General features: G+C 41.0%; 1 protein-coding gene, 1 long non-coding RNA gene and 1 pseudogene across 2 annotated transcripts; 2 read left to right on the top strand and 1 right to left on the bottom strand.

Annotated features, from left to right (window-relative positions):
- Positions 1 to 21216: 21216 nt before the first annotated feature.
- Positions 21217 to 23699, bottom strand: LOC147327638 (uncharacterized; annotated as a pseudogene).
- Positions 23700 to 24982: 1283 nt separating this feature from the next.
- Positions 24983 to 42597, top strand: LOC147327637 (uncharacterized). The gene is made up of 3 exons (XR_015130030.1): positions 24983 to 25098; positions 39394 to 39487; positions 40663 to 42597. It is a non-coding gene; the product is annotated as an uncharacterized LOC147327637 (long non-coding RNA).
- A 2678-nt stretch (positions 42598 to 45275) lies between these two features.
- On the top strand, positions 45276 to 48681 carry pou4f2 (POU class 4 homeobox 2). The gene is made up of 2 exons (XM_086295404.1): positions 45276 to 46285; positions 46612 to 48681. Exons 1-2 carry the CDS (start codon positions 46064 to 46066, stop codon positions 47539 to 47541), a joined length of 1152 nt encoding a protein of 383 aa, XP_086151530.1. The 5' UTR covers positions 45276 to 46063; the 3' UTR covers positions 47542 to 48681.
- The last annotated feature ends 23408 nt before the right edge of the window (positions 48682 to 72089 follow it).

Here is a 72089-nt window from a genome sequence, read left to right as displayed (position 1 = left end):
CATGAATGACTGTGTTTAAATCCATGAACGCTTCCTACAGATTAGTTCTAGTCAAACCCCTGAGTTCATCACCCTGGCCTACTTTGTTCGCTATTTTTAGAGAAGAGTTACCAGAGGCACACCGGACTTTACACACTGATGACCCAATCTCACCAAGCAAAGCACAGGATTTCTATCTTTGTAGATGGTATAATCATCATTTAACTAATGCCAATTGGATAGGGATGATGTTGACCAGGGAACAGGGAGGTGTGTATTTCTCTGTGGCAATTTGAGGAAACAGAAAATCTGCCCAGTCGATGTATAAGTGTCCGCCCGACTAACGCTCGCAGGTCTATTTGCACACACACATCCTAAATGAGTGGTCCTCAAACTTGGTAAGGTGCTCAGGAGGCTGTGGGAAGCACTGAGGGTGGAAAGCTGAAATCAGCACCACATGCACAAAAAAAAAAAAGAAAATCTGGCTGAAACTACACAAAAAAACAGAACATGTCTTTTAATGAAGCAACCGTGGTCCTCGGTCATAATTTTCAAAGAAGTAGCCAAGATTAAAGTCAAAGGAGTCTCCCAATGGCTTCAAGTCTGCACTGCTTTGAAAAATACCCCCAGTGTACAAAGCACCCGCCTCCTCCTCCCTTTTTTTTCCACCCACCCTATCTTTCTCTCTTTCACACTCTTCTTGCTCTGTGTTTCTCTTTCTTTTCCCCTTTTTTCCCCCAGAATAACTGGAGATGCACTTTAGCCACCAATTCAGGCCCCTGATCCCATCATTAAAAAGGCTCAGGCAGAACAAGGGCTTTTTACGTGTGCGTGTGTGTGTGTAAGAAAAAGAGAGAGAGACAGACAGAGACAGGCTGACAGACCTGGGCCTGCCAAACGATGTGGCGCTCGCTCTTTAAGTGCAACAGACACCTCCTCTCCGACTACAGAACTAACACTATGCCACGCGCACGCACAGTAGGATGAATAATTGATCGGCCTGGGGCTTCACGTGTTAAGAACAGAGGAGGCGTGCCAGTAGCGTTTTCACTTCAAATTTGTATTGTCTTTAGTCTCCGCCAGCCATCTACATTTCTAACACCTGCCTCAGTCAGATGTGCGCCGGTGCACTAGCCCCGGAACTATCTTTCATCTCGCACACACTGTTACTGGAAGAAGAGGAAAAAACACACACTTTCAAGAGATCATTATCCAGTAGAGAAACCAGGACACAAGTTCGATAGCTTCCCTTCTTCCTGCCGCCTCCACCGGCAGTAACCTTTGTTAGATCATTTCAGAACCTGCAAAAATCTTCAAAACAGGAAAGAGGCTCTGTGCTTGCAAAGGTTTCACATATAAAGCGCAAAAGAAGTCTAAACATCAGGTCTTAATTGTGCTATTGAAAAAAAGAAGAAGATTTTCAGAAAGTAAACATGGATCACGTTGCCTGAAATGTCAAGAGCACTTATAGTGCAGTTATCAGCCTTTTAAAAAAAAGTTTAGTCATAAAAAAATGATAGGATAATCACATTAATTTAATGCTGACAAGTTATCATTGATATTACAACCTTTCTGGCTGAATTTTATTAAATTACCACGCAAGTGAGGTTACATCAGGGAGTTCTAAATATAGTGCAGGTTGTCTGTTTGTTCAGGGGGACAAAAAAGTCCCAGAATTTTCCAGATCAGTGTTTCTTCCTCTTTAAATAATGACACAATTAACCCTGGGAAGCTTTAGTCTATACGTTCCCTTGAGTTTACATAATATTAGAGATGCAGCATATTTGTTGATGCGCATCAAGGAAATAAAATGATGTATACACACCTGACTAAAAATCTGGATTTGGTTACAAAGACTTACGAAGACAGCGAACGAGCATCCCCATGTGTTTAACACGTGAACACGCTGACATCTTTACTACCTTTGTTCAAAACCAAGATGTATAAATTTAAAAAAAAAAAAAGTGTAAAAGAACCAGTAACACATGCGTTTTTACTTTGATGCTTCCCCTTTACATTTTTACACTTGCTCCGAGGAGCAAATGTATGATTAAACAATAAATAACAGTGTTTAGTCTACATGCATTTTACATTTAAATGATTTAAAAGCTTTAAATTGTTGCTGTGCCAAATCAGGTATGGGCCACTGGATGTTAGAAGAAGTTGTGTGACCATTGCTCATCTCCTGAGAATTAGAGAGTAGAGTCACAAAAGATAAGTAGATTGGAGTTATGGTTTATGCATTACGTGGTGCTCGTGCTACATATAGACAATTTTGTAAATATATTTGCTTTCTTGTGAGAGCAAAATAAAATGGGCAATAGGCAAGTAGTTTTTGCTTTAACTTATCATCATCCTAATAAAAATGTTGTTGAATGGTTCTCTATAAGCCTCAGGAAGAGGATAATGCTTTTGTTTTTCCTGGAAAACTTACCTTTTATTTCGGATGTAACTCAAACAGTGACCCTAAGAAACTGGTATAGAAAGGTGACATGCAATGAATCTCAGCCAGCTGAAAGGGCTCCAAATAAACTCAGTAAGTAAAAAAAGTTGCTGCTATATAAATTAACTGTATGCGAGTGTTTCCAAACAGAAATCAGCTGCACTGGGGGGGAAGCGATGAAGCTGAAGCTGTCAGCCAACACTTTAAATAAATTCTAACCAGCATGAAGACTTCAAAATTGGGTATCCTGACTGTGTTAAACAGAGACACCAACAAACTGTCTAAATACCACTGTTTAATAGTGTATATCACATGCCTATGCCTTCATCTGTACCAGAGTCAGAGTTTAAAGGTGCGGTTTTAGATACAGTGCATTATTTATTAGACTAGCTGAACTTTAAGATTCTGAAAAGTTTAGCTCAGAGTTTCATCCATGTTTGCATCCAGCTCTCGGCAAGAAAGCAAATAAGCACCTTACCCAGATTTTCAAACTACCCCGTTAAGTTTAAGGTACGCTGAAGAATATGAAGTTTTTGGGTTTTTTTTTGGAAAGTACGTAACAAGTTCCATCACTGCCTTGACTCGCCTGCCAAGCTGTTCATCACTATGTAATGTCCTCATGCATTATAAAGACCTGGCCACGATTGAAAACAGCACACTCAAAAACAACAAGTGATCAAAGATCCTGAAGTTGACTGAAGAGGAACTGAGATGGCTTGACCTTAAACATACTTGTGGTCCCCGGTGGATCAGAGAACCAGCTCCCTCCTCTGTAAACAGTCCTGTAATATTAAACACAGAGGGCGTCAAAGGGCTCTAACGTTTGCTCCTCTCGACTGTGCATTGGGATGTTTTGCCCAGGGTTGCTGTCCCACCATTATGACATCACTCAGGACTCGAGCAGCGGTCTATCAAAGGCTCTGCGGTGGCTTATCGTATTCATCAATGGAAAATATTCATATGCATATAGACCCTTGCCACCCTAGAAGGGGAAGCGTTTCCTTTTTAACGGCACCAATGCACTGGCAACACATGAAAAGTTACAAAACATCAAATAAGGCAGTGGGAAAGGAAAATTAAAAATACAAAACGCTGGGGTGAAAAAGCAGACATTAAAAGAAGAAGAATTTCTTTAGAAGACTAATCATTGAGCATGGCTTGATTAATCACCAATGACTTTCTTGGATAACTGTCCAACATTACTTTTGATTTAACATGCTGGGTGATCAATAGAAAGAGCTCGGGGTGTTTTTTCTAATTAAGATAATTCATGGTGTGGCTGGTATGGGTAAATTACAAATTACTTTGTACATGTAGATACACATTACAGAACTCTCAAGTACGATGAAGTTGTTAAGTTTTCTTATTCTGGAACTGATATCTTATCTAGTCACCAGCTGGTACGGACACATCGATTAGTAAGCTGGAAACTTGTGTTACGACTTAACAGACACACATTAAACCGAGAATATAAGAGAGAGCCCTCCGTCTTAATATTTGTTGCTTTTCTTATGCACGGACAGAGATGGGCCAGCTGTCTCCCCCCAGTTCTAGTTTTTAACCTGAGCTAAGCTAACCAGCTGCATCCCGCAGCTTCATTTTTAGTGTAAGCATATATCCCAAAGTGCCATATTCCTAAGAATCTGCTGTGCAGGAAGTGGTGTAATGTTATTGTCAGTTCAAAGACACACGAGAAGAGAAGTGCGACAGGGTGTTACGGTCCACATCCGGCAGGTCTGGGACATTGCTGCTGAAAAGCCTGTCTTTATTGGCAGCTCTTCCAAAGGCGAGATTTAATGGAAACGGCGAATGCTAAACCTACTGAGGATCAAAGAGGCTTGACAGCAGGTGGATCATTCTGCACCGGAGAAACAAAACCTTATGACTCTGTTGGTCGGAGGAGGATTGGGGCTGGCTTGAGGTGATTTTTCTGTTGCTTGTGTCAAAATTTGATTCAGGAAAATGCTTTCTCCTATAATTTATATCAAGCCAGCTCAGCAGGTTTTAAGATAAATGGTATCGATATTGAACTAATAAGTAATTGTGCTGCAAAATGCAAAATTTAAAATCTGTATCAGGCGTCTCTAACTTCTTTAAAGAGCATCTGTGTTACTGAAAAAAAAAAGGTGCCGGGGAGCATGGAGTAATAATAAAATAATAATACTCCAGTTCAGGGTGGTATGTATATGATGCATGTCCTTTATTGTTAGAATAAGAAGGCAGCTGCATTCAACATCTGTAGGATACGCCACCAACACTGCAGCTGCTCACTAATTCAAAGCAGTCCTGTTTGTCCACTGCCACTTCTCAGCAAACTGATGTCAGTTGAATAACTGCAAATCTTGCTGTTTAGTGTATAATCGGGAGGTGTTTCGAGTTACCGCAGGCCTCCGAGCCGCTGTTAAACCCCGAGACTTTACCGTGACGGGGGCCGCGATGCAGAGCAGAGCATCAAAAACAAGGTGCCACGTTTTCTCAAACACAGAGGTAGGTTAAGTGGCAAAGAATAGCAGAAAAACGACATTTCAGAACACCGCTGCTGCACTGCGTGCTTATGCCAGCAGAAATGGCTTAAATACACCCCCATGAATATGCGAGTTCGGTATGAAGAGTTTGACAACAAAGGGCCCACCGCATTGTTTTTGATGAGGCTACATTGTCTGCGTTTTGTGTGTATGTATGAGGGTGTATAGATCGGCAGGTTCCTGCTATTCTGTCCTACTTGCATCCAATTAGAGGGAGTGGAAAGGTGAAGTGAAAGGTGTTTTGAACAGCTGATATGATTCATTTGCTTGATGCATTTTCTTGAATTTAGAATGAGAACTTTATTAACATATTGTTACTTTAATTTATGTCCTGAACAATGCAAACTGGTAATAAGTGTCATATTACATGATGTATTTATCTTAGATTTTGAGGTGACAGTGATTTAAAAGCCAGACTGGAACACTACTGGTGCTATATGGTCACTGCTCTTTAATTCACTGTTACAAAAAAGGTTTATAAGAGTTGCAAACTGATTATTATATAGTAGTTATAATGAAGATAACTTGTCAAATCTGTAAATATCTGTTTAATTCCAACTGTAAAAAAAAGAGAGATTTCTAAGTTTGGGGTAATAAAGTGCGTCTTTCTTAGCAGCACACCTATTAACATTATGACAAGCTGTAAATAGTTAAATATTTTACCACATGTAGCACTGGTCAAAGCTCTGTTCTCTGGTTTTGTGTAAGACCTCTAGCAACTCTTTTAGTTTGATTTAGTGTGTTTAAATTTTAAACCTAAATGTGCACAAACATCAACATCAATATCAACAGTTCCAAAATTAATGTCTGACATATTAAAACTCTGCATAATGGAAAGCACTTTAGACCACCTCCTAAAGGGATGGTCTATATAAATAATGTGTTAGTAGCTGTGCTATATAAAAAAAAGTGCATTGACTAGTTTATAGAAAGTGCTGTTTCTGTCCTTAGTCTTATTTTTTAATTCTACACATACCATTCAGTGTGAAAGCAAAATTACATTTGCGTTGGTCACTTGTTTAAAATAGTTGAAACAGCTGGTGAGTGATGCCGTCGGGCCGCCGCGACTGATGTGATTTATGTGACTAAGGCGGTGACATGATGAGGGATGAGGGTGACCCATGAGAATTGGGAAGAAACTGATGCCATGAATTTTCTGCTTTAGCCCAAGGTGGACCTTTAAGACTCTAACGTTTTTCATTCGGCGCAATTATTCTGCAGATAATGGCCACATTCTTGAAAAATAAAGGACATTTATGCATAAACTTTATCAATTTTATCGTACCAGGTTGTACCAAGTTTCATAAAGTTGACTGATATGATTCGTTTGGATTATTTCTCCCCGAAAAACATTTTTCACTTCATCTTTTCACCCAAATTATTCCACAAAATCTCCCTGCGCTTCTCCTTGAACTTTATTTCTACATTCATACTCCCCTTTAACTTTCATTTTACAGTTCACTTCCTCTCCAAAGCCCGGGTAAAATAGCTCTCCTTATGACTTAAGCAGAATTGACAATTAGCCTGGTAGCTGGAGCAGAGGTCTCTGCAGTGGGTCCCTGATGGTACTATACAGCAGATGAAGAGATTGAACCACCACCATCAACGGCTGCCTGGCTGGGATTGGCTGCTGTAATTGGTACCCACTCTGTAACACTCACATTCTATCACACTTTATTAATGCCCGTCATCCAGTCAAAAGCTAATCTTTTATTCTGTTTTCCAATTATTGTAAAGTGGCGGGCTTTAAATGAGGAGGAGGAGATAATGAAATTAACTTCCTAACTTAGAGCAATTCTCTATGGCACAATGATCAGATATTCTCTTGGTCTGGGAAATGTATGCTAATTTTATGCATCTATCATTAGTTATTACCATTGCAGCAACATAAAACACAGTTTTCTTGAACAATTAGACTTAAAATGGTGCATTTTAATCAGTCAGGGGAGGCTTGCGTGCATATTAAAGCTGCTGTAATTGAAAAGTCTGAACTTTTGACACTTCTTGAAGCAAGTGTTTGACAGCAGTGACAGTTTATTTACATCCCGTTGCGTCTACGTTCGGTTTCAAAGATTGTTTCGGAACACCTGAAAGCAACTAAAGGGAATATTTCAGGACTCCTTTTCCCCTTTGCTTGTTTATTGCTGGCACATCAACACAATTTCTTCTGCTTCATGAGTAAAATATCACACGCTTTGAGCACTTTGTTTGATTTCCTTTTCCCCCTGTTTGTTTTCTGGATCAAGAAAGTGATTGTCCAGCCTTGCTTATGCAACAGTTAGATATGTTTAGGGCTAGAAGTTACTTAAAAGAAAAATCCACGCAGTTATAATTGAGACATAAAGTAGCAATATCAGAGAAGATCAACAATCTGTGCTTTTAAATGACAAAGTGACTTTATGTGGCAGCAACTGTGTTTTATCACCTCGAGGCACTATATTGTAAAGGGTTTTAGAAATAAAACCCCCAGTAATTAGACGACCCAGATGACCAAGCACTTGGTGACACTAGGAAGGAAAAACATTCTTTTAACAGGAAGAGCCATGTCACCATCTGCTGTGAAGAGTTGGGATGAGGGAAAGAGAAGAAAGCAGAGAGAGAGATGGGAAAAAAAGAAAACTATGACAGAGAGAGCCAGAGTTCAGCTTAGAGCATCACAGGAAGCCCCAAACGCCCAAAGCCTATTGCAGCATAACTAAGGGATGATTCAGGGTCACCTGCTGCAGTCCTAACTATAAGCTTTATCAAAAAAGGCAAAGTTTTGAGCCTGTCTCCTGAATCCAAACTGGGAGCTGGAGAGATGAAGGCTCTGTCTCCCATTCTACTTTTAAATTCTCTAGTAACTACAAAAAGCCTGCAGTCTGAAAGAGATGCGCTCTACTAGGACAGCAAGGTTCATGGCAGGTCCCTGCTTATAGAGCAGAGCTTCTAAGACCTTATCAATACAGCCCGGCATTGTCTCCTAACCATTGTCTACCTAACTGACCCTTGATCTGATTTTAAAATCAGCAGTGATCCCAATTTTAAGGTTGTTGCACTCAAACAGTCTTTTTCAGCCAATCAGGTTGGCTGATTGTGTTATTAGTCTTAAAACACTGCAGAAAACTATTTTTTGTGCCTTAGCTTTCCCTCAAACTTTCCCCTTAATTTTCAGCCATGGTTTGCAAATTATGGTTGATTATGTGTCTGCATGTTCGAACATGTTTGCTTTTCTTTAATGTGTGGCATTTATTCACGCTGTGAAGCACTTTGTTTATTATTATTATTATTATTATTATTATTATTAAAGGACAACAGCGGGCAGAAGTAGTCCTATTACAGTGAAAATACATCAGAAGAAGATCATTTTTCCACTCCAAGGCTGAAACATTGGGTTGGTTTGTTAATATTTAACTGAAAGTGTGTTGAAAAATGATTAATCATCATTTTCAAGATGACATATTAGTCACCGTTGCCAGCTCATTCACTGTGAGGATTTTCTGCTTTTCCTTGAGATTTAGGGAATCAGTAATGTGGGTCAGACAAATCCAATGGATCTGATGTTACCCTGACAGAAATTGTATGACAGCTATTTTTTTTACTCTTTTCTTTTTTTTACTCTTTTCTTTTAACTTTATAAATAAAAAGGTAAAGTAATTATGCAAGAACATGACCGCATCCAGAGTATGATAATGAATACTGAAGGGAACAGTGGTGGTTGTAACCCTGGTGGACCCTTACTTCATATAGACCAAAGTAGTAGAAAATATAACAGTTCCAAGCAGACAGAATATAAACAACTTGCAGCAGCACTGTTTCCCAGCAAATTCATCTATCTTTGCTTAACTAATGAATCTATCACTCAATAAGCACCCCCTCCCCTCTTTTCTTCGCTATAGGCCCAGAGCTCCGAGGCCCCCAGACGAGCTACCATCCCCATCCACCTCATCAGTCACCCTGGGCAGTCTCTCCCCAAACGGGACCCCCTGATGCCCAGTAATGGGTGTTTGATGACCCTCATAAAAGGAGTCAATGTATTGACGGAGCCCTTTGAGGACAGGCTAATTCATAAGAGGATCAATTCAGCCAATTCATAAGAAAAGCGCCAGCGGATGGAGAAGGAGCACGCGCGTTTGCGCGTGGGACGTAACATTACACCTGTGACCTCACTCCGTGTGCTCACGTTGACACACACAATTTGTTTTAATGATAGTCTGTCTTGTTGTTATTAAATAATTGAATCCCTCTCAGATCAGATTACCATGTAAGGGCCTGCACATTACATTATGCGTGTCACTGCTGTCTGTCACACATTGTGCTTCGCGTCATCAATTTTTATGAGTGGGCTCCACGCATGCACCAAGCTCGGAAAATCACTGCAAAATGATTCGTTCTGTTACAAAATGAATTGAAATAAATACGGCGCTGACAGATAATTACATCTATCAGAGTGGCAGTACAATCGTTTAGTGCATTCAGCGGCAGATGAATGAAACAAGAAGCAGAAAACAGCAGCTGGGATTCAGATGGAGGAGTGACTGTGAGGGAAAGAAAAATAAATGCTTTTTTAATGCTTTAGGAATCATAAAACGAAAAGGCCTAACCAGACAATGCTTAAATGGGGAAAACACATTTATTTGACCTTTAAATGCAGTAAATTCCAAACCTCATACTAAATCCAAGTTAACAGAGAAGATTAATTCATTTTTTCAAGTCAAAGAGGGCTGTGAACTATAAGAGACAGTAGCTTTAATCAGGTGTATAGCTGAGGTGATTCTCCAGATATTGCTCACAGAATAATCAGCGTCTGGGTGAAGCCCTGCTGCCCTGGCCTCTGCTTACCTAATGAGACCCCATGCCCGTCATTTCTCAGCGTGCTTCGCCTCACCAGCCCACTTCTGCTCCACCCAGGGAAAAGAAGAAGGAGACGAAGAGGAGGAGCAGGAGGGGGCAATGAATCCAAACGCACCCCCCGCCCTCCTCCTTTTTACCTCCTATATCATTTGCATGTTCAGAATTAGGAAGGATATCCACAGAGATGTAGTCAGATAGCTGGAGAACAAAAAATAAAAAGGGAGGAAGAAGAAAAAGAGGTGTGACCACAAAAGTCTGCAGAAATCTGGTCACCTTTGATTTGGTTGTCTTTAGCTTCATCTCGGGAAAAATTACAGTGACAGGTAAAAAAATAGCCACCACAAGATCCTGGCTTCTAAAAAGCAAAAAAAAAGGGTGGTGGCAGCAGCGGAGGCAGGTGATGTAACTAAAAAGAGAAAAAAAAAAGATAAGCAAAAGAGAAAAAGCTGAGAGGTAGGGGCGGAGGGAATAAGGGAAGATGGGAGGTTTTCCTTTTTTTTTTCTTTTTTTTTTGAATGAAATCCAATGGCAGGTCCTGATGGTGAGGAGAGGACAGAGTGGAGAGCCCCAGTGTCTGCAGCTCCAAAAGAGGATGTGATGAGACTGCATGGCTAATGAAGCAGCGCTCCTCTCTGACTCCACAGAGAACCCGGCCTTTTCTTATTCCCATTCATCATTAATTCAACAACGTTGATAATTTCATTAGTTTTTTTCCCCCCCGCGCATTTTCCAGGGCCTTTATCAATAAATGATGGGCAATGGACCAGGGGCTGCCCCTGCTTAGCTAAACACACACTTCTCTCCCTCAATTTCTTTCCCCTTTTCCTTCTTTTCATACGAGAAAATTTGCATTAGTATAATAAAAACAGTGAGGACAAAAAAAAAGGACAGAGAGGACAAAAAAAAAAATCTGAATGTTTCCGAATCTGAAGTAAAGCTCCAAGCTTCAGTCTTCCAAGTTTTTACTCACTATTTTCTCACATATTTGAGAAGCGGTATCCAACAGCTGTTAGCATCAGAAGCAACTCACATCCTGCATTGTAGTTTATCCATTTATTTAATTTCTTTACCTCCTTGGCATTTCATCTAACATCTACCCTGCTTTTTTATGTTCATTTTTATTTCATTACTCTTTATTTTATACATCGTGCACAACCAACAAATACACTTGTTGATTATGGACTAATTTCCATTTTTCAATAAAGATTTTCACTACAAACATTTCTCCACTCCTTACCATATATATGCATATATCTTTTATAATAACACTAGTACATTTAGTAGATTATATTCCTTTAAACACTAAGCTTTACATTACACTTGCTTAATGCACATATTGCATCTGACTAAAATTGAAAAAAGGGACCCATCTGGGACCCGTCATCCTGGGATCAAACATATGGCACATGCAGTGACACGGGGAGCATCTCAGGTAAATAAACCAGTATCTGGCATGCCACAGTAGAGTCTGCTTTGGCACAATTGCAGTGGCACAGGGAGCTTGGCCAGCGTATGCATGTATGCGCACACACACACACACACACACACACACACACACACACACACACAGGCGGCCGCGCCACACACACAGAGCTAGATTTGGGGCTCTGAGGGGATGGATCCAGGGATTACTCTAACCACATTTATTTATTAACTCTCAATTAAGTATGGGCGTCCCAGGGCTTAGAGTGGCTTAGTGAACAAGTGGGACCTCAAGCACGTTTTTGATGACAGGCAAGGCCCCTGATCTCAGTTCACTCCATTTTGCTGATTAAATATAAGCTTTTCATCTGTGGATACAATGCTATTAATTAAATCATTAGATGAGCGATTCACTTATGAGCAAAGGGAACAGTGAAAAGAGAGACTCACAAGAGAAGCTCGCTGCAATAACTACTGAAAAATTCATTAATAAAAAAAAAAAAAAGATTGCCTAAATTCATTGACAAGGATTACATGTGTAGAGACCCTCTCTCTTCCTTCATTGGGCCAGCCCCCTTCAGCATGGGCACACAGTCCCTTTTTGATCACTAGATAAAGGGATCGAACAAACGCAGGAATCACACGCGCTAGAATAATGGGCGGGCACAGCTGTAACACACACACACACACACACACACACACACACACACACACACACACACACACACACACACACACACACACACACACACACACACAAAGTTACAGTGAGCCTATTAAGAATGTTGCATTTTAAACAGTCCTTTAATGAAATATGACCACAGAGTTGTAATAGCTTGCTCGGGGGAAGTAGGATCACTGTAAATGAAAAGGGTAAAACAGAACTGTGTTTTCTGTTTCCCCGCTGAATTACAAACCAAACATGATGCAAAAATGTCCGTATTTGTAGTTCATCCCTCAGCTGATTAAAGACATGCTATAACACGATTTCACTGCTTAAGAGTAAGGCATCTAAAGTTCATGTATTTAAATGTGCGAATGTGACTCATCGTATTCAGGCCAGTGATTTATTTATTTTTTATTCATTTATTGTTTTCTCAAACAATGTTATGTGACAATAGCTTTTAATTGTAGTGAGATGCTCCAAATTTAGTACTCCCATAAAATGACAAATAAAGCCATTCTATTCTGTTCTTACCTCAGCCGCCTTTTTCACTCCTTTACCTGTGTTCCTATTTACTGACCGTAACTGACAAAGGGACTGACTGAAACTGATCTGTGCTCTGAGGAAAGTGAATGCAGTTGCTTAGCTGCTGTAAGGGACAAATGGGCCACAAATAAAACGTCACACCACCCTGACTTGTGTGAAGCTACAGGCAGAGGTATCAATGTAATCAACCATAAAATGTTTATATTCGCTTGTTTCAGTCTAACAGATTTTCTAAATGTTGCCATGTACAAAAAGTAAAACTTGTTTGGTACGCCTACATCACTAAGAACACTAACAGGTTCAAACAATGAAGGCTAACAGCCCAAAAGAAAGACACGTCAGCACTTTTAACCTTTGAAGAAGGTAAAAAAAAAAGTTAAATGCAAGCTTTGTGAGCAAGAATTATGTGTCAATGTACGTGAACGTTGTCATTTTTACATATCAGGCAACAACGATTACAGAAAACGACTTAAAAGGTCAATGAGCGTCATAGAGACACGAAATGGCAGCCAGCCAATGCTGCTGTCATTGTTTTAGTAGTTTATCTTTATCAGGTAACGTGTTTATTTTAGAGAATTTTGTTTAAAAAGTGGAAGATGAAAAAAACCTTAATTTGCACAGAAATACATGTTACCTGCCTGTTTCCTTCCAACAAATCCACGCAGCAGCCTGAAATTATAAGTTGTTTTCAAAGAGGGATCAGGTTTGTCAGTGGTTGTACTGAAAAGATGAATCTGAATTAATCAATCAAGAGTGCATTTTGAGAGAGACGCTTGTGTATCTTTATTAAGCTAACACCTAGCTGTCATTCCACAAAGCACAACTACAGATGTTATTTACGGAGCCCCTCTGATGACAAGGTCCAAAAAATAAATAAATTGTGGCCACAAAATACTATTTCGAGGGCACGAAACACTTGACCGATAACCGTGATCCTTCCCAGGCACTTGCAGTTGGTTGACAATAAAATCTATCCTGCGTCCAGGTCGTACTTACGTCTGTAAAGCAACTGGGCTCTCAATATCCTGTTTAAATGTCTCTCCATAATAATGGTTCCTTGCATTGCAGGCTTTTCAAAATGAATTTCTAGCTCATTCCCAGCCTAAAATAAAACTCAATCATACTATCTGTCCATGGTGTATAGGTTTAGCCTTCTCTTATGCTTATGTCTCTACGCAGCTGTCCAGGAATCGTATCAATAAGATGTGCGCACGTTATCTATTTCGTTGCCACAAATGCGTAATTCGTTGCCACGTTATACCCAATTCGTGCCCACAAATTAGCATTTCGTGCGCACGTTATACCTATTTCGTGCCCTTGAAATAATATTTCGTGCCCACAAATAAGTATTTCGTGGGCACATTATACTATTTCGAGGGCACGAAGTAGTATTTTGTGGCCACAATTTATTTTTTTTTTTGACCTTGTCATCAGAGGGGCTCCTTAGTTATTAGCTCCATCATGGCTGAAGTGATGCTAGCATGCTACATGTATGATTGGGATTTTACCATTGTTTCAATAAAAAGCATAAATTTAATACATATATTTTTTAAAATACATATTTTTGCAAGGTTCTTACATGAACTACATTTGTGATATATCAATCTTGTATTTGTACAGTGCACTTCTGAATCCACTAAATAAAGGATATGATGGAGAAGAGCCTTTGTAGCAGGAAGCAGCAGAGGATGATAGGCACAGACAGGTAGAGCACTACAGGTTGGGATATAAAACAAAGCTGCAAGTTCTTCTTTACAGAAAGACACCTCTTTTGCCTCCTGCTGACATGAGAGCACAGGAGATGGGAGAGCAGTTGGCTGTAATAGACGGACAGGCAGAGGAAGAGAGATACGGCAAGGCTGTGAAAACACTGGGAGAAAAAAAGGGAGGAATTAAAGAGAGGGAGGGAGGCTCTGTCTTTCAGAAGCTGATGTTCTGGAAGGCCCATCGGAGGAGGTGAGTGCTGTCGAGCACACAGAGGCAGATGAGTGAGCAGGTGGAGTACTGCGAGACAGAACAGGTCAAAGCTTCAATGCTGCCACCCAGGAAGCTAAAGGCCAAACAATCAGCATGGCAGGAACCACAGCTGTGTGATGCTATAAAAAAATACTGACAATACAGAGCATTTCTCTGTGCTGGCAGCAAACAATATTCCTGTATGATATACAAAACCCATGTGTGTTTGTACCAAATGTCCAAAATAAACTGGTAACTAATATTGTGGGGTTGTTGGTGTGGTGATTAAGGTATAAAAACATTGCCTTTAAAACAATACAAGTCAGTTTGATGGCATGCTCAGACCAACACAGTAATATTCAGCAGGAAAGTATTTATACTAGTCACCATCAATAAACAGTAAACACAAAATCCGAGCTGAGGCTAATGGAAGTCGCAGATACTCAACCGTAAACTATGGATGGTGCGGGTAGACAAAAACACCAGGAACTGCTGAAGTTACGACAGCATGTCCAGAGGAGAACATGAGGCTTTTAGTTTTAGTTCAGTTTATATGATAGTTTCAAAAACCATAAATCAGTAACATCCTATGTGGGTCATGTCTGATGAAGACTTTGTATTTATTTATCCCAGACTTTTAAGTCTTTTAGCCTGGAGCAAAGTGGCAGACCAACCATCATTACCCCTGGTGCAACTCTACAGTTATTTTATGGCTCAGTCACATTAAATAACAGATGACTAGGAAAAATCTGGTTGCCCAGTAACTGCACTGAAGTTTTTTGCAGTTGTAGACCAAATGCAAAGAGCAGCTGACCTCTGGGTGACCACTTTCAATTGCAAGGTGACTAGTTGGAGAAAAGCTGTCTCCGAATAATCATAGTCTGACTCAAATTGACTGCAGTCACTCTCAAACAGATTGGAGACTGTCTGCAAACAATTGCTGTCTAGTTTTTAAACTGCGATATACAGCCAACACGTTCCAATCGATCAGAGTCAGTTTGTGCTACTACATCCAATTCAACTGTATTATGTCTCTTTGTAACAGGGGACTCGAATCAACTGGTTGACAACTGGTTTTGTTTTGGTTACATTCCTACATAAAAAAGGTTGCTGGGTGTCTGATTCTGTTTGCAATTAAACCATTGTCCTGCAGCAACTACATCACTATTTGTGGCAGAATTTCTGTTTCAAATCTACACATTTCTGTCTACACTTATGTTAATGTTAATGTGATTGCCTGCTTAATGTGAATTTCTGCGTATGCAGACTGCAGCAGTTTTCTAACAGTTAATTGCCATATTTTTGCAAATGGATTATCAACTCAGCTGCATTCAATCACAAACTGCTAGTTTCTTGATGCACCTGATTCATTTTGAAGACAACAATCTTGTCCCTCATCATCACTGCACACAGTTGTATTAATTTAGGCGTTCATCTCCTGGTTTCCTTAGTTTGACTTTAGCATTAGCCTTAGAGCTCCGCAGTTGACATCACAGATGATCATGAATAAGTCCTTCTAGAAACACATGCTTCTGCAGAATTTAATTCAATGTCATCTCGTAATCGGTTATTAATTAGATTAGATCTGGCTGCTGCGACCCTGTTTTTGAACCTCCAAGGTAAAAATTACGAGACAAGAGGGTCACATCAGCCTTAAAAATTTAATTTAACTAAAAAAGAAACAAAAATTTGGAACTACAGATGTTAGACAGCTCTCAAAATGTGAAATGCTTTATTCATAATGGTTGCATTCAAAGGCCATAGTAGCATTTTTTTATCACCCACACTGATATCCTATAAAATCAAAAATACTCGTCATATTTACGCTACAGCCTTGAGGTCTAAAACTAAAATGGTTGTAAGAGCAAGACTGAAGGAAGGCTTTCGGTGACTGCACATTGTTACAAACCTACAAACAATCATTCTGTTGAAACTAATGTCTGGTTCATGGCTGCAAGAAAAACCAGTGGCTGGGGTACAAAAGCAGATGAGAAGGATGCTCCTCCTGCATAGATAGAGTTGTGTGGTTTCAGCATCTGCCAGTTCACCACCCATAGGGGAGTGTCAGTGAGCTCTTCAAACACCCTGCGTGGGTCCTCCTCCTTTTGAAGCTCCTGGAGAGGGAGAGGACAGGGGGAACAGGAGACACTCCTCCACACACGCTGCTGAGGACCAGTTGGAGCAAAATGCAGGAAATAAAGAGGTAAAATGGAAAAAAGCTGCAGAGGAATCAGGAATTTATAGAAAGAGATGTGATTTTAAAAAGAAGCTTTAAGCAGAAATTGGAAACTAAATAAAACTGACATTATTTATATGGATAAGGAGATTTATATAAGACCACTTGTTTGTTTTACAACATGTAGCAGACATGTCCTTACAAGTTTTGCTGAACAACTGGAAAATAAATGACTTTTTTTCTAAATTAGCTGACCTCCACTTTTATTCCATTTTCATAATATTTTAATACCTGGATTTTCTTTGCATTTTGAACTTGCCAATAGAAAAGCAAATGAAGTGCGCACACACACGTAAACACACAAACACATTGAGCAGGATCAGAGGGAAACCATCACAGGAAGGGAGCAGCGAGGGGGAGCAAATGCCTTCTGTAACTTTAAGTTTTCTCGGAGCTTTATTGGCTGCTGAAAACAGACCCATACTCAGCAGTTTTATATTTTGCAGGTGTCTTCTGGATAGGTTTAAGGCAAAACCTGCACTCTCAGTGTGTGTGCGCGCGTGTGTTTCCGTAGATGTGAGGACAGTGGGTGTTAATCCGTAGCTTTACTCAGGATTTAGAGTATTACCAGCACCAAAACAGTGCACGCTGATGTATGGTCCTATTTGGATGATTGGGAGATCAAATATAACTCCTCAAAGGAAATGCTGTTATGGGTAAATGACAGGATGATTGCAAAAAAACAAAAACAAAACAAAAAGAAAAAAAACAGAGCGAGCCATAAATAAATGAATACATGAGGCTTTTGTGTGTTTTTTTGGTGAACATCTGGTATCAAACACACTCACACTTTGCGGATAAAAGCCATGACAGAAAAATTACAGCAACAATCAGTTAAACCCTGTACAAGAGAAAACGCTGGTTCCCACCGGTCTCCAATGGCTACCGTTTGACTGACAGGTGCAGGTGAGAGGTAAACCATAGAGACCAGCAGTCAAATGGACAATGGAAGTCTCACTTGTGCTGATGTACAGGTAAAAACATCTTACGCTGTCTGATCTACAAAGACAGAAGACCGAGGAGCAGTCATGTTGAAATGGCTCAAAAGTGTTTCTGAATTATTGACGAGCTCTGGGTTTTTGGATGACGTGATAACTAGCCAATAGGCTTATTAATTAGGGGAGGCAAGTTTGTCATGTTTAAAATAGTATTCAAGACACAGCAAATTCATTGGGGTAGCTATCAGAAATCAAAATAATATGAAAAACTAGAAAGAACCAGATGAACAAAGGACAGTTTATGTGCACACCCTGCTAGGATTTCACCCATGAGGCTCTATCAAAAAAAAAAAAGCAATGTGAACATATGAAATAAAACACATCAGTGATGATATAATATCTACAGCAGCAGGAACTGTGCTGAACCAGCCCAGCTGACTGGAGCTACACCACCACCATGTGAGCTGAGGGCATTTTGAGCGATGGATACTGGGAGGCAGACATGAATCATATGTCTGGGAATTACGTCCACAACATTTAATATAGTGGGAGTGTATTTCTGTTCAGAGCTATGTAGACCCAGCGAGGCCTAGACGGGGAAAACAAATCTGTAATGGGTGCACAATTGAATCAGGTGTCTGGTCCTCTTAAGGAAATTAAGTTGTCGCCGGAGCGGGGCCACTTAATGAGAGGCAGGCTTGCGGACAGTGACGAATGGAGGATGACACTGGCAAGAGTGTGAGGCTGCCACAATATCTGCATTCGGACCGGTGATGATTTTTCATCCGTGGACCCCCCTCAAACACACACACGCATGCACAGACACACATATCCTCACTTCCCCTTCCACCCTCCCATTTCCAGGGCTTCATTCGGGCCACATTTGCTCCCTGTGCGATACTAGTCATTTATTTGCACATATATTCACGGGAAAGATGACAGCTAATAAAGAGGGGAATCTTCTTTCCATGTGTTTTTACTTCACAGCGCTTCTTGATGGTGGCCATTATGCGATTTTGATAGATGTCTTTCTATAGTCACAGACCCTCTCACATAATGCACACAGCATGCTCTGCCGTACACTCTACAGTAGGATTTAGCTGCAAGGAAACCCCATTACAATAGAGGTACTGTAAGGTTTATTTTTATTACGTTTATTACTATGCATTTGTATATGAATGCACCAAGGACATCTCCTCTGCTTAACCTTTATGCATAAAACATTTATGAACAATTATTACACGGGAACATTTTAAGCAGTGATAATGGGAAAAACTAGCATTGAATGTTAATTTAAAATCAAACTATAGTAAAAATGTACTTTGTTGAGTATCTCATTCTCTTAAAAGGCGTGTGAGGTCATCATAGCCATGTGTAAACTCACATGTTATTAATTTCAAAGTTCCAGAGACATGTTAAACAGGCCACAGAAACTTCTAGATCGCTGCATTTTGACAAAAATTTATGTCACCCAGTGCTCCTCTATGGAGTTGTAAGAACTGGGAAACACAATGTTGAATAATTTAAGCTCCCCCCAATGTCTTAAAGATCTGTCTCTCTCCCCTCACCCCTGTCATGGCAGATAGCCGGCCCTCCCTGAGCCTGTTACTGCTGGAGGTTTCTTCCTGTTAAAATGGAGTTTTTCCTTCACACTGTTGCCAAGTGCTTGGTTGTAGGGGGCCATCAGATTGTAGGGGTTTTCTCTCTAACGCTGTAGGGTCTTTAAGCTACAATTAAAAGTGCTAATTGTAAATTGACACTATATAAATAAAACTGAATTAAACTGAATTGTATCAACTAATAGGAAAAGTTATGTTATGTCCACTTTGCAAATCCAAGGTCTTCATTGTTTTACTCACTGCAGGTGTTTCGTTTATATATAATTTTTAAAAAATATAGCCAATTTTAAATGTTTTCATTGTTTTTAAATATAAATTTTTGTCAAAATGCAGCGATCTAGAAGTTTCTGTGGCCTGTTTAACATGTCTCTATCTCTCTCTCTCTCTCTCTCTCTCTCTCTCTCTATATATATATATATATATATATATATATATATATATTAGGGGTGCAACGATACACAAAATTCACGGTTCGGTTCGGTTCGATACTTTGGTGTCACGGTTCGATATTTTTTCGATACAAAAAAATGTTCATGCATTTTTAATTTGTCATTTATTAAAATTATAAATATATATTTTAACTCAAAAGTACAGTTTTTAAATTTAACCCTAACCCTTGTGCGTGTTTTTTATTTTGACAGCGAATGCGCACCTGCGGACCACTTATGTACACCCCTGGTTATTTAGCTCGTCATATTGCAGCCACAGAAATTCTTTTGTCCATGAAACCATAAAGCTGCACTTTCTTTTTGCCTTATAGTCTGATTTGTCATAACTTCTCCGTTTTGTGGTAAGCTTTTCTTTGGCTGTCACTTCTTCACCCTGACCTGTCTTATTTGGCTCAGCAGAACTGAAATGCTTTTACACGCTCACTCACATAAGCTCAGCGATTCTCTGCGCGATCAACCTCTCACATGTGTAAGCTGCGGGAGATTTCACTTGTCATGTTTGCATAGTAAGCTAACGATTAATAAGACGATGTCAGAGGAATGGTGCACAAATTATCATCACTCACAGATCAGTGCTGTCGCTCTCTATACACAGTTCGCACGATTGCAAAGTGAAAGCAAAAAAACAAGCGCAAATTCAAACGCGACTTCAATATGTCACATATTGACAGTGGCTCACCGATGCCAATGACATAATTACCCAGCTACATTTCTGAAAGAATGCAAAAGCATTGACATATATTTTTCCTACAATAGCCCGACGGGCAGGGAAGAGAAAGATTTTGGTAGCCCGACTGAAAAAAATCGCTAGCTCCAGGACGTCGGGCTAGCGATATTGCAAGCCCTGTATCTGATTGAGGAATCACTCATCTTTGGAAAAGAGAGTTTATTACAGAGAAATGGCTCTTTCCAAAATAAAAGCTATACTATCCGCTTCTTCTGGGCTATATTCTCAGCAGCATAAGGAGAATCATGTGCTAACAGCTGTCTAAATGACTCGGCTAAAGTTAGTAGCATGCTTGCTTTTTTTTGTCTGCTTCCACTTGTCTTTGCACTAGGATGATGTCGGCGTAAATGTGCAGTCATATTCGTTGTGTTCCCACTAGTGCTTTCAGGTTAATCTCGTTGAAATGACCTTAACGCCACAACACGGCAAATCTCCGTTAACGAGCTACCGCCGATCGCTCCGTGCATGGGGCTAGACGGCCAACACGTTAACGAGCTAACTGCGCTAACACACTAGTTCACACCAATGTAATTGAGCATTGCATGGCACATCCAACATACTGTTTTACTTTAGTCCATGACTCGCTTACCTTCAGGGTCATACGTCACATGAAAACCAAAATAATTCCAAACGCCAGATCTGAATGAGGTTCAATTTGCCTGTTGCAAGTAGAGCTTAACTTCTGTCTCGCTAGCTTGCCCTGCGCTCTTCCTTCTGACTATGCTGTCTGTGTTGAGCACTCAGTGGATCTGCGCTCGACAGTGCAGCCTAGGCGGAGTAGTCGAACACAGATTGTCACGGTCTGGCTGGCAGACCGTGGGGATGTGGGGAAAGGAGGACCCAAAACGCAGACTCTGCGATGCAAACAGTGCTCTTTATTTACAGTGAAAAGGCTGTAAAAACAATAACTCCCCGTTGCTCCCTCGAACCCCGTGTGCGTGCTTCCCTCCGATATCTGTGCTCGTGCTCCCCGCTGTTGTGTTTCCGCACCCCCGTGCGTGCTGCCTCTCCGGACCACTCCTCCTCTTGGTAAGATAACTCAATGATCCCGCGTCGGTGGGAGCTCCAAGACTCTCCTAAGTAGCTCCCCCGACGAGCCCTGATCAGCGGCAGGTGTGTGGCTTCGGGTGTGGCCGGTCCCTCCGCAGGGCCACACCCCTCAGGCCTGCAGGTGGCCGAGCTCCATCCTCCAGGCACACCCGCAGACATACACACCCATACCTCGCCTAAACATATGAGTGGGACACAGACTAACACAGCACAGAGAAACACACATATGTACACGCACAGAGAAGGAGAAACGACACCAAAAATACATAATAATAATAATACACAGGTCCATGACTGCCCAGGGATCCTGGGTCGCCCAGTCCCAGGACCCTGACAGTACCCCCCCTCTAAGGGTCGGCTCCCGACGACCCAAAAACACAAACCAAAAACAGTACAACCAACCCAGGGCGGGCGGCGGGAGGTCCAGGACGGAGGGCAGAACCAAAACAAGCAAAAAACCCCAAAGAAAACAACCCCCCCAAGGTCACAGTCCCAGAGTCCGACCGCGCATCCCGCAGCGGAGCAACAAAAAGAAAAAACGCCACAAAACAGTCAGGCGGCCCATCAACATAACAAAAGAGTTCAGGGGGCCTACCTCGAGCCCAACGGCGGCGACGTAGCAGCTCCGGCGGACGGCCCCGGGTCCGGCAGCAGCAGCAAAACAGTTCAGGGGGCCTGCCACGGGTCCGGTGGCAGCGGCGCTGCTCCTCCGGCAGCCTGCCACGGGTCCGGTGGCGGCGGAACAGTTCTGGTGGCCTGCCACGGGTCCGGTGGCGCTGCTCCGGTGAGCAACAGCGAGGCGTGGCACCAGGTCCACGACGCGCCGATCGCTGACGTGGACGCACCGGACGTAGATGGCGAGGAGGCCGCGCTAGACGTGGAGGTCCCTCCGGTCCGCTGATCTCCTCGGCCGGCAGCGAGAGTTCCTCCTCGGCCGGCAGCGAGAGCTCCTCCTCGGCCGGCAGCGAGAGCTCCTCCTCCGGCTCGCTGAGCTCCTCAGCTGGCGGTGCGGGCTCCTCCGGCTCGCTGAGCTCCTCAGCTGGCGGTGCGGGCTCCTCCGGCTCGCTGAGCTTCTCAGCTGGCGGTGCGGGCTCCTCCGGCTCGCTGAGCTCCTCAGCTGGCGGTGCGGGCTCCTCCGGCTCGCTGAGCTCCTCAGCTGGCGGTGCGGGCTCCTCCGGCTCGCTGAGCTCCTGCTCGGGCATGCTGAGCTCCACAGCTGGCGATGCGGGCTCCTCCGGCTCACTGAGCTCCTGCTCGGGCATGCCGAGCTCCTCCTGCTCGCTGAGCTCCTCAGCTGGCGGTGCGGGCTCCTCCGGCTCACTGAGCTCCTGCTCGGGCATGCCGAGCTCCTCCGGCTCGCTGAGCGCCTCAGCTGACGGTGCGGGCTCCTCCGGCTCGCTGAGCTCCTGCTCGGGCATGCTGAGCTCCTGCTGCAGCTGGACGAAGTCTGAGGTTTCCCGAGCTTGCACTACCCCCCGGGCTTTACGCAGGGTGCAAAGGCAGGCGGAAACTCCCTTGAGCTGGCCGAGGTAGGGGTTTCCCTCCAGGATTGCCTCGATGGCGTTTAACCCCACCACTCTTGCCCTTGTGTTGGTGGTGTGAGTTACCCAGTCCATCAGGCGTTGGACGCGGGTGAGGTCGCTCTCTCCGGACAAGGCCGCTGGAGTGGGCAGTGGAATGGAGGCTGCTGCTGGTGGAGAAGATGGCTGAGCGTGTGATGTGGATGGTGAACAGGATGAAACGGTAAGCGGTGAGGTAGATGTCGCGGGGGATGATTCAGCAGGTGACGGCTGGATCACTAGCCGGGCGATAGGCTGAGGTACCGCGACCAGCTGGGCCGCGGGCTGCGCTTTGGCTACCGGCTGGGCAGCTGACCGTATAAACATAGCCCCAGAGTAAACAGTTGAGGTGAGTGACGATGAATTGTCCATATGACTCACCACAGCCGGCTGTTGAGATGTCTGTGGATTTAGCTGCGGTGAGGAACGCTGGCGGCGCGAACGTCGTTTCCGTGTCGGCGTCGGTGCCGGCGTCTCAGGCAGTGAATCCACCAGCTGTCCGAGCTGGTGGGCAGCCTGAGGAGGAGAGTGGAGGTGGAGGGTGGAAAGTAGGAAGTCCAGGACCACCGCATTAAGGGAGTCCACCAGCCAGGGGAATTTAAAAAGCATCTCCTGCAGCCGCCTCTCCACGGCGTGACGCAAACCTTCCGCAGGCTTCTCCCACCATAAGTCACACATGCGGTACACTTTGTCCATAATTTCCCTCCTGAGCCTCTCCTCGGAGACCGCTGGGTCCATAAGTGGCGGGATCATTCTGTCACGGTCTGGCTGGCAGACCGTGGGGATGTGGGGAAAGGAGGACCCAAAACGCAGACTCTGCGATGCAAACAGTGCTCTTTATTTACAGTGAAAAGGCTGTAAAAACAATAACTCCCCGTTGCTCCCTCGAACCCCGTGTGCGTGCTTCCCTCCGATATCTGTGCTCGTGCTCCCCGCTGTTGTGTTTCCGCACCCCCGTGCGTGCTGCCTCTCCGGACCACTCCTCCTCTTGGTAAGATAACTCAATGATCCCGCGTCGGTGGGAGCTCCAAGACTCTCCTAAGTAGCTCCCCCGACGAGCCCTGATCAGCGGCAGGTGTGTGGCTTCGGGTGTGGCCAGTCCCTCCGCAGGGCCACACCCCTCAGGCCTGCAGGTGGCCGAGCTCCATCCTCCAGGCACACCCGCAGACATACACACCCATACCTCGCCTAAACATATGAGTGGGACACAGACTAACACAGCACAGAGAAACACACATATGTACACGCACAGAGAAGGAGAAACGACACCAAAAATACATAATAATAATAATACACAGGTCCATGACTGCCCAGGGATCCTGGGTCGCCCAGTCCCAGGACCCTGACACAGATTCACTGAGCGCTCAACACAGACAGCATCGTCAGAAGGAAAATTGATAAAATAAATTACAAATGTTGTATTGTTCGATACATATGCGTACCGAACCGAAAGCACTGTATCGAACGGTTCAATATCGATACGAATATCGTTGCACCCCTAATATATATATTTATATATATATATTAGGGGTGCAACGATATTGAACCGTTCGATACAGTGCTTTCGGTTCGGTACGCATATGTATCGAACAATACAATTTTTTTCAATTTTTTTTTTTTTTTTTTTTTTTTGTGTCCCGTTTGGATCTATAGCCATCAGAATTGTTGTCTTGAGGCCAAGAAAGATGCCAAGAGGATTTATTTTAAGTGGATCATCATATTGGTCCATTTGATTGACCTTTATTATAATTATGAATTTATTTTATTTTCAGTTGCAAACGGGACAGACATGACTGTGGGATAGGACAGGGGGAAAGAATGAAAGAAAGAGGGGGAGAGAAAGAAAGAAAACCAAAGGGGAGGAAAAAAAAAGAACAATACAAAATTTGTAATTTATTTTATCAACTTTCCTTCTGATGATGCTGTCTGTGTTGAGCGCTCAGTGAATCTGCATTTGACTACTCCGCCTAGGCTCGAGAGTGCAGCCTAGGCGGAGTAGTCGAACGCAGATTCACTGAGCGCTCAACACAGACAGGATGGTCAGAAGGAAGAGCGCAGGGCAAGCTAGCGAGACAGAAGTGGACCTCCCCACCCTCATTCAGATCCGGCGTTTGGAATTATTTTGGTTTTCATGTGACGTATGACCCTGAAGGTAAGCGAGTCATGGACTAAAGTAAAACAGTATGTTGGATGTGCCATGCAATGCTCAATTACATGGGTGGGAGCTAGTGTGTTAGCGCAGTTAGCTCGTTAACGTGTTGGCCGTCTAGCCCCTCTGTATAGGGTAGCTCGTTAACGGAGATTTGCCGTGTTGTGGCGTTAAGGTTATTTCAACGAGATTAACCTGAAAGCACTAGTGGGAACACAACGAATATGACTGCACATTTACACCGACATCATCCTAGTGCAAAGACAAAAACAACAAGCATGCATGCTACAAACTTTAGCCGAGTCATTTAGACAGCTGTTAGCACAGGATTCTCCTTATGGAGACCTGATATGTTTAATATGCTGCTGAGAATATAGCCCAGAAGAAGCGGATAGTATAGCTTTTATTTTGGAAAGAGACATTTCTCTGTAATAAACTCTCTTTTCCAAAGATGAGTGATTCCTCAATCAGATACAGGGCTCGCAATATCGCTAGCCCAACGTCCTGGAGCTAGCGATTTTTTTCAGTCGGGGTACCAAAATCTATCTCTGCCCTGCCTGTCGGGCTATTGTAGGAAGGAAAAATATATGTCAATGCTTTTGCATTCTTTCAGAAATGTAGCTGGGTAATTATGTCATTGGGTGAGCCACTGTCAATATGTGACATATTGAAATCGTGTTTGAATTTGCGCTTGTTTTTTTGCTTTCACTTTGCAATCGCGCGAACTGTGTATAGAGAGCGACAGCACTGATCTGTGAGTGATGATAATTTGTGCACCAATTCCTCTGACATCGTCTTATTAATTGTTAGCTTACTATGCAAACATGACAAGTGAAATCTCCCGCAGCTTAAACATGTGAGAGGTTGATCGCGCAGAGAATCGCTGAGCTTATGTGAGTGCGGCAGGATATATATTTCACTACGATGACCTGGATGACTGAGAACCTTCACAGACAGATATATATTTTAGTTCTGCTGAGCCAAATAAGACAGGTCAGGGTGAAGAAGTGACAGCCAAAGAAAAGCTTACCACAAAACGGAGAAGTTATGACAAATCAGACTATAAGGCAAAAAGAAAGTGCAGCTTTATGGTTTCATGGACAAAAGAATTTCTGTGGCTGCAATATGACGAGCTAAAAAACAACACGCACAAGGGTTAGGGTTAAATTTAAAAACTGTACTTTTGTGTTAAAATATATATTTATAATTTTAATAAATAACAAATTAAAAAGGCATGAACATTTCTTTTTGTATCGAAAAAATATCGAACCGTGACACCAAAGTATCGAACCGAACCGAACCGTGGATTTTGTGTATCGTTGCACCCCTAATATATATACATATATATATATATATATATATATATATATATATATATATATATATATATATATATATATATATATATGCCCGAGTGTCGCAAACGGACGTGATGTGTAGCATCTCGTAGCATCTGACAAAAACGAGAACTGTTATTCTGGAAGAATCTCTGGTATTGAGGTGCACTTGTTGCCGTGTTTGCCACACCTACAGAAGCATCTACAAAAGAAAAATCCACACTCGCCACTGAAGCGCAGCATGTTGAGTAATTCCCTTTGATAACTGACCTGATATGGTCTGCTGTATGCATGATGGCAGTACTTGGAAACAGATGTAGCATGTTGACGATCAATGTCTGTCCTTTCAACACAGTAATTTGTAAGGCCTGAGAATGGCTGAGTAGCTCAGGCTACTGCTGCAGGATGCCCACTGGAGTGAGTGGCCACTCATGTATGCCTTTTAAAGTTACACTCCATCCATCCAGACAAGACCCAGTCTTAGATTTAGTTGTGTGGATGGAGGCAGCACTATAACAAAAAAAAAAATCATTGTGGAGTGTGGTGGAATTGTAGGATTCGATGAAGCTTCAACACACCTCCTCTCTACCTCCATCTCTCCCAGCTGACTGGATATGAATAATTGACCCCATAGTCTGGGCCCCTGCTCATTACTGGGGGAAGTGTCGGCCTGGTTTGTGATGCTATGAGGGAAGGTGCGAGCGCCCACTGTCCGGCTTGGTTTTCCCCTCTACCTCTGACCACACACCAGTCCTTCATCTTTAATGGCCTGTGCCGTGATCGGACATCCAGCCTCTCCAACCTTCCAGCCTTGCCCAGTTCATCAAGAAGGTGAACGGTTGGGCAGCAACACATCTACTGCCAGAGAGGAGTTTTTCAAGAATTCTTAAGAACTCTCTTGTGAATTTAAAGAGTTTTGGGCAGGATTATCAAAGGGTGCAGAGAGGTAGACAGGGGAGCGAACACTGACATCCAGGAAAGTTCTGTGGGAAAGTTTTCAGGTACACACTCAAACTAGAAGAAAAGTATTCATGGTCTTAAAGTGAGAGTCCTGGCTATTTTGATAAAAGTTGAAAAAGTCACCCAAAGAAAAGTTGTGCACAGAGCAACACGATGCCATTCCAAATAAATGGTAAATGGCCTGCATTTGTATAGCGCTTTTCTAGTCCATAGGACCCCGAAGCGCTTTACACTACATTCAGTCATTCACACACACTTTCACACACTGGTGATGGTAAGCTACACTGTAGCCACAGCTGCCCTGGGGCGCACTGACAGAGGCGAGGCTGCCGGACACTGGCGCCACCGGGCCCTCTGACCACCACCAGTAGGCAAACACGGGGTTAGTATCTTGCCCAAGGATATTTGGCATGCAGCCAGGATGCAGCCTGGGATCGAACCACCGACCTCTGCCACCTGAGCTACAGCCACCCCGAAATAACCAACAAATGATAAAACTGAACTCAGGCAAATGTGACGTTTACTGTGCTTCACCTACTGTGAGGTCACCATATGAGCCATTTATTACTACAGTGCATTGAATCTGAAACATTTGTATCCAGATAGGAGTGGCAGTGAAGACAGTAGCCACTAAACACTGGTAAGGAAAACAATAGTTGATGGGTTGTACCCTAATACATCAATCAGACAAGTCAGTCCTCTCAGCTCCCTGCAGAGAGATCCGTGGGACGCAAAAGAGGGACCACACAAAACACAAATGAGAAGCCACTGAAAGGACTGATGCATGATGAGCAACCAAATTAGATAGAGAGAAGGGCTGACTGAGGAAGATACATATGGCTTAAGACAGTAAATTAGTGCGTTGGAATAAATGTGGTATTGTGCTTGTACGTATAGGATTTTTTTCAGTTCAATGTTTCACTTCAGTTTGGGTCTTTTGTAGGCCTGTTGAACATACAGTGCGTGCATTTTCACACAAAGATTTTAAACACAAATGGTATATCATAAAAAATAATGCCTCTCTTCTAAATGAACGTTGTCCTATATTTACCCCGGACTCTATAGTAAAAAGAGCTTTACCTGAGCATATGTCTAAATATTAATTATACACACAAAGTGTTATGTGGTTTGCAACATTATCTCAAATCATTCCAATCTCCAAAAAGAAAATATCACAAGTTAGTTGTGCAAACAATAAAAATAACTTGTGTTCACACTGCCCCGAGACGTTACCTCTTGAGGTCATGAAAAAGAGGATACTTTGATATTTTTACACTGCCTTAAACCCCTTAAGGAACAGGCCTCCAATGTTTGAGAATTATTTTTATAACAAATCCCTACAAATTATGATCAAAATGGACTGCCACATTACTTGTGCGTTATGTCTATTTTGTTGTTTGTAAATACATTTTTGCTGAACAAGTTTCATTCCAGTGGCACTAAAAATTTACTGAAACATGTTTTCAATCATACGTGTAATTAAGTGTTCTTCAAACAGCGATGGTAATAGTTCCTGTAATTGATTATTTTGTCTCATACAATAAATATGTAGCTTACAAAGAAGACGAACAATAAATGTTTTTATTATTAATTCGTTTGTTGTTTATGAACAGCCATCTCACTATATTTAGAGGCATAATGAACATAAAAGAAATAACAGAATAGGTTTGCATTCAAGTTTGTGCTGCAGGCCTGGCAAACCCGTAAGGCAGATATTCGCTAGTTAAACTAATACTTAGAAGATAACTTTAGGATGCTAGCAGTCAATTAAAACATTAGCAGTGTGCTAAACTAAAATATTTAAATATTGAGAACCAAAAAAGTGTCCTTGTGTCTCGTTTAAGGGGTAAGCTGACACAACTGGCAAGCTAGTCTGAGCCATCAAAAAATGCAACTGCTAGCTATTTGATAAACAAGACTTTAAAGTAAAATTCTAAGTATTATAAATTATAATAATTTAATTCCTTAGTTATGCTAATTTTACTGTTGACAACATTGATTGTTTGAGCGTAACAAACAGAATTTGTTTTTACTTGCAGTGTACTCGCTCCATGTTTGGCACCCTAGCTTACTTAGCAAATACTAAAATGTCAAAAAATACTAATACTTAAAAACACATTTTAAAATCAGAAACTCTGTAGCCAATGCCATAAACACCAGCATGCTATATGTGTACAAAAATACTGCTCAAAATGCCAAAAAAACAAGCAAACCTTGGCACTGGCACTTCACGAACAAGAAAATCACAGGTAATTGTTTTCAAACAAGGTATTTTCTCTATGCAAGCTTTTGTTCACCACTGGGGAAAAAACTTGCTATTAATAACCTAAAATTTCAGGTTAGTGTGTCGACATTTTGCCTTATTCAGATGTGACATTTGACATTTAGAGAAATGTAACTCAAAACTGAGATAATAACACAAAATTGTGAGACTTGCTGCTTCTACAAGGACCGTTAGTGTGTTTTTGTGCTTGTGTGGATAAAAGTAAAACGTGTTTTTAATATAATTTCTAGTTACATATTTATTTATATATTTGCTTTCAAAGGATTTTGTAAAATCACGTGAACCAACGTGTCACCAGATATCACCCTTACAAAGTAAAAATGATAATGAGCGAAGTTCCGTATACGTAAGTCTGTTACTATATATCTGTTCTTTACTTATATCCAACAATTAATTTGGTTTTATATCAACAGTAAATTTCTAATAGCATTTATTAACAAGGATATCACCTTGCAAAAAAAAAAAAGATAGAAGAAGAAAGGCAAAAACACCTCAAATTCATACCTCAAAAATTCATTTCCAAGCATCACACCCAACACATTCAGCACAAAATGAGTGAGTGGCACAAGTTTCAGTCCATAGAAACAAAGAATAGCGAGGTGTCTTACCCACAATGTGGATGAAAGAGATTATCAGAGCTGCTCCTGGTTGTTTCATTGGTCGCAGGCAGCCAAGGATTGTGGAGGAGAATATCGCAGAGCTGTCATTGTGTTTTCAGGGAGGGAGAGAGGAGGGAGACATATTGTTTGAACTGCGAGTAAACGCTGTGAAAATGGCGGAGCTGGCATATTTACACCCATGGTCCGTGGGGGGATTACATGCAGCGTTTTTATGTCATCCGTTTGACAGCATCATCTAATGGAGGTTTTGAAGGTTCCCTCTCATTAGCTGAGTCGGCCCGGCACTTAACGCTTTGAGTTTATAAAGACAATAGCTGCCAAACCACTGGGCCTTTAACAAGCAACAAAGGAGAGGTTAACAATCAAAGAGCCGATGTCTGTTTGCCAAACTTGAGTGAAAAGTTGCCAGCTCGCAAATGACAGCTGGAGTGTCCCCAAAAGAACCTAAATGCTTATAAGTGAAAAATAACGTCAGTGTTTCGGGGCTTTAGATGTTTTAGTAAGTGTAACTGATGAAATCTAACAACAGTTAAACAACAGGGTTTTTTTGTAATGTTTAGTCCTGTGAAAAAGGTGGGATGTATCGGTTAGATTTAACTTCTTTGTCCAAAGAAATTATATCACAGTCTGGCTGTAGAGAAAAATAATTATGACAAATGCCACTAAGGTATTCAGCCTCGAGCAAACAACATCTACTTTATCACTTTGTTTCCAGTCTTTAGTAAGACCATGCCCCCCATTAGACACTGTTTGATATAGAGGCACTATAAAGTATTTAAAAGCACCTCGAGGTCAAGATATGTTCTTGCATGTATAGATGCAGAAAAACAGGAACAGTGCTGGAAACCGTGGTTATTTTTATTGTGTAATACAATAAGCATGTGGAAATAAGCTTGTGCCACAGCATATGTCCATCCAGTTACATTAACTTGATGATTAAATCTGTTCCAGCACATCCCAAAGATTCTCAATGGGGTTAAAGTCTGGACTCTCTGTTGACCAATCCATGTGGGAAAATGATGCCTCATGCTTCCTAAACCACTCCCTGAGCCTGATGAATCCTGGCATTGCCATCTTGGAATATGCCTGCACCATCAGGCTCTAAAAATCCTACTGATGGAAAACCTAGCTGATGGTCATTTAACTAGCTGGGTAATCTAAACTTTTGAGCACATGACACTGATTTCTTTAGATCTTGAATCCAATTTGAAGGCGCTTATCTGTCTAACTTCCAGGCTATTGTGTCTACAAATTATATACATTAATACATAATTGTAGACAAATCAGACTTTCGGAGTTACCTTGAGCTTCATGTTCACTTTGAAAGAAGAAAGGGTATTTTTAATTATTCTTCAATTTTTTTAAGAATATAAAACTAATTGTTCAAATAGGAAATGACATAATCATCATCAGTTTTAGGTAACAGAATAGAGAAGCAGCAAAGCAACACTTTTGAAAAGCTCAACCCTGTCAGGTCTCATTTTTAAGCCATGTTGATAAATGACTGTAGCTCTAAATAGTCTGTTTTAATGTGAATGGTTTGCATGCGTCTCTGAAGCCAGGGAGGTTAATTTTAAAAAGCCAGCACGTGGTTGGGGAGTTATGGTTAGACCTCACAGCGTTAAGCCACAGAATGTTTGGAGTTTACATATGAATCAGTCACATCTACAAATGGTAAGCATTGTATGATACTAAAAAAGTCTACCCAGGTAAAAGCCAGAAGCCAGAAAAACAAAGATTCAATATTTTGTTTGATGATCTAAAAGAAAATTAGGGGGGGGGGAAAAACAAGCTTTAAAAGGCCTCTTGTCTTTCTCCTGAAAGCAGCACAACAACCTGCTTGTGTTACAGCCTCTCTCGCTCTGACGTTTAGACACAGCAAAGTATTCACCCACCAATTACCCACAGAACCCCTTTCTCTCCTTACAGCCGGGGCCCCTTTAAAAGGGAACAAACAATAACAACAGTGAAAGCTCCTCAACTAAAAGAGACACATTATAATGCGGGCAGACATAAGAACGAAGGGTGTGGAAAGACCGTGCATTGATAGAGATGAAATTGAACTTGATTAAAAAGCAAACAAAACAAACCCCCTACAAAACACAAACACTCTGCGCACTTTGTGAATGGGACTGCGCAAAGCTAATATGTAGCTCCCTGAAATGCTCCTGAGGAGGTGAGATGAAAAAGACAACTGTTTAAAAGGAGAGATCGTCTTCTGTTTGGCTGACATATTTACACAATTATGTGCGGGATCCAAAGCAGCGCAACCGGCATTTCTCCTTCTCGACAAGTCACAAGAAGTTTACTTTCCTCACCTCTTCCTTTACCTTCGTGTCAGGTTGATTAAATGAGAGCGCGTGACATAGATCTGCAGAATAATGCCGTCTGGCAGAACAGTGTCGTCATGTTTCCTGATGGAGGTTCGCTGACTTAACTCTCCATCAATTAATCTTAAGACAGTTACACGCACACTCCGCGACACTTGTGATATCTTAAAATGTGGTTTTGATTGATTATTTCCACCGGCAGCCCTCCAAATTAGAGCTAATCTTATTGCTTCATTCACATTATGAACTAGTATAAACGAAATCTTCTCTCGGTTTCACATTCATTCCTACAACTTAATTAGAAGCATCGCACCTTGTCTTGTTTAGCGATCAGTTGCCGTTGCGGGTGGATGTGTCACCAGCTCATAATGAAGGAGTCTGTGCAATAAAAGCACAGTAGAATACATTGCACATAATGCTGCGAGCAATTAAGTTCAGTCAAACAAAAAAGGCCTTATACATATTCACTCCCTCCATTGAAATCCAAAGGAATTCCTAAGTCATCTTCCATGTCTCTGAGGCATTCACTTACAATGGCACTTTTATCATATGCTTATCAGTGGTGGCCCCTCTCTTATAGAGCTCGATCTTTTGGCCCCTCAATCACGGAGCATATTACTCCTCTGTCAGAGCAAAGCACTTCCTAACGACAGGGAAGCCAGCTGGGACTGAGGAGAGGGCAGGAGGCACATGCATTAACATAATAATCCAACCACACTCCCACAGGCCCCAGGGCCAGACAGCATATTAGGTAGGCCCCCCTCGTGAAGGTCCTTGCAGAGAAATAAAGCTGCTTTATGGCGAGCCTGTCAACCTGTAGCAAAGGCAAGGATTTACCTGTGCTAATTGTTGACTGAGAGCGAACCGCGCGGCGCCACCAGCAGCACACGTGTGAAGAGAGATCTTGTTGCGTTCACAAAAAAGGCTAAGTGCTGGCTAATGTGAGGTGTAACTTAACCTACTTCTGAATATCTCACGACGGATTAAAGAGAATAAGTAAGGCTGTTTCTTTCTCTCCCTCTCTGCGCGCAGTTGCTTTGTTGCCTTCTGCAATGCATCGCATTGCAACACAACATAACCCAGTAGCCTGACACATATTTCTGAGTATAGGAAGCATCTCCTCGCCTCCTCATATTTACTGAAGCGAAATGCGGAGAGACATAAGCTTTGAGGACAAGAGAGACCGAGAGGGGAGAGAATAAGGGGGTTGGGTGTTGGTTCCGCAGCCTTCCCTGTGGCATAAACTGGGGAGTGTTAGCAGCATGCACTGAGGCCTATAATCCTTTGCACTGGGGTCCCATGGTACCTTGTGTGGCCTGCACATTTCTAACCACATGAGACATTTACTATCATTGCATCAAAGCTGTCGTAATAAAGCCATGCAGCTTTATTGCACCGCTTACGCCTGGAGACACGACAACAAAAAGCCAACACACCAGCAGCAAGAGAAAATGTGGAATAAGAGACTCGAGTTCAGCCAGTCGGAGAAACTTCAACTTCTGCCAAACCCAATTCGGAGTCACATCGAGGGGTGGAAAAGCAAGGGTTCACTCAGAGAAGAGAGTCAGCAAGTAATGTATTAGGAAAGCTGTAGCAAAGGGCTGTGTGGAGCATTTTCATTGGAAGGCCTGTCTAGCACAGTCTGTCTGTCAGAGCACCTCTAATGTGAATGTCCCACTGACTGCTGTTAGGCTGTCAGTCGCTGGTTGGGGTCCTTGACTGAAGACACTCACTAACAGTTCACACACAGTAGCACCTCAGTAGCAAGAGTGAGGCAGCTGTGGAAGAAGAGAGGAGTGAAGAGAAAAAGGATCTCCACAGATCATTTTGATCAGGAGACAAGGTGAGAGTGAGGTATACCTCTCCCCCCCAAGCCCCCGCCCCATGAAACGACAACTCTCTAATTGGTGGAAAGGGAAGCCTGTCCGTGGCCGTGTGCGCTCTTAGATCTCTCCCAGGACAGCCAAAGCAACGTGCCAATTACTGCCAATTGTTGGCCTGTGGTTGAGATGTGGACAGTTGTCCACATGGAATAAGAGTGAAGGCCTGGCAAACACTGCTGCTGATGCTAATATGATATAACAGCGATATAAAATGGCACGGTTAGACCACATACTTTCTTAAAAATAAGCTATTAGCATTTGTTAAACACACATCATTTTGATTTAACTTGTTAATGACCCCTTGAAACTAAAATAAGTTCAATATAAGGCACTAGGAACACGTGGAGCGTAAACACTTGAAGCTAACCGTAATCTCGACCACCGAACTGAGCCTGCACTTTTTTAACAGCCCAAATAAAGCCCATGTTTAGCCCGGCCAGCAGACCATTATGGGGGTCCTTCTCGGCGGAAGTGGAACCTACACTTGCTTCATCCATTATCCATTAGCCGCCCATCATGGTGTAGGTCAGAGCTGGAGCACAAACTCTCCGAGCAGTCGCACAGAAGCCAAGAATAAGGGGCTCTAACAACTCAGCTCATCCGCTGCTCATAACAAGGAAGCCAGAAAGCGTAGCAGAGAGGAGGGAAAACAGTCATAATTCTCGTTCAACTAAAAATCACTATAATGCTCTTTAATTGTGTAGGCAAAAAATCTTTTCAAAAGAGCATGGTAATTTTACCCTGTTAAATTATTCAGCGCACATTAATAACAGTTGGGGCCGGGGTGGACGAGAGCGGCTGTTTTAGGAATGATGAGCTGCTGGAGCTGGGAGACAGGATCTCACTAAGGCAGTTTTAAGCCTCGTTTTAAAGTTACATTTTCAAGTAAACGACGTTAAAAAAAAATGACCCGGAGTAACCCCGAGTGTTGGCGCAGAGCTTTAAATACACTTTAAAAGACGTCTTTTTCTGGGGAGAGGCATCAAGTTCACAATGAGAAGTTAATTGTGAGTAGGAAGTGGAAATCAAAGAACATACTCGAGTATTTTTGGTTCCTCTGTTAATTGGCTGCATAGTTTAACCTGCACAATTAAGGCGATCCTCAATTAATCGTTATAGGATTATATGAAGGGTTGCTGTCTAAAGTTGGAATGCGCCTTGAGCTAAAACGTAAAATATACCCATGTTATCTTATCCTTCATTAAAAGCCAGAAGTGCTAGAAGCTGGGGTTTTCTTTGCTGGTTAATAATTTGCAACAGTGAGAATCACAGTGGAACAAGTAAAGTATAAAGAAAAAGGTCATAACCAAGATCTGATGAAGGGCAGTGCGCACAATGTGCTATAAGGGATTTCATCCAGCAGATAGCACGTTCAAGAGAGCAATGCAAATGAGAATTTGCATGAACTATGCACCAGGAAAGGTAATATACATAATTGAGGAAAGGGGTGGGAGGGGATTGGGGATAGCTGGGGTGTGGGGGGTTCTCCATCAAATACGGACATGAAGCAACACTTTCTGTACTTAATAATTAATATAATACAATGCACACACACATTGCAAGGGTTACATGTCATCCATCCGTTGAACAATGACTTTTAAGTGCACTAGAACATAGCGAGCCAGACAAAATATGCACAAATGTGTGCACGATGAAATACGCCTTCTTTCCCCATAAAGATGAAGTAAAAAAAAAAAAAGAAGAGAAAAAAGCAACAAACGCCTTCCCTAAGCAGAGAGAACTATTCCTCTGAGTTCAAAGTCAGGGGTCTACTCTAAATATTTGTGTATTAAACATAACAGCAAAGATGGAATAAATGGAGGGCTCGAAAAAGAAGTGCACGGCCTGCAGGAGAAAACAGCACAGCGCTGCAATGCTTCTTAATGTCAGCTCGACTAACACAAACAACCATGAAAAACAAGCCAGAGCTTCAAATCTTGTTGAAAGTATCAGCATTGCTCAGAAGCATGGTCCCTGCAATTCATACTTGTGCTGGGAACATTGATGGAACTGGTCTGGTCTTTGCAGATAAAGCATCACCTTCTGTCTGTTTCAAAAATATATATAATAAGACAAAAAGAAGCTCTTAGAATTGAGCCACTAATGGCAGTTACGCCTCAGCTGAATCGGTTCAGTGTCCTTACATGCACAGCTTTCGAGGTATGCATCAAGGACCAGTCTAAGTAGGCACTGTGCAGCATGATTAAATCTAAAAAAGGCTGACTCTTACTCAGTTTGTTTGTTTATTGAGGCAAGTCAGGGGGTGCTCTGAGCCTCAGAACTGCATTTAAAGCTGATCTGGCTCCTTCAGACAGCGCTGCATCCGACTTCCTGTTGTCGACTCGCAGTTGCCACAGAAAAAATTGCTGCTGCAGCCTTAGACAACCTACCGTACTTTGTATGCCGAAAGAAAAGAGTTAATTAGAAATACAAATTCTCCCAGATTGTTATTAATGGGAACTGTAGAGTAAGCAACACATATTTTGTGCCCATAAGTAATTCTCAGGTATCTTTGATCTGTGGCCCACAGCGGATGCTGCTGCGTGCCGCTGTCTGGCTTCTGGGATTCTGCCAGCGCCAGACATCTGGCTACTTTGTTATCATTGGCTGATCTGCTCCCGGGAGGCCACTCTTGTGACACCAGGCAGAGAGTGTCCTGGCAAGGAAAATTATCAGCACATTTTGAGTGGATTAGAGTTCCAAAGTGGTCTTCAAATCTCTACAGGGGTCTAGAGAGCCATGCTCTACTGGGGGCTCCTCAGGGCTCTGTTTTGACACCACTGTTGATTTGAAAGGCAGCGAGGGTACGGCTCCCACTGTTGCATCTCAGGATTCAGGCAACATCTTAGGAAGTGGGGGGAAAAAAACACCCCAATTATGATCTGTCAGATGTAGGGAGAGGCGGGGGGAGGCACCAAAGACTTTTCTTGATTAGTGTGGAAATTCTGCGTAGCAGCAAATGTTTGTACTAGATTGGAGTATGTCGCTTATACTCCGGTGTCATGTCTGGCAAAAATACATTAAGCCCGCATTCATTTTTTACTTACTAATGCAGTTTTGTTGTTCTTCAGATTCTGCTGCTGAGAAATTTCACATTCATAATACCTTTTGCCTTGAGCTTTTTATATATATCTTTTTCAACTCTAAGGGAGTTAAATACGACTCCATCTCAGAGGTTGTGTCTGACAATCCGTCACACAAAACACTTAGAGGTCAAAGAAAAGAATGCTGCCTAAGCACTGGCTTAGTGGAGGGAAAAAAGCCATGATGTGACAATCTGAACCTTATTCACAGAATTGATTGAGGTATCGTGTCTTCTCCCTTTTTTCTCTTGGCGTTTCCATTTGTGAATACAAAGCTGCGGTGACCCATAAATATTACATGGTGTGGAGATGCAAAGCAGGAATTAATGACTGGTGTGTGTGTGTCTGTGTGTGTGCGTGTGAGAGAGAGAGAGAGAGAGCGTGCGTAAGGCAGGTCCCTATGGGATTCTGCTTAGACAGGCGGGCATAGTGAGGGTGTGGTCTCTCCATCTCTGTCTCTCTTGCACACAATGTAGGCTGTATTTTTTCCCTCCACTTATCCACTGGGATGCAGGATTTTTGGCCAGTGTGCTAACCTGCTGTCAGTAGGCCTGAGATTGCATTGCACTGTATGTTCACTGACTTATCCACTAAATTAATCCCGATAATTCGACACGGAAACAGGGCTAAAGCTTTAAAGTCACAATGTTTTGGTCCTGCTAAATGATGTGACATCATTTGCTGTTTATTATAACAAGAGTGCGGAAAGTGCTCACATCTAATGAGTTGGAAAAGCTGTCTCTCTTTTTGAAAGCTCCGTTAGCCCGAAGTTTAGCATTAGATTTGACAGCAAGTTTCATAAATAACCATTTTGTCAATTTCAGGCAATATGCATGAAAAACACGCTGATATTTTTGGAAATGGGTTGAAAGTATGACCATTTGACACTCAACAAAGTAACTAGCAGTTTTAATCAATACTGAAAGTAATCATTAGTTGCACTGTTTAACCTACACATAATAATGTACGCCTGATAAACTTGACAAGATGATCCAAACTGTGGACCGAGGCCTGATTGGTTCCATCAAAGTTTATATTAAAGGATAAGCGAACATGTCATCAGGCCACGGCGAGGTAATGACAAAGTAGTTACACGGAGATACAAGAAAGAGACTGACGAGCAGAAAAATACAGACACAGAGAAAGAGAGGCAGAGAGTGAGATCAGCTTTTCCTCTCTGCTTAGCGTGATGAATCGTTTGAGGAGGGGCCACTTGACACCTGTCACCTAACCAGCCAGGCACAATTACCTCCAGGGGGAGGACGGGGGACTTGCTAGGGAGTTGCGCATAGCTCCCAGTGAAATAGGCGAGCGTTTGAAGATCATTAGTGTTACAGGCCCTGTCTTCGTGGCCCTGTCCAACCTCCTGAATGGCTTGCTTTGATCACGGCACTGCGTTTTTGTCAATAGTATGAGTACACCGCATAAATTATAAAGTTATACACACAAAGTCAGCAGGTAAAATGCCACGCTCAATTTCTGTTTCGGCCACAGATGGGCAGATGATTGCAGGTAATGAGCATCATCATCATCATCATCACGATCATCCGTCTGCAACCAATAATGTGTGGTGGCCGAGCTCTCATGTTGCTATTATGTTCAGGCCAATAGCTTTGGAAAGTGGCACTCACATGTTTTTATAGCGAAAGAGAAAAAAATATCAGTGAAGGGTCTCAGAAAAAAATCTCAGTCTTGTGTAGCTGTGAATCCAGATTTCTCCTGCCATGAAAGAGTGAGAAATTAGGCTAATGTGTATTTTTAATCAACCAATTTAAAGATGTATTTTACGTTTTTTGGGCAGTTAATCGAGAGGTCCGTGGTTCGATCCTTGGCTGCTCCAATCTGCATGTTGAAGTATCGTTGGGCAAGATACTGAACCCTGAGTCACCCCCCATGTGAGTTTGTGAATGCTTGATGAATGAGTGGTTAAATGGAGTAGGAAAGCGCTATACAGAGTAGCCCATTTGTTTACAGTGGGGCAGGTAAATGTGACAAAGTAAATAATGTGAGGCTGTTAAAGACGAGGTTAGACCGGTAATGTTTTAAAAATCTCTAAATAAAATATAATTACTGCAAAACTGGAGTCATGATAAATAATAAATATTATATATATATAAAGGTAAAATCCTCAAACATGCACAGCTTAAAATCACTTGGATAACTGGATTCATATAAATAATATGAGCACAAACAGGAAAAAAAAATCCACATCCTGTATATGTTGATGGTGAGTTCAAGATTAAACAGTATAGACAATTTCACAGATGACAGACATTCAGATATGTCACACAACGCACAACTGCCGCAGCACGCCCCTTAAGTATTGTGTTTCGCAGTGCACTGCAGCGGTTTCAGCGAAGACATGATCATTATAGCTGATGAGGCAAGGGCTTCGGATGATGACAGCGTGACAGCAGAGAGCTTTTTAATTTGTCGGATCAGATTGTGACACGCTCCATCACAGGATGGAGGAAATCTTTTTATTTGTGCAGAAGAGAGTGGGGGAAAGGAGGTCAATTAGCATCAGCCATTAGACAACTCAGTGACAAGCAATATATTACTGTGCGGGACAGTCAAACTAATGAGAGAGGCAGCAGAAATGTTCATCCAGGTCAGACACAATTCTACAACCAGCCTGGTACATTAATCACTTTGTATAGCGGTTGACATATGCATTCTTCTCCTCATGTGCACTGCCTTCCTCACCAGCACCTTTTCTGCCATTTGAAGTCTCAAAGGAATGACTGTCATGTCAAATATTATCCTACAGAGCCGTGTGAGTCGATGATAAACCAAACGGATTCAGTTTACAGTTAAAAAAAACAACAAATGTGCTTTGTTACATATGTAAAATTTTGTTCATTCTGTCCCGTTATTTAAGGTTAATCTGCAAAATGTGGTCAAAACTGTAGGATACGTTACCAGATGTGAGGATGACCACGCATTTTTAGAGCTCACAAAGCCTGCCTATACTGTGATCTTTGCCAAAAGCAGCATGAAAGAAAGGATCTCATTTTATCAGCAGAGGCAGTCTCAAAGTGAGTTTTTTTTTCTCTTTTCCCTTTGCCAGGCAGGCTTTATTTGACTGACTGTCAGGTATCACGCTCCTCTCTCGATATTGATCTGAAGTACCTAAAGGTATGTGACATCATTATGAGGCTTGACCTTATCATCTGCTGCCCTGCAGCCTATAGGCAGGGCTGGGCCAGAATCTAATGCCTCTCCCCTAAAGGTTGGCATCTGGTGCGTAATAGGGAAATTGGTGCTGGTGTTATTTGTTTTCCTGACCTCTTAGCCTGAGGTTGACTTCACTACTACACCAGGTTAGCTGGTTTTGCTGTTGGCAGCAGTAAAGGAATCAACAGAAAGTGATGAGATTAGCAACACCGGTGTAATGTAAATGTACAAATAAATAAACAATGGAAATAATTGTGGAGTCTAAAAAGCACCATTTTACCATGTTTCTATATTTGAAATGAACGTGTGCAACGTGAAGGGTGATACTTTCAATGGTGTAACCCTCATATGATTATCAGCTGACTCTGTTGTTTTTGTTTTTCAGCCTTTACGAATCACTAATAATTTGGTTCATTCTCACAGCCTTCATCAGTTTCAGTCATTTTTATCTAAACAGCTCAGAAATCAAGTGTAAGACAGGATGCATCTGAATCAGCTGCACATTTATACACTAAGAAGACCCAAAATATCTCCAAGAGAAGTCGGAGACCAAAACAGAGCTAAAAGAGAGACTGTAGGGTTAAAAATAACACAGTCACGTCCTACAACTGCTCGTGTGTAAACAACCGTTTGCCTGCACATTTGCCCGCTTTTTAAAGTTAACATGTCAGATCTTGTTCCACTGACCCCAAGCGGCAAAAGAAAAAATAGTTTCCTGCAGATTTGTAAGTCAAGTTCAGAGAAAGCCTCCTTCCCTCCAGCTTTTTGGACTGCAAAGTCATAAAAATGTTCAAATGTTTTTCTTTCTCAAACTACCCATAAAATCATTAGTTGTCATTAATCTCTGGCTCTCTTCCACAGCATGCCTTTTGTCCTGTCATTCTCCCCTCATTCCAACTAGGTCGCGGCAGATGACCGCCCCTCCCTAAGCCTGGTTCTGCTGGAGGTTTCTTCCTGTTAAAAGGGAGTTTTTCTTTCCCACTGTTGCCAAAGTGTTTGCTCATAGGGGGTCATATGATTGTTGGGAGTTTCTCTGTTGTATTATTGCAGGGTCTACTTTACAATATAAAGCGCCTTGAGGTGACTGTTGTTGTGATTTGGCGCTGTATACGTAGAATTGAACTGAGCTGAATTAAAACATAATTTGACTGTCTCGCAAACTGTTGATGCTCATACTTTGCCCCATGGAGAGATCAAATGCGCTTACAGTTGAGCTGCGATTCTGGAGCAGTTTTTGAACCCGCTTTCATTATCTCAAGTGGCGAGCCACTTGTTCCGCCTGAGAGCTACAGTACAGTGTGTGACATTTAGTAAATCCTGAAGGCTTCTACCTTTTGTTGTATGCATTTAAACAACACATTAAAGCCGGAATGTTCCTCGTGGAACCTGTCACATTTCCCAGGTAAAGCAGATGAATAAATAAAACGCTGCTTTTGGTGACTGAAACACATCCCCCCCCCCCACCCCCCACTCTCGTTTTTGTGTGTGTGATTTGCTGTTGCCTTGAGTTAGATCCTGATCTCTTTGTAGACCCTCTCCCAACAAGCATTGACCTTCTGCTCCAGCATGTAAAGAGCTCCACGAGATCAGAAAAGGTAGGGGGAAGCTGTGAATAAAGGCATCACCACTGCGAGCAGTCGAGAGACTTCATCCACTTCACTCCACACTTCTCTCCCTCTCCTCTCTGCCTCTGCCTCACAGTCGAGCTTTATCTCTGTGTTCAGTCTAGGAGCGGAGATACCTTGTTGGCGGCACAAAGGAGCGGTTCTGTAATAAAAACAGCTGTCTCTGGTGGTCTTGGTGTAATTGGGATTGTTAACGTGGAGAGCTCCTGAGGGAGGCTGAGAAGAGTATGTCTTTGTGTAAAAGCACACAGACACCTCTGCAGCACTCCTTGATTCGAATGTAAGTAAGAGAGTGAGGAGGAGGAGGAGGAGGAGGAGGGGAGAAAAAAAGCAAACAAGTCACCTGAGTTATATCAAGCCTTGCTGCATGTGCTCCCTGTTTTACTTTTTGGCTTTACTTTTATTTTTAGATGGAGCAGATTTATTTATATATGTATGTAGCAAAGATCCTTGAAGTGCTAGAAATCTTTTTTTCTTTTTTCTTTTTTTGCACAATTACACTGAGGCTATATGTTTTTAAAGGCAAGGTATGTGCAACTTAAACAACTATGTGTTTTTTTCCCTAATAGCAACATTGCCTCAAATTACTGTATCAGTGTGATGATATAAATGGAGGGAAAACTATTTAAAACTGGAGGAGCATTTGGCTAACTATATGAAAATGTTGAAAAAACTCATATTTACACATCAAAATATTTTCACAGTGTAAAAATAAAATTGAAAAAATCAGAAATGCTATTCTGATTAATGCATTTTATTTTCTTTAATAAAATATTGTCGTGAGTTAGATGTAATAATTTATTTATTGTTGATGAATGATTAAAGATAAAAATTGAAATGCTGCACATAATGTGTTGTTTATAATTAAAAATTCTATAAATAAAAAAAAGCAAAACAGTAATACGTTAAACCAATACAGTAAAACAAATATAACAGCTTTAAAAAGAAAAGGGGGGAAATATGTGGAATCGCAGCTTAATTGTGTTTCTGTTTGCCATGACAGACCCTTCAAAGGTAATTCTGTTAAACATTCTGACACTGTGTCCTCCCTCAAACGTGAGAAAGCTGTTGGCAAAGGAAGTAAAAGCCTTAGGTATGTGAACACACTCGCGAAAGTGTTGAAAGTGCACTTCAAAGTCAATTGCTTGGGAGAAGCTGGGGCTGATTTATTTGACTTAAGATATACTTTTTTGTGTGTTTCATTGTGGATGAAATTTTCATACACCGATTTAGAGGTGGTGAAATATAAATGATTTCTTTAAAGTTTCATCATAAATCAGTCTGTCGGTGTATGTGAGCAGACACTGATTGCTCCTTGATGTCTCCCGAGCCTGATCTCTGTCTCCCGAAGTCTGGAGGTGGCTCCAGCAGCGCCTGTTGTCCCGCTGGGGAACAACATATTTCTGCAGCTGGATGGCTCTCTTGCAGTGTGCAGCAACACCAACAGGCTTGTTGTGGCAGCCATGGGGACATATTAAACGTATGTGCGCATTAGAAAAAAAAACAGCGAACATGGCATCGAGTCGCTTGCAAAGACACACGCTGTATTCAGGAAAGCGCGTTTTTAATCGCGGCTGTAATATCTGTATTTTTAAAAAATGAAGCTGCAGACACAAAGCAGAGCGGCGAGATGTAGACTTTAATTATAAGAATGAGAACAGACTTAATGTTCTTTGAAAAAGGAAGTGATTAAATGTGGAATCCCGAACATTTGATATTAGTAACACATTTAAGGAGATGAGTGATCTTTTCAAACACATCATCGCCTTACACCTGTCACAAGAAGTGTGACAGGTGTAAGGCCGAGTGTCTCTGTCTATCTCTGTCTAAACACAGATTTATATATATATATATATATATATATATATATATATATATATATATATATATATATATATATATATATAAAGATTGAATATTTCCACTCTCCTTTAGCTTAGGCTATATATATATATATATATATATATATATATATATATATATATATATATATATATATATATATATATATATATATATAACGATTGAATATTTCCACTCTCCTTTAGCTTAGGCTACTTGGAAAACAATTAGCTGTTTCTATAGACGGAGCCATATTAAATAAATTAGGCACCCCTTGTTAATTACAACGTGATTAAACGTTTTAATTACGTTACCGATAATGTGGCGTAATTAGCAAAGAGATAAGATAATAGGCTGCTATGACAAGTGTGTGGATTTACAATTTAACGGTGTTCATTACTTTAAAAGGAAAAATCCACTTTTATTGTCATTCATTAACGTGCAGCCTTTACGCATAGATTCCAACGTAGAGGAATAACAAAAAAAATTCATTAGGTACAATTCGTGATTCTTCAGGTATTTTCTTTTTTTTCAAGATTACAAAATATGGTTATATATTTAGTATAATTTCATATGATTTTTACTTTGGATGCTAAGATAGTAATCGAGTCACTTGCCATTCCTGTTTCAAAACTCTGTGCAACCTTTAGTTATCGTAGTAATCAGTTTTTTCCCCTTTACTATAGCGGAAAAACTTGTGTAAAGGGGAGCTGTCCCTGTCCGTCGTGATAATTTACTCCCATTGCTCCCTCCGCGTTCAATATTTCCATGTAATTTTTTAAGTTCAAGATTTTAAAAATATATAAATATTTTCTGTTACAACAAACCGGGATTCCGACTTTTATTGGACACGGTGTTGGTAACGAGGTGTTGGTGGTGTTGGTGATGAAGTAGATTCATTTGAAATAAATGCCTTGTTGCAGACTGCCCATGCGCAGAGTCCCCAGCGGCGGCGGCTGTGGTGGTGGTGGTGGTGGTGGTGGTGTGGCTAATGAAGAATAATAAATCATGAAAGGGTTTTTTTTTTTCAGGTGCGCTCAAAAGGGTGTGTGTGTGTGTGCGAGTGTGTGAGTGAGTGAGACACTGAGAGCGCTGTAGAGAGAGAAGGGAGAGGGTGTGTGTGCGCGTGTGTGTGTAAGAGAGAGAGAGAGAGAGAGAGAGAGGCGGAGAGAGACTCAGTCTGCCCTTCGCCTCAGAGCAGAGGCAGTTCGGGTCCCCGCAGCATTCAACGTAGTCGAAGAGGTACAATACAGAGACTGTCATCGCCATTACTTCTCACTTACGGTCATATCAAGACGGAAACTTTTGAGGGGAAAAAATAAACAGGTCAACGAGAACGGCAACAGTTTTCAAACTTGAAGTATTTTTGGAAATCCTAAGAGACGGAGAGAAACTTTTTTTTCTTGCTGGCGTCGTTGATGAGGAGCTCTGCCAAAAATAATCCAAGGCACACAACAACAACAACAAAGAAAACATATTGTGTAGTTCTGAAGGTGGGGGGCAAGCTGAAGGAGAAAAGGCACAAAGTGTTTTTGAACCATTACGCCACAAGTCCACAACGGGAAGAGGTATCATCGGCGCTCGGCTGCATGGTTTGTTGGCGTCTGTGATATCTCATTCGCCACAAAAAGACGAGACGCCTCTCCGTTACCTCCGCGCGCAATAATAAATAGATGTGATTCAGTGTTGGACGACCGTCTTCAGCCGACACTTTATTCGACAGTGACTTGAGATTCCTGCGAAGCAATTGGGCTTCAACTCCCGACCAGAGGAGGCGGAGTCTTAACTTATTAAAAGGAACTTGCCGAGGCTTGGACGCCCGCAAATATGATGATGATGTCTCTGAACAGCAAGCAGCCTTTTGCCATGGCCCACGCCAGCTTGCCCGAACCCAAGTACTCGTTGCATTCCTCCTCGTCCTCCACTCTGACTTCCAATGCACCTTCGTCCTCCTGCTCATCCTCCCGACACAGCAGCACCATCATCAGCAGCAGCGGCAGCAGCAGCAGCTCGGAGGCGATGCGCAGAGCCTGTCTCCCAACCCCACCGGTATGTATTCTGCATAATCACTGCTTAAAGGCACATTTTGACAGCCCACTTTTTTTTTTCGTTGCTTGATGTTTTTTTCATGTCTGCACAGCAAATCACCCAACACCTCCATATTTTTTTTCCTCCTCTCTGCTCAACTTATGTATTCAGTCGGCTTTGCCTTTCGTATTAATTTTTATGACCTGGGATGTTGCATGTGTCTTGTTTTGTGTGCTCCCTCCTTTTTTAGGATTTCTTTTTTTCACATTCTGGAAATGTTTTAAACCGAGGAGTGGAGGGAGAATTCCCTGCTGACAGTTATGTGTGCATTCTATTTGCAATTGCAGAGCAATATATTCGGAGGCTTGGATGAGAGTTTATTGGCCCGGGCTGAAGCTCTAGCGGCGGTGGATATAGTCTCGCAGACCAAGAGCCACCACCACCCACCACATCACAGTCCCTTCAAGCCGGACGCAACCTACCACACCATGAACACGCTCCCCTGCACGTCGTCTTCCTCCTCTTCCTCCTCGGTGCCTATCTCTCATCCATCCGCCCTGGCTGGCCACCATCACCACCACCACCACCATCACCACCAGCCTCACCAGGCACTGGAGGGGGACCTGCTGGATCACATCACCCCTGGACTGGCACTAGGAGCCATGGCAGGACCCGATGGCTCGGTGGTTTCCACGCCTGCGCACCCTGCCCACATGGCGGGCATGAACCACATGCACCAGGCAGCTATCAACATGGCTCATGCCCACGGGCTACCGCCGCACATGGGCATGAACGACGTGGACGCCGATCCAAGGGACTTGGAAGCCTTCGCGGAGAGGTTTAAGCAGAGACGGATCAAACTCGGGGTTACCCAGGCGGATGTAGGGGCAGCTTTAGCCAGTCTGAAGATTCCTGGGGTGGGCTCCCTCAGCCAAAGCACCATCTGCCGATTCGAGTCCCTCACGCTCTCACATAACAACATGATCGCTTTGAAGCCCATCCTGCAAGCGTGGCTAGAAGAAGCCGAGAAATCACACAGGGAGAAACTTAATAAACCCGAGTTGTTCAACGGCGCGGAGAAAAAGAGGAAGCGCACGTCAATAGCCGCACCGGAGAAGAGATCGCTGGAGGCCTATTTTGCCATTCAGCCGCGTCCCTCCTCGGAGAAAATCGCAGCAATCGCAGAAAAGCTGGACCTGAAAAAGAACGTGGTGCGGGTCTGGTTTTGCAACCAGCGACAGAAACAGAAACGAATGAAGTACTCTGCATGCGTCTGAAAAAAAAAAACAACCCACCACCCTCAAAAAGACTTGGGACTGTTTAGAGATGATTTGTATCATATTTCCTATCTCACACGTTTTTTTCAATCATCGATGACTTTGTGCTTTGAACTTTGAAAAAAAAAATCCTGAAATCGAACAATGACTGACAAAAAAGAAAAAGAGAGAAAAAACTCGAGAGAGAGAGAGCGAGAGAGAGAGAGAGAGAGAGAGAGAGAGAGAGAGAGAAAGAAAGAAAAAACAGATCCAGTCACGTCTTTTACTCGCTGAGAGGAAGATGTGGAGTCAAGTAAAGCGTCGTTTGACAGAGCAAGTAAGACCACTGTTTCCACACTTACTATGCTTCACCTTTTTAATGCCAACGCAGTATGACTTACAGGACTCTACGCTTTAATTTGTATTTATAATTCATTTCAAATGGTGACTATAGTTTGGGTTAGAACTCCCACCTTCCCCACCCTCAAAGTGAAAATAGCGGGGCCATTTTACTCAAAGCACTTGGTTGGTGAATATTGGTGTTTATATTTTTGGCTTATAGGATAAGCTATATCCCCCCACCCCCCTCCAAGTTCATGACAGTGCAGTCTGACATTTATTCAGGGTCCACGAGGGGGATTAAGAGGACCACACACCACTTGTTCTTTTAAGCTAATATTAGATTACTGCCAAATATCCTTGTGTAAATGAATAACTTCCTTGTCTCTCTCTCTCACACACACACACACACACACACACACACACACACACACACACACACACACACACACACACACACACACACACACACACACTTCATTTTGTGTCTAAATGTGTTATTAATTCCACTTATTTTTGTTACCACATGTGCTCAAAGTCGGGGATCTATTTTTCAAGATACCCTGGGTTTGGATTAAGTTAAAGTTAATATTATTCTAATTATTATTATTATTATTATTATTATTATTATTATTATTATTATTATTATGCCTCATGTGGGATTATCAAAACAGGGTGGCTTCTACAGATTTTTTCGCTATTTAAAAGAAAATTTGATTTGTCGCCGGCTACAATAAGTTTACAATCCAGCGTGGGCCGGTGTCTTATGAAGTATTTATTGAGTGAGGTCATGTTTACTTCATTATATATTTATTGGGATTTCCCCCCACCCACCCACCCCCACACTACCACCCCACCCCCTTCTCCTCCTCCTCCTCGTTTTGCTTGAGAAAATCAAATTCTGACAGCAAGTTAAGCGTGTTGTTCTGGTTTAAAGGGAAACGACTGTAAAACGTACGGTCACAAAATTGTTTTTGCGACTTTTAACGTCTGAGATGGTACAATCGAGATATATATGAGATAGTATTCTGTTTTTATATTATTTTATGTATGTTTTCCCCCCCTCTCCTGCTATTTATTTGTATAAATATACGCGCATCGTTATGGAGTCGTTGCTTGTTAAATCACCTTGTTTAAGTAATGTTTTGTTTTTGTTTTTGTTTTTTTGTTTTTCTTGAAGAGAAAAAGAAACAGCTTCATGGAAGTATACGTGTACAATGTAAATATTTCATTGGAACCAGTCGATGCACATAAATATATCCGTACAGGTTTTTGCTGTATTGCTGTTTAGCTGAGGTAACTTATTTCTGTAATGTATGTTGCTTTTGGTTCCCTGGTTAAATAATTCTATTAATTTATTACATCCATGTAATTTTAATTAATTAATTTATTGAACTGCAATATGTGTTTCATTAAAGAACAAACTTTAACATTTAATCGGACGTTTTTCCATGACTACACTGTGCAAAGTGGCTCTCCCAGACATATTAATATTCTTTTATTTATTCATCTATTTATTTATTGATGAGGAGGAGGGAAACGGTTTAGCTGTGGGCTACGCAGCTCTTTTTTTTTCTTCTTCTTCTTCTTTTTTTTTTTAGAGATGGCTGGTGGATAGAGCAGACGTTATTGGAGTATTTTTACTTCAAATACCTCTCTCTTTTAAAAAAAAATGACATGACTTGTTGGTACCAAAATGTGCCCAGGTTGTTTTATTTATAACACAACATGTGGACTGTCACAGTCCTTATGAGCAAGGCATAACCACCAACCCCACTCCCTATACCCAATCTGTTCTCTGGCTTATCCGGGCAATATAAGAGCATGAGATGAATACCAAAAATTAAAATGTGAAATTGCTTTTCTTCTTCTTCTGCTTCTTCTTCGTCTTGCCTTTCTGGTTTCGCCACCCTCCTCCAGGCCTAGACATAAAGCAGGCCCTACAGGAACCACTTCCCCTCTATTCCATCAACGTTAAAGACACACGTGGCGTCTCCACTGACGTGCTGCCAGCTTATGTAGCTCACTGTTGCCTTACCTGAGAGCAAATGCTAATATTCTATTAGAGCCTAATCAGGGGGTCTGTGGAGAGCTAGATGGGTCCCTGGAGCGCAGACTTGCCAGATGTCAGCCCGCCAGAAAAACAGCTCGCCTGCCAACGTGCCCGACTCTATTTAAATACACACTCCAACATGCTTCGCTCGTGCATGCGGGCACACAGGCTTTGAAGCACAACCTTTGGTTCGTAGTTATCGTTAGATATGAGGAAGAGGAGGGTGATGTGATGTCCACATATTTTGTTGTTGTTGTTTTGTGGGGGGTCTTCGGGGCTTACTGGTCTGCTGGTTTGCTGAGCGCTGAGCAAGCGTTTCAGCACCATGGACAGATCCCTGACAGGCCGGAGGAGCCAAATATTAGCATTTCTGAGACCTGTCATCCACCTTTACACCAATTATTTACATCACGTGGAATGCATTTTCATGGGATTGTTTCTGGATCACTTCAAACTCATTATAACAGTAAAACAAAACAAAAAACCCAGGATGAAACGAGATGACTTTTTAAATACTTTAAATCTGCTTTAGAAAAATTACATCAGGTGATTCTCAACATATTTTTATAGATTTAAAAAATATTATTTTACACATGCAGTATTTCCAAAGAGTGTCAAACAATATTTCGTGTAAATGACATAAAAGATCCACTAATATCTTAATTAATTTAAATGTGAGGAGTGTACCGTTCGTCTGTATTTACACACCTCATTAAAATTAGTCCTATCTGTAAAGCAGCGCCTTCATTAAAAAAAGAAAACTCATCCATAAACCAAATATGCTGAAGCGCCACCCTCGTGACATATTAAGGGTATCAAAACGACCCTATTAATGAGACAGCGGTGATGGTTCATCAATTAAAAGATGCTCCTGGTGAGTGCTTCTAATTTCCCCTAAACGAGCCATTCACTTAATACGTTAATAAGAGCGAATTATTAAATTACACATCGAATTATGAAAACCAGATAATTATGAAGAGCGAGTTAAGCAGTCATTAGCCATCCCTGTTAATTACCGCTGGTCAGGGAGGGCTGCCGAGTGAGTGTCTCATCGGGAATTGAAATTAACTTTATGCAGTGAGCTTCGCTGCTGCAGCTCTGCACAGGAAGACAGACAGACAGACAGACGGGCAGGCAGCGGGCAGCTTCTTAACCAGACGGCTATCGCCTGTTTGGTTTAAACATATTGGGCGAAAATCGATCTGGATTCTTTGATAGCGAATCAATGTGACCCCAGCACCGAAAAAATACGCACACACACATAAAGAAAAGGCCCAAGCACAAAGAAGAAAATCGAAGGTCTGTTTTTTTCTTTTCTTCTTAGACATAAAGGCGATATATATATATAATAAACATTTGAGCCAAAACAATTTACCTTAAAGTCACAGACACGTCTGCTCAGACCACGCTGCACGGGCTCCATACATTGAAGCACACGCGTAAGAAAGACACCGTGGGAGCCTTCTACAAAACGAAAAGGGCAGCGCTGTTTCCTTTTGTTATAATTACGCCCTCTGTTTTATTTTTTCTCTTTCCCCAGAACAGTTCCCCCCTCTTTCACAGGGATACTGATGAAATTTTAATGAAGCCAGGGACTGTCGGAGCTCCGCCCGGGGACCTGAGAGTAGAATATTTTAACTGTACATTTACGCCAAGTGTCTGCCTTCAAAGACGCGACTGCTCTCGAATTAGACGAACTGTGAGCCATAAAGTGAACGCGCCGCGCAACACGCAATCCCGTATTTATCATCTGTTGGCTGCTCCACGCCTCCAAAATACTGTACAAAAGCCCCGTCAGATGGCCGCTTGAATGCGAAGCGGCACACGCTATTTGATAGTGTCGCCAATCAGTTGTTGTTGATGCAATATTAATCAGCCATCAATAGTCATTAGTTTGTTAAGTGTTCCCCAGAATCTAATCGATGGAGTAGCACTGGATGGCTGGAGGAGGTTGGTGGGATACTTTCTGATCTGGGATGGCATGCAAAGGAGGGAAATCCACACTCTGTGTGCCAGTGAAACATAGCCCTTCTCTCTCTCTCGCTGTCTCTCTCGCTCTCTAATACACTAGCTAACGCACGTGCACGTACAACCCAAATCCACGTGCACACTCCGAAATCATCACGTCTTTAAACGCTGTGTTGTTCGTCAGATGGGTAAGGCTAGATTGTTAGGCAAGCATCCACTTTACTGAAATTGTAAACTTGAAGCTGATAAAATGTTTATTTCTTAGTAAATAATCATGAAATAGGATTTTTATTTTCCAGTGTGGTGGTAAAAAGTGAAGCCAAAACGTTTGCCTTTTAAACCCGAACACTTTCAGAAAAGGCCCGCGCTGCATAGCCTTTATTTTGAAATCTAACCAGAAACGAAGACTCGCTATCCGCACATGCGTCAAGAATACGCTCTTCATTAAAAATGTATGACGCTGCTGCATTTAAACTCGTACCTTTATTTGAAGTCATTCATATTTTTTGATGAACGAAATAAAAGGAAAGGTGATGATTTCTAAACCGGGAGCAATAACAAGAGTGGCAAATTAAAACCGTAGCATAGCAAGAAATTATAAATTACAATTTCTGTGAGGGGAAAAATAGTTTTTTTTTAAATAAAATAAAAAAAACAGAAAGAAAAGCCCCGTTAATTTAATAGCATAGGAAACATTCATAGCCTTCAACTAAAATAGCTCAGGGGCATGATTAGAGGGTGGGTGTTGAGAAGCCACAGTCACCCCTGACATTTGGCTAACACCAAAACAATGATTTGGGATGCTAAACCAAGTTCCTACCTTCCCACCCCCCAGAGCGTTTTCACATCTCCCCTACATTTGTAAATGAAAACAATAAACTTTCTTTTATTCTTTTAAGGAAAAAAAAAGATTTCTTTCTTTGCCTTCATTGTTTGTCAGGCTGGTGCAGTTTTGTGAATGTTATTTTTTCCTCATGAAACTAAATGAATATTTGAATGCTTTCGCTTGAGGGGGAATAATGTCTACCCCCCACTTAGACTCTTTCAATACAGTTATCTCCAACATGGTGAGCATGTTTTAGACTTTATGAAGGACAGATTATATGTGTTAAATAAATTTAGCATTTGGATGTGAGCAGGGTTTGTCAATATAGATAACAATAAATAATTAATTATATCCTCAATAGAAAAGTCTTCCTATTAGGATCCAGAGCCTGCTGTGGTACAAATTAATCTCTTGTAATAAAGTTCACCATTACGTCATAAAAAAAATATCCACATGCATTTTGCAATACAGCTTCGTACCGCTAGGGGCGTGCAGGTGCAAAATCTGGAATAATAATTAACTGTAACGTCAGTGGAGGCTATAAAAAGCTACTTGGTGGGAAAATATATTTGAACATTTTAAACACATCATTTTAGTGAAATCGACTTGACTATGTGTAAAAATATATACCAAAGAATTATATTTTTGGTATATATTAAACATTAAACAATATTTAAAAAAATCCTCATTAGTTACTTTTGAAGCAATATTCAATTAAGGCTTTGTAATCCCGATATCATCTTCACTGATCCTTGAACATATTGATTTTCAGATTTTTGTAAAGTGTAGTTCACGTACCGCTCCGTGAATTTATATCACAAAGGTACACAATGCTGTGGAAATGTGGTAAAACCTGAACTCTCTGTGTTATGTGTCACAGAAAAATCCAGTTCATAAGGGTGTGTGACAGGAGTGTGGAGTCATGTGATGATATGAAGCATATTTTAGAAATGATACAATGGTTCTTCTCTGAAGGGCTAAACTGAAAAATTAAAAATAACAAAAATCAAGCTCTCATCATGGTATATAAAAATTACTCATCCATATTTTTATATTAATGTCAGCATTAAAATCATTGTGTCAACATTGTTCTTATTACATTTTCAATGCAAATAGAAAAGATAGTAAAATGATTAAATTCATTGTACCAGGTCCAGTTTACATAAATTGTGTACAACCCCTGCTCATGCAGTAACAATACAAAACCATATACTAAGACCGTTGACCTCAGACTGCTAGATTTCAATCTGCAGATTCGCCATATTGTGCATGAATATAAGAGCTATTAACCAAATGGGTTCATCATTTAATTTCAGGCACATCAAGTCATCATACTGTTATGTATTATGACCTAACATATAAATTGATGCCATAAAGTGCCTTCAGCTATCAAATATTTAACAACACTGGATGTGTATACATGTTTATGGACCGGCAGGCCTCCTCCTAGCGTTCCCTTTTGCTTGGTCTTCCTTCCTTGCGACCACTGAGTTTTACACTTCCTTGTTCTCAGAGGCTGTTTTGGTGTTCTGAATGAGTAAGTTGTAGACCGCTTAGAGACTGGACCTTAATGAGAAGGTGGTAGAGCTGTCTAGTGGATGTGTGTTCATTGGGCTTTGACAGCCGTGCTCTGTTGCAGATCTATTAATCATACCCACAAGGAGTGTTAGTCTCTCTCTCTCCCTTTCTCCCTCTCTCTCTCCCTCACTCATTCACTCACTCACTCTCAGTTTTCAGTTTATACAGAACAGAATCATTTACATAAAGTCCTTAAGGCAAATAACTGTTGGGGGCTCTAATTTATATCTGATCGAAAATTAGCCGTCATTATGCGCACCATTAGCTGCGTCTTTAATGTGCTTCTAAGCACCATTTGTCAAGCAGCTTGTTAATATCCTTCAAGTCTTTAAAGTTGAGAGCTCATTAAAGACTGCTGTGCCTGCACTCGATGCTATTTCATAAAATTTGGTGGGAAGGGACGGAAAATTTAAAAGTTTTTGTTTTTTAAATTCCTATTGTCTAAAAATAAAGATTAGACAGTGTGCAGCGTGTGTACTCTGCGTGGTACTCTTCCTGGGTGGAAGCAAAAATACAAACCGCACCATGTTCCACAGCCTGATATGTTTCAAATGATCATCCCTTCATTTAAATTTTGGCAAATCTATAAATGCACAAGTCAAATGAATGATCTTTTTTCAGTCTGATGGCATCACCATAAAAAAAAATCTATAAACCTTTTTATTTTCAGGAAAAAAAGCGTTTCCTTTTCACCATGCATGATTCCGAAATTAAAATTGCTTTGATATTCACAAATCAGAAAAGCAAATAGATCCTTCCAATATACATCCTGGAATGAGAATACTGTCTGTGGGTATCTTGCCCAAAGCCCATAAAATAAGAGCCTCACAGGCCCAATCTTTGCCTATGGGTAATGGGAGTTATGCTGCTTTATTATTGGTTAAAACTCCAGTGTCCTTAGTCCTTTTTTTCTCCAGTATAACAGATTCCTCCAGGCTAAAGCAATAAAGAGAGTAATTAGAATGCTAAAGACAGATGTAAATAAAAGGAATGAGACAGTGGTGAGGGATGAGGCGTCTAGGTCACACACTCTCATCAAAAACCCAGTTGGTAGCAAATGACACAACGTTCAGTGCCAGAGGCCTCGGGCTACGACTGCAAACCAGAGGACATAATGGACTAAATTATGGCCTCAATGGCTATGCATCTCAAAGCACCAATAAGAATACACACACACACATGCGCACAAACCTCAAACCCCAAACATGGAAATACTGTATGTTTGGACTGAATTTGTAGGCATTACATAACACACCCACATTGGCCAGCGTACCATAATCAAAGCAATATGCCATTATTAAGCCGTATGATTATTACACCCCCATGGAAACAGTGATGACTGCCTTTCTCCACTGACAATCCCAGAGGTTATGGACCTCAGTGGTTTCAAAGCTTATGTCCAACAATACAAAAACACTGTTTCCTTTTTTTTGTTGTTTGATTAAAAACACATATATTAAGAAAAGGGTTTGGGTTTTTTTTAATGGAGGAAGAACCAAGACTAAACAAGAGACAGTTGAGATTAGATGGAGAGGGAGGGGTTGGGAATAATAAAAATGTTTTCATTTTTAAAAAATACATTAACTACTGGAATGCATTTATAGCCCAGTCTACCAGCAAAATGTTAAACTGGGCTCATTTCTGTAGAACAGCACCAACTATGTCGGTCCACACAGTGTAACACTTTCAAGGCAGTAAAACTTTTAGATGTTTACATTTTAGGCAACACGGTGGGGAAGAGATCACTCTAGCAACCTAGCAAAATGAAAAATGGAAGCCTGAATAAATTTTTTCTTAATTCCAAACATTACAAAAATTTGTGAAATTTCCTTCGTCTGGGCCCTTAGTATTGCCCTTAGATCAATGAGCCAGGAAAAACAAAAGTTAAAAGCAACTGAAAACAAAATTAAATTTAAAAAAATGAAAGTAAATGTAAAAGTAATGTAAAAAAAGTGATGATACCACACAGAACTGAAAATAAAGAAAATACAGGGGACATTAACCCGTAATTTCCTAGGTGAAAGTCTCTCATGCTGTTCCTGTCATTCCTTTTTCCAAGATAAAAAAAAGAAGATAATTTTACACCAAAAACAAGCGCTTCATGTCTCACAGCCATCACAGTCATTGTGGTTGGCGTGAACTCTATTGAAAGATTTCCAATGAAGAAACAGAGGGTGTAGTGGACAAAAATCGCACACACTCTTTCCCTCAGTTAATGAAACCTTTTAAGTTTTCTATTCTTCTCACACATAGTGCTTTATGTCTGTTCCCCGCTTTTATGTTCTTTAGTTTGTAGGAGCCACAAATCACTACACTACAGTCTGCACACTGTGCAAAGATGAGTACTGCTCATACGTGCGGTTCAGCATGGGGATATATATTATTTGTGCTGTGTTGTTAATCATTTTTAAATTGTTTTTAAATCAGTCTTATTTCACGATTTACAGGAAAAAAATATTTACAATTACAAAAATTTGTGAAAGAAATTTGTGACAGGCTTTCGATCAAGCCGCACATACATTTTAGTCATGCGTTATTAGAAATAGACGGCACAGTCTCCCCTCAGAGAATTACATATTTCTTTAACATCACTGAAATTAACACAAAGTACATAATGCCAAAAATGACAACATAAATCAGAAAAGCTTCTTTTTGACCATGAAGCTCACATTTTTCCAACAGTATGTCGATTAGGGTAATGGAAATGAGAGGTATATAGCATTTTTATTGCTTAAAACTTACATCATCTTGCCATGCAAATACTCCATTCTCTATGAAACTAATGTCTGTGCAAAGAAAGTTGATGCCACCCAATATATTAGATTACACTGTGCTGTTGAAATGTGTGCTTCTGAGGTGCCTTTGCAAAAGGTTGATTACTTTGGATATATTTCACATGCCGCTCTGGGCTATTATGGCTTGAGATACAGACTATAGTCAGAACCCTGATGGAGCATTTCTGAATAGACAACGTCCCTGGTAAAACCATATAAAGTGATTCAATGCGAACATAAAGAAATGTTAACGATCGTCAAAGACCTTTGTGTTGGATGGCTTTCCTTCCAGTTGCTCTCACTTTCTCACTCTCTGTTGTCCTTTTTATTTCTTTCACACTTTCTGGGAGCATCAAAAGTGTAAGCAGGTGCAGACTCCATGTTTTTCAGAGGAGCACTTTGAAAAAATAATAAATCTTGTACTGTCTGACCAAAACAGCCGCCCAAAACAAGCACATTTCTGGGGGGGGGGGAATATACAAGTTACCATGCTAGTTTTCCTTATAAGTGTGTTTTACTGACAGGGATATTTGCTTTGGAGATGCCTGCACACATCCGTGGCATTGCTGTATCATGTGGTAGACAGACATAGTTTCTGACCTCTATATAGCAATGTGCAAGGACCTCAACAGCTGTAAACAACACTGCAATCAGTGTCCCATCTGCTCCTATGTCCCACTTGTGTTGATGCCTTTTTGCCATTTCTTTCACCCTCTGCCAAGTGGCTGCCTCAGGACATCTAACCCAGAGAAAAGAGCTCATTTACCCAAGGAGGAACGAAGCAAACTAGATTTCTGAGTGTGTTTACTGACAGGGAAACTTGGTTGCGACGGCATTCAAAATAGTGAAGATGGGTTATAATGTGCAAAAAACTAAAACAGTTCATCGACATGAAATGAATCACATCTGGTAATCTATACAATTAACATAAAACACAGAAGTGATTAGCTAAGTTCCTGCAGCTAAACAGATATCAGGCTATTTCATGTTGATTTAGCCTCCATTAACACCTATTCACACTAATGATACATCACAGGGATTATGTGAAGTGGATGCTTGTGCTACGTATGCTCCAAAGGTAGGTGGTGTGATTCATTTTGTTTTAAAAGTCCACAATAATGTTGTACAAATGTATTATTTTCTTGATAATTTTTTAGAGCACATTTAATTTAAAGGATATTTACATACACATTCATATATTTTGTTCAGAACAAATGACTGATGTCAAACTTGCCATGGAGCCCCGTGGAGTTTTGAATCATTATTACCCCACATTGAAAAGTGTTTACACAAACGTTGCCTTTATCACACACAGGTGTGAATATCTCGACAATGTGATACACATGTTATGGTTGGTGATACCGTTGCTATAAACAAAGAGGAAGAAAAGGATATATTTCAACATTTATTTTATATTATTAGTCTTTAAAGAGTTTTTTGCAAACCTCCATTGGTTTACCTTCTCACCTTACTGCAGTAATGTACAGCGTAGTCCAGGATGCAGTGACATCACTACTGACTGCAGTCACCGGCGCAACAGAAGACACATTTTAGCCCAGGAATGACAATAAGATGTTGCTTCTTAAAATGATGTTTGGATAAACTTTAAGAAAATACACCTTTGGCAAGATGTAATAATGTATGTAATATTTTGTTACACGGTTGTTAGCAACGTTAAATAAATTACAATACCTGCTACATTATTGACTGTTAGTTTATTTTTGTACTTGTAATTTTAGGATAACTTGCTTTAAAAACACCTTTATTTTGGACCTTAAGTGGTTGTTTTTTTATGTATAATGATGCTGATCATCAAAAATTCACTCTGCCCTTACCAGCTCAATGCAGAGAGGTCATCATGCCTTAATCAATGCACGTTTCTCCTTTCTGCCTTATGTTTCTGTAATGACATTATAACATCTTTACAAGCTCTTCATTCAGGGTGGGCAAATCAAACTTTGTATTCTGCCTACATAATCCATGTACAAATACGCCTCACACAAGAGCCCTGTGTGTTATGCGATTTGAGTGGGGGTCAGAGCCACTTGTATTCCTTTGGGTGGGATTGCAGGAGATTTGAGTGGAGCATTATCCCTACATGAGGGCCCTCCAGAACGCCTATCTGTTGTTCCTACTACTCATTTACTTTATCAGTGCACTGCTGTAATATACATAATTCAGACAACCGGGGAATGTCTTTGGGCTCCGAACCACCTGCTGGCTTTTATTAGCTAATTAATGGTGATTTATCAGAGCTGCTAATTTGAGTGGGGCGGCTTGCCTTCAGGAGTCTCAGAACACTGTATGAATTCTGATGGTAATTATGCTTATTTGATGGGCAGTTTGCTAAAACAAAAAGTTCTGTCTTTTCTGCCCCAAAGGGATGAAATTTCTGTTCATACCAACGATGACCTTGTATAATTTTTTTTCTGTCTCATTAAGGTCTCACACACAGTACATTTTAATACTTAAATTCAAAACAGCCTTTTTTATACCTTTATACCTGTAGATGTCTGTCCTTGGGAAGGTCTTTTTTGATGTCCTTATGTTTCAAGCATATTTAGTCTTCAAGGACCACAAATTCAAGGGAGTTTGGACTGGACATTTGGGCATCCTGAAGGGAGAATATCAATATGCCCAATTTATTGTCTGTGTTTAAAAAATACTAGGTGCTTTGTAAGCATTTACAATTCTCCCCATAGTTCTTCCTTTTGTATTTACTTTTGTTTGTACTTAATACAAACATTTATTTAAATAAAGTTAAATTGAAACAATAAAAGTTGCTTCATGACCAAGTATATCAAATTTAGAGTACATAGAGATGACTGAGAGAATTTAGTTTTTCAGGGATTTCTAAGGGAAGACGGTTTCTCCTACGGCTGACAGGCAGTGCCATTAAACAAAGAATGGACAATGATTTCTCAGCAAGAGTTCTAAAGGATGTTTCAATGAACTATGGAGCAAGAAGATTTCAAATTTTTTTATGTTCAACAACAACAAAAAAGAGTGTTCTTGCATTTACTCACAATAAAATATCAATAACATGCTTTTTTTTCAATGTCAGCATATTCTCGTCACGTGGTGTTTTCTAATCTGTGATCATTTGTAATGAACTTTGTCATTTTCTTGAAGGTAACCTTTTGAAGATTTATTTATTTATTGAAAAGTTTGTCACATTCTTCCATGAAGACCTCTCCAATGGTTCCAGAGGGAAAAATGTCAGTGCAACAAATCAAAGTGTGATCTTCTCAATTTCTTTAATCCTTCATGCTAATAAACAGAACTGACATATCTACTGACATCTTTGGTGGCTCGCTGTCCTGCTTTTGGCATGTTTAAACACAAAAAATCTATTTTTAATGTCATTGGGCAAGTGTTGAAACATTTCAGTGGGTAAGTTAAACCTTTGACCTTCTAGTAGTGGAAGATAAAGAGCTGGAAGAAAGCAAACGTCAAACATACAGAGTATTTGATCGCTATCCATTAGATAGTTTTGAGTTATTTCACTTAGGAATAAAGTGATAGATTGAAGAGTACTGATGTGAAACTGCTGTAAATGCAAAAGCAATGATAGATGCTACACAGTAAATATGAAGTAATTTGTTATCTGTCATGAACTTAAACTGATAGAAGGGTTAATTTGCTTTTTCTTGATAACTGCTTCTTTAAACACTTACAAAGTCGTAAGATTTGACCTAAATGAGCTACTGGTTTCTACCAAATGCATAATTTCATGTCAGATTTAAAACATTTGACAATACCTCATCGTATGAACACAGATCCAGTGTGTAAGCCATCAGATGGCCGATTGATGTTTTCTGCCCTCTGCATGGATGTCTTCTGGGAAATATTCTAGACAGGTTGAATCCCAAAAGGCACACACAAATACAGAAGTATAAAATGCAGTGTCAAGTGATCGGCATGAATGCGGCAGCAGGGAACAAAAAAAACCAAAAAAACTGGAGGTAAAATGCGCCTGCCTTTTACATATCTTCTCCTAACCTTTTCATCCCAATTCAAATAAAATTCGAAACAGCAGGTAAATGGTAATATCACACAAGCAAGCAATGGTGCCTCCAGTAACATGCTCCATTAAAAGAATTTGCCTTGCAAGTTGGTGCAGCTCTGTCTGCACAAACTGTTTGCTCAGAGGGAATTGAACAGGAATTCTAAATACACACTTTAATGTACAACTCTCTTTCCAAAGGAAATGTCAATAAAAACAGAAAGCAAAGACTTGAAAATCATCAAAAAAAACTAGTCAAAACAATATTTTTATTGCAGACGCTAATAAATTGTATGCATTTTTTATTATTATTCTAATTTTATAAATTGATGTTAAGAACAGGTTTCCTAAAATTCGATTGTTATATTTTTCACGTCAGGTCGGGAATATTGGAGTCATGCTGTTGTAATGTACGCTTAATGTGGTTAGGCATTGTAGAAATAATGAAGGCGCTCCATCTCAAATACCATAGGACGAGAAGTATGGTACACCCTGGACAGAGAGACAGACAACCACTCACGTTCACACCTGTGAGCAACCTAAAATCACCAATTAACCTAACCCCACTGACTGCATGTCTTTAGACTGTGGGAGGAAGTCGGCGTACCTGGAATGAACCTACACAGGCAAGAGAACATACAAACTCTACACCAAACAGCCCTAGACGACCACTGGAGTTGAATCTTGGACCATCCTAACCTTTCTGGGGCAACAGTGCTAACCACCACAACACATTCGCACTAATCAGTGTTATGTTTAGACCCATACAGGTATATCTTCTTTCTTTTGAACTGTGCTAACAACAAGCCAGATAGCCCTGCTTTTAAGCCCATTTCCTTAATCAATCTAAAAGGTAAGTTTTTTCTTTCAACAGCATTGTTTTGAATTTTTTTAAACACTCTTATGAATGTGGTGATAAACTGTGTTTACTGACAAAGTGTCCCTGAGCACATGCAGAATTCTTTGCAGAATTGTGTCTATTTTTAATGCAGCTTTAGAGTCCAAAGATTACAAAAAATCAGTAATGGGTTTTGTAACTGTCTATCTGTTTTTATTGTGACTAAATATAATGTAAAGTATGATTGCACACTTACCACAAAGCATCATTCGTAAGCCGTGATAGACATTTGGTGTAAAAACCCCCAAACAATGGTTGATGATATTCTGTTGACACCACTTGGGGAGTCAATTAAAATACCAGTCAATATATCCACATCAAAGGTGTGATTTCTCCATGTATATCCAGCGATGACCCAGAGAGTTCACAGTACGTGTCCAAGTTTCTGTTTATCTAAACACTTCTTGTAAAAATGGGCCCCTTCAACCCCTCTAGAGGAGGGAAACTTCAGTATAAAAGCATGCTATTCACAGGGACTTTAGCAATAGCGCCATAATAATAAAGGGATCAGTCTTTCTCTTCTGCCACAACACACACACTCAAAACTCGGACTAGGTTTGATGGGGGAAATGGAAATAGGCGCCACTGTGCCCATGAATGCTATCATTTCACTCTTCTACTCTGAATGCTCCAGGGATCTCGGAGAGGGAGTAGGAGCAATAAGTTCACTTTGCTGAATTAATGCTGTAATTCTTTATCAGGAAAGCCTTGGCATTACCTTGAACTGGGCTGGTTTTATGCAAAATGGTTTTAAGCCCAGTTTTTTAATGATGGTCCTAATTTGTTGGCTCTCTTTAAATTATTAATCTCTTTTATATTCAAGTAGTTATTACGTGTCATAACTGTGTATCTATGGGGTGAGATTTAATAGCATCTGCTGGACCTTAGGAAAGGAGCCAGTGCAGAAATGCTATTAAATATTGATAATTAGCTAAATATTTGCCTTGGCACCTGCTTTGAGCCACTGTGCTAATTGACATGGGAACTGCTGCAGCGGCCACTCAAGGCACACAATGAGATGTTCAAACAGAAACTCAGTGGCACAGGCGAACAAATCAATTAGGAAAGAAGAAACTGTGACATCCAGGAAATTGAGGTTGAGGCTGTAAGCTTTGGTTGAGTTGTATCTAATCCTCATTATGAAACTTCAATATATGTTGCCAAATATTGCAAAGATAAATATTACACAGCCCAAATTGATACGTGTCTTAAAATGGATTTAACTATTTTTTCAAATATGAGCTTTTTGTTTGTTTGTTTGTTTGTTTGGTTTTATTTTCCTGCACTTCACATAAAATTTTATGTCAGTTTTTTTGTTAGAAAAGAATCTGTAATGCATCATGTCTCTGACATTGTCTTCAAACAGCATCTACATTTTGTAATGACTGGATCACCAAAATCTGAACAGAAGACCGATCATAGTGGAACCAGGAAGGGATTTCAAAGTTGTATTGTAATATTGTAATTATAATTATGATTGTAATGTTTTTTTTGTTTTGTTTTTTACAAAAATTACATTTTAGAAAGTCAACAAAGTACCAATAAATTGACACAATAACTATGAACACAGAATTCAACCATGACTTGAACATCACAATTGAAAAGCTGGTAAGTGTTCCTATAGAATTATAATTTTTTTTCATATATACCGCCAATTTTGACTTTAAACATGGAAATCCAAATCTAATATTTGGTCGTTTTTATATGAAGCCTTTACATAAGGCCAACTTAAAGCCGTTATGGATTGTACGCTTAAAAGTTTCCCTTCATGTTTGAACCAAAGATAAAAGGTAGCACTTTCTGTTAGAGTTTTATAATTACATGGTAATATGGAGGAAACAAGCAAGATAATAATATTGAAATTTTAAGTTATTACTGCAGTTATTACGTCAGCCGAGTAATCTCTTTTATCAACAACAATTATAGCTGAGTAATGTTACACTGAAATGTATGTAACTGGGTAATAATTGGCCAGGAACTGAGGTTATTAATGTGGAAATATTATGACAAAATTATGAGGAAATATTTGTATTAATTATTATAACCTGTAAAAAAAAAAGGTACAGCTGTGTGTTGATGGTCACTGGTCACTGGTCACTAACCTACTAACTATGTGATCATTGCCTGAAAACATGTGAAGTGGTTTATGTGTAATGACCAGTTTCTGACCTTGTATTAAGGTGACACTAATATATTTCTGTGTAATATTCCTCAACTGAAATCATTGTTCAGAGAAGAACAATGATATTGCTTTGGTATTTAGATGGTAATAACTTGCTGTTTCCATATTATTACCTTCATGTTTCTGCTTTATTAACCCATTATTACCACATTGTTACTGAAGTGCAACTGGATAAAAACATTCCAGAGTAGAGATGGCAGTCCATATAAATGTCACATGTGTAGAAACAGAGACAATACACACAACAGAAGAGTCAGGGCCATCCATCTATCCATCCATCGGTCTGTCAGTCCATCCATCAGACATACTACTGAACCATCTGCCAGCCTCCCCCCCATCCCTGACTGAACCCCCCACAGCCACCAGCCAGGAGGAGACTCTCTCCCGGGGCCTGATGTGCTAATGTGAACCTTTGTGGTGCTGACCTCAGTGGATAGCTAGTTTTTTGTTTTTTTAGCTTTGTCTCTCAGTGGTATACAGAACCAAATAATACTATCCAAGACATTATAGCTAATCATGTATTAAGATACATGTAAGTAATGATTTTAGAGCCTAACAACATATCAACAACTTCTGTGTACTTTTATGATCATATTTTTTTTTCAGTCTTGTCACGAAGAAAGCATATTTTTTAAATGTAAAATAAAAGAAACCTTTTCTTTTAACTTTAAAGAAATATGCAATATTGCAACAGCGCTCTGCATGGCGTTCTCTGCGAAATTCAATTAGACATAATGTTGCGCTCCAATCTATTCATTTGAGGCACCCAGTGAGGCAGCCAGTGGGAGTGTATTGATTGGAGTGCGTCATGTGTGGAAGCGAGAGAGGGGTGGCCGCAGTTTTTTGCTTAATGGACTGAAATCAAAAAGGCGGGAATGGGCTTTAATTAGGGAACAGTGGCAGGGGCATCTAGTTTCCCCTCCCAGTAGTTACCCTGGACTCTCCCCCCTAACAACACACTCATCCGCCCTTGCATTTTCTCATTCTGATGCCCACATGTGCACTCACACAATACCACAGACAGTGCATTTAAATATACCGCAACAAATGTACACGCTTGCCCTCTGCCATGCCTGCACACACAGCCAAACACACACACATACACACTGAGACACACAGGAGGAGGGCAGAGGAGAATGGAGGGGGTGATGAAGGAAAGGATGAAATAAAGAGAGGGAGTGCTGGGCTCCCAGGGTCTCAGCTGCTGCTCGGTTGCTGCCTGCACCTCGCAATGAGTTGCAACTGTCAGTTTATTTTATCTCAGGCTTTTCATCATCGCACAGAGCTTGGTTGGAGGAAGCCACCTGAGAGTCTTAGGAATTTGTTGGCTACAAGTCATTAGCAAAGACTGCTGAGATACGCTCGGGCCAGAGATGTGAGCAGAGTACTGCTGTAGACAAGTGTGTCCCCTTAACCCTTGATAAGATGACTGGCACAGCAGCTTGGCTTTGATGGCTTGATAATTACATGCAGTCTAGATGTTACAGAGCAGGCCACAGCAGCTTACGCTGCTCGTAAGGAAACAACGAAGGGGAGGATGATGTCACAACACCCACTTCTGCTTAGGTTTTTGTCTCCTTCATCTGCTTCCCTCTATGTTCCTGTCACTAAACTCTGCTATCGGGTCTTTTCAGGTCCACCCACTCCCACCTACACGGCAGTTAATGTAGCACTCTGTTTCTGTCACACGAATACCGAACTAAGCAAAACGACTTGTGACCTTTTCAACCTGCCTGTCTTGCTCTCCAACACAACTGATCTCAGAGTTGTTTCTGTTTGTAGAAAAAAAAATATATAGTGTATTAAAAAGTAAAAGCGCATGAATAGATTAAAGAATTGCTATTCAAACACTCTCACATTTTGAGATGGACAAGGTTACAACCAGCAGATAAACAGTTAGCTGTGCCTTTAAAGCTCTGTCTTTGACTCTTCTGTCCAGCGTACCTTATTTCAGTGTGTACTGGCAATCTTTGGCTTAGTCTAATGATTGTTTTGATACCTTTATTTTTGCTCGTAAGCCTCCCATGTAGGTCAAATCTTATTGAATAGTAATTTACTCCAGATAACAATTTTTACTTGTGATTGATAAGGAAAAAATCCAAAGCATTAAACACGTTTACCTTTAATCAAAGCAATTTTTTCTTATTCTTAAAAAAGTGCAGTTGAGATTTTTCACCGAAATTCCAGTGTACACTTTGTGCAACCATCTCTGCCCCACCTACCTCAGATGGAGTTTATTACCAAAAAAAAGTAGTCCCTAAATATAAGGTGGCTAGCACCTGAACTAGTCGTCGAAAAGTGGAGTCCATATAGTTTAATTTCAGCTTACACAATGTTGTTTCGAGAGATCTGATCAGATTTGTGCATTTTGCAAATCAGTTGGTGTCTCTGGAATATTTTCGCATCAAAATTTGTGGAAGCAAAAATAGACAAAAGTACACACTTATAATTACTTTAAGTATATAAAAAAATCATGGTTACTTTCTTACCTCAGCAAATTTGGTGTGAGTTTTGCATTATCATCTTCTAAAAGTTGTCATACGCAGGCCTTCTAACACTGAGAAATGCTGAAAGAGAGGGTTTGTGACTTTTCAATCCAGATTTTATTTTTAAGAAGTCACCAGTTTAATCTAAAAACAAAATGTTCCTGTAATGCACTGGAAAATAACAATTTCACATACAGTGCTGTTGGAGGGACTTCTCAGTTAGACACCCTTGCTATGGTCCAAGATCCCCAAAACTAACTTGGTAAGTATTATGTTATTATTAGAAATAAGACTGGTGATCAAAAAAATTCAAAAGAGACAGTTTGTAATGAGACAATAATGATTAGCAAATAATGCAGTTAGCCTTTAGAGCCTCGCCACCTCTTCTTCATGGATTTTGCGAAGGCGAATTTCCTGTCTGAGTTTGGATAACTAAACGCATTAGTTCAACTTTTCTTAAATGCTGTCCGACAATAAGTATGCTGAAGGGTTTGTACCGTGCCATGCTATCGGTAGCTTAATGCTACAATTTTGTGTGTGTGTGTGTGTGTGTGTGTGTGTGTGTGTGTGTGTGTGTGTGTGTGTGTGTGTGTGTGTGTGTGTGTGTGTGTAAAATGTGAGGGTTTCCACTGCAGATTTTCTTATAAAGGGTACCGGCTCATCTGTGATGCCACAATGCTTTGGTCAAAGATAACACAGTCTCAGTATCTTCTTTTATGCTGACTTGAAAGAGTACATGTCCAAGTGGGAACACAGTATTAAATATGGATTCTTTTTGGGTCCCACTTCAGTTGCCTCCGCGCTCCCACCAAACTCCCAACCAGTGTCAGTGTCTCTGTATGAATCCATGTAAGTGAATGTTTTTGTAATGTGAAGGCTCTAGAGTGGAGGGAGGCTTACCTTGGAAATGCTGTATGATTACCCAACAAACACAAACAGTGGTGGTAACCTTGGCCACACAGAATTATTCTTTGGTATGGATGAAGGGTGAAGAGGAGTAAAATGTGAAATTCCAGTGGGTGTCTCTGTGTGTATCTAACCTTGTGAAAACACAGAGACGTGAGTTTGATAGAGTTATTACACATCTGTGCTTCTACCATTTGTGGAGCTGAATCTATTATCGGAGAGAAACAGGGCTAAGCTGAGATTCTGTTGGGACATTTCATCACCTGTGTGTCAGGGGTCAGCCAATTGCAGCAGACACTGTTTGCGTTTCATTACTAAAATACAAACTATAAGCATGGCTTTTTGTTGTTCTTAACAGAACAGTATTTGCTCTAGCGCTGATTACACTGTTAATATTTCTGCTATGCCACTGAAAATGTAATTTTAGAAGCTGAGAGGGAGCACTTTGGCTCAGAAAGATGCCTTTTGTTCCAGCAATGTGCAGCCAGTTTACTGTGGTTATAAGCATTCAGGAAAATAATTAGCCGAGAACATGTTGTGTATATTAAGTACATGCCGCTCCTGTTTACTCTCTGGAGTATTTATTTTTTCTACAAAGAAACGGGGCTTCTCTGTAATCTATACGGTGCTAATCGTCTCATCACTCTAACGTCAGTCAATGGTTGAGTATTTCATCGCTGGATCAGGAGAGACATGTATCTGGCAATCAGGATGTTGCTATTATTTTTATCTCAGTGAGTGTTACGCTTCGAACATTTATCTTTATATAAAGTCATCACGTGGAAGGCGTCTTTTATATCCATCAAGTCAGGGATATAAGACGCTGGTTATCACTGCTCGACCTCCCATGACAACTGTCCAATTATGTATATCACACTGCGGCTACTGTTTGCACGAGAAGTAATCAATAAAGGATGTGGCTGAGTGCACATACATTTTGGTGGAACCAAATGCATGAAAACGTAATCATTTGCTTAGATGGTGGGGAATCAAATATCGGTACAGAACAAGTAGGCAGCGGGTTCTTCACGAGGGAGGGACTGATTAGTGGTTGTAGCTCCAAGTTTGACGGGTGGCGGAGGGTCAGGAGGCTTTTCTCTCCTGACGAGGCAAATGGAATGGGTGACAGGTGGAAATGTGGATGAGAAGGCGGTCCTCCGTTTCATGAATAAATGTAAACACAACACCATGCAATTACTGCGGCTGGTCATCTCTTTCAGGTCTGGGTGGGGGTAAACCTGCGGCTACATCCCTGCAGGTCCAATCTAATGAAAACGCCCAGGTTACTGGGGCGTTTAATTGTATATACGGTAAATCTAAGAGTGAGGAGTGTAGCGGCTTGTTGCGGATGAAAGCCTAACCCTACAACTGGAAAATTTGATTCAGTTTAAACATAGCGTTTCGTTTATTGATCCGCCGGGCTAGGTGAGATCATCACAGGAACACAACCTGAGCAGATGGATTCATTTGAACATGTCATGAGAACACATGGGTCTTGTTACTCTGGAGAATAACTTGTTACACAGGGATGGAAGACAAAATGACATTTTTATATGAGCTGTGATAAGATAAACAATTTTTCCAAGTTGAACTGATAAGTTCAATAGTTGATGACTGATTCACAAAAAAAAACTTCAATCTATATTGAGGCCAGTTTGTAAAGTGTGTTAAACATACATTTCATTAACAATTACAAGAATAAAGTTTGTGTTTTTTATTTTAATGTCATTCATACAGTAATCGCACAGACAAGGTATAATCTTTATCCTTTTTTAAAGAAGTCTCATGTAATCATTGGTATGCATATGCATATCTGTTTGGTATTAGCACTTATCCACCACAGTAGAGGCAGGTCCAAGCACGCCCCAGTTATATCTTTTCTATTACCAAGGTTAATCAATAATTCATGGGTCACAATAGCAGGCGGTGGGAGTCAGGGGGAGACGGGGGACATCCCAAGATCATCTCCCTACGCAGGATCCCCTCAAAAAACAGGAAGAGGAAATCAGAGCCTAGCATTACTCTGAGCAGAAAGATAAAAACAAACCTCGCAATGCTCCCACCCGCTCACCGCCTCAGCAAAGCAGACCATATTCACCATCATCATCGCTGACACTACGGCGCCTGTTCAGGCATTTCTTACTGAGGCGATAACCTTTTCTTTTCCCTTTTCCCCCCGTGCTAGTCTCTGAGTAGTGCTCACACCATCACTTAGAGCATTAATCAAAAAGCATGTGCCTAATGGCTCCTGACATGCAGCACCCATAATGGGCTGCAGTCCAAGTCTGCATCTTCCTCACGCATCTGGTAACACTAACAGCAGCAGCCTGAGCACAGCTGCCTGCCTGGCCACGGCTAGATCGTTAATGGCAGTGGATGATATGGTCTCACTCACCATAAAACACTTAAGGTCCTAAGATGTTACCGCATCATGCATGAAGAAAGCTTTTTGATAGTATGCTAATCTCACCCATTACTGTGGGATGATTTACAATCACTTAAACAGCGCGTGAGCCTGCTGTAGAGACACAGGCTGGCTAGATGGGATTATAAAGACACTGGCGCGTGTTGATCATTAGAGAGCTCACTCTTCCTCTCTCTTTGTGTCTGTGTGTAAGCATGCACTCTGCATGCACTGGCATTTGGCAAGCGATTTTAACATGAAAGAGACAAAAGACAAAAGGGAGAAAGCGTTTTGGGTTTCAGCAGAGATGCAGTCCACCACCGACACCTGTGCGTGTGCTATTAGGGCTCTGTGCTAATACACAGCTGTATCCAACTGTTTATGCATGCTTATTTTAACTGTTGCCCTTATAGGTCAAACAAAGGTTTGAGTTGCAATTTCTCCAATTCAAGGAAATGTTGAAAAAGAAAGTTAGCTCCTATTTTTTCTCTTGGCTAATTCCAAATTTTTTGTAAGTGACATGCTAATAATGATTTTTGTAGATTCTGATTTTCTTTCACAGAACAATTACTGACAGCATTCCCAAGCAAAACTCAGCAATTGTTCATTGAAAACTTTTGTTTTCATAATAAAAGACATTATTAAACTTGTAAACAATGTCTCCCAAACTGCACTCAGTTATAGGCTCTTCTCTCACTTAAACACCTGAAAGTAAAGTCCTCTGTTGTTGGAAAGAGTTTTGAATGACAAACTGAAAACAAACTGCTGTATAACTTACCTTTATGTGATATATTTTACCTTAATAAACAAAAGCAGATTTCATGCAACAAAACAAATGCCAGCTCATTACATCATTTCCAGTATGTTTATAAATGTTTATAAAGAAATAAGATAAAAAGAAATTCAGCTTTTCCTCTCTTTTTTCATCTCCATAACTACTTTAATCCTTTGCTCATACCGAGGCTGCTAGCTTGTGACTGGCTCTGAGCTCTGGATAGCTTTAGCTTTAGTGTTTCCTTTGTTAGCTTCATAAAATCTTCCTGCCCAGTTGGGTGATTTAAGTGTCTGATAAGGTTGTTTAATGATGGTCACCCCATTGTTTACTATGACAAACTTTTTGTCCTCACTCACAGTGAGAAGCTTCCATGCTAGCATATTACTACTGCTGTGCATGTGTATGGTCTTAAGCTTATAATGGTAAACACTTGAGAAACAATCATTGAAAACCTCTATTCAGACGCACGCAGCAAATATATGCAGATCATTTTGTAGCCAGTCCCAAAAAGGATGTAATGTTTGCCTGGTTATCTGGCTGGTGTGTAATAAACGTGATTACAACACATTTTTTTTTTTGGATTATCAGAAGCAAGATTATTTTACCCTTTAAAATAAATTATAATTTACTGGTTTAAAGAGTGGTATGTGTTTATATAATAAAATAGGCTTTACCAAGCTGAAGCCTATTTCAAAGTGGATCAGGCTTTACCTGATCCGCAGCTTACAGTGTGATGTCTTGTCTCACCAGTGTTCCACCAGTGTTTTGCTGTGTTTGACAATTTAGAGGGCGACATGCCATTCAGCAACCCGCTGCCAGTGTGTAACACCTAGTTTTTTGATTACTTTTTCTACATGTAAAGCTAGGAAATTGTATCAATATTTCATAGGAGGCAGCATTTTCTTCGGCACAGATTCAATGGGCAAGGAGATAAACAGTGAGGTATTAATAATGCAGTGCGGTGACACTGACCTTATTTTGTGCCTTTCAACCTGCACTGATATTTTGATGCACAGTGCCCCGCTACTCTCTAGCACACAGGAGGTTTTTTTACGCTCTCTGTTCAAAGCCTCGAAAAAAAAGACACTTCCTGTTTGACAGAGGTTACATCACTGCCTAAACCACCTAAAGACATTAATGAAAATGCTGGGGCTGTTTTTTTGGGGTTTTTTTTTTTTTTGATACACAGTGGAAATACATATCTTCATTTTACAGAAACAATGTGAATGCTAAGTGTCGGTTTGACAACTGGTGCTGACAGCTGAGCAGTTGCCTTGAAGGTGAACTGTGAGAGGCTTTGACAGGGGACTGAAAAGACAGCAAAGCAACCTGTTCTTCACTTCAAGAAAAAAAAAAACATTATTCGAAGTTCTG

The sequence above is a fragment of the Aulonocara sp. 'chitande type north' Nkhata Bay genome, linkage group LG6 (assembly GCF_057382095.1).
Source record: "Aulonocara sp. 'chitande type north' Nkhata Bay isolate Kocher_YH1m ecotype deep benthic linkage group LG6, A_spYH_male_GT1.1, whole genome shotgun sequence".
In the NCBI taxonomy this organism is placed as follows: Eukaryota; Metazoa; Chordata; class Actinopteri; order Cichliformes; family Cichlidae; genus Aulonocara; species Aulonocara sp. 'chitande type north' Nkhata Bay.
The sequence above is the reverse complement of the archived record's forward strand: the minus strand, read 5'-3'. Positions and strand labels throughout refer to the sequence as shown.

Coding starts and splice junctions, on each gene's coding strand:
- pou4f2 (XM_086295404.1), top strand. CDS start 46,064: ATGATGATGATGTCTCTGAACAGCAAGCAGCCTTTTGCCATGGCCCAC. Junction 46,286..46,611: donor CCTGTCTCCCAACCCCACCG/GTATGTATTCTG, acceptor TTGCAATTGCAG/AGCAATATATTCGGAGGCTT.